The sequence below is a fragment of the Hyaloscypha bicolor genome (genome assembly GCF_002865645.1).
Source record: "Hyaloscypha bicolor E unplaced genomic scaffold K444scaffold_39, whole genome shotgun sequence".
NCBI lineage: Eukaryota > Fungi > Ascomycota > Leotiomycetes > Helotiales > Hyaloscyphaceae > Hyaloscypha > Hyaloscypha bicolor.
In genome coordinates, this window is record NW_020194541.1 from 782,715 (window position 1) to 851,954 (window position 69,240).

General features: G+C 33.9%; 10 protein-coding genes across 10 annotated transcripts; 7 read left to right on the forward strand and 3 right to left on the reverse strand.

Annotated features, from left to right (window-relative positions):
- Positions 1–7,046: 7,046 nt before the first annotated feature.
- Positions 7,047–8,571, forward strand: K444DRAFT_641036 (pyoverdine/dityrosine biosynthesis protein; the record flags this gene model as incomplete). The annotated part of the gene is made up of 4 exons (XM_024884557.1): positions 7,047–7,123; positions 7,205–7,578; positions 7,640–8,028; positions 8,101–8,571. The coding sequence occupies 4 exons, from the start codon at positions 7,047–7,049 to the stop codon at positions 8,569–8,571; spliced, it is 1,311 nt and encodes a 436-aa protein (XP_024741170.1).
- A 558-nt stretch (positions 8,572–9,129) lies between these two features.
- On the reverse strand, positions 9,130–10,974 carry K444DRAFT_660606 (pyoverdine/dityrosine biosynthesis protein). The gene is made up of 3 exons (XM_024886486.1): positions 10,203–10,974; positions 9,732–10,123; positions 9,130–9,646 (listed from the first exon to the last, which is right to left on the reverse strand). Exons 1-3 carry the CDS (start codon positions 10,519–10,521, stop codon positions 9,215–9,217), a joined length of 1,143 nt encoding a protein of 380 aa, XP_024741171.1. The 5' UTR covers positions 10,522–10,974; the 3' UTR covers positions 9,130–9,214.
- A 14,476-nt stretch (positions 10,975–25,450) lies between these two features.
- On the forward strand, positions 25,451–26,060 carry K444DRAFT_641038 (NAD(P)-binding protein; the record flags this gene model as incomplete). Its single annotated transcript, XM_024884558.1, has 2 exons — positions 25,451–25,544; positions 25,690–26,060. 2 exons carry the CDS (start codon positions 25,451–25,453, stop codon positions 26,058–26,060), a joined length of 465 nt encoding a protein of 154 aa, XP_024741172.1.
- Positions 26,061–28,447: 2,387 nt separating this feature from the next.
- Positions 28,448–29,803, forward strand: K444DRAFT_609222 (uncharacterized protein). Its single transcript, XM_024879535.1, has one exon. It carries the CDS (start codon positions 28,903–28,905, stop codon positions 29,560–29,562), a length of 660 nt encoding a protein of 219 aa, XP_024741173.1. The 5' UTR covers positions 28,448–28,902; the 3' UTR covers positions 29,563–29,803.
- A 1,999-nt stretch (positions 29,804–31,802) lies between these two features.
- Positions 31,803–32,776, reverse strand: K444DRAFT_626137 (uncharacterized protein; the record flags this gene model as incomplete). Its single annotated transcript, XM_024882606.1, has 2 exons — positions 31,803–32,598; positions 32,751–32,776. 2 exons carry the CDS (start codon positions 32,774–32,776, stop codon positions 31,803–31,805), a joined length of 822 nt encoding a protein of 273 aa, XP_024741174.1.
- A 1,935-nt stretch (positions 32,777–34,711) lies between these two features.
- K444DRAFT_308303 (uncharacterized protein) lies at positions 34,712–36,426 on the forward strand. The gene is made up of 3 exons (XM_024871785.1): positions 34,712–35,371; positions 35,423–35,512; positions 35,560–36,426. Exons 1-3 carry the CDS (start codon positions 35,103–35,105, stop codon positions 36,146–36,148), a joined length of 948 nt encoding a protein of 315 aa, XP_024741175.1. The 5' UTR covers positions 34,712–35,102; the 3' UTR covers positions 36,149–36,426.
- Positions 36,427–37,630: 1,204 nt separating this feature from the next.
- Positions 37,631–39,055, forward strand: K444DRAFT_609224 (glycosyltransferase family 8 protein). Its single transcript, XM_024879536.1, has one exon. It carries the CDS (start codon positions 37,802–37,804, stop codon positions 38,795–38,797), a length of 996 nt encoding a protein of 331 aa, XP_024741176.1. The 5' UTR covers positions 37,631–37,801; the 3' UTR covers positions 38,798–39,055.
- Positions 39,056–45,789: 6,734 nt separating this feature from the next.
- Positions 45,790–46,642, forward strand: K444DRAFT_609225 (uncharacterized protein). Its single transcript, XM_024879537.1, has 3 exons — positions 45,790–46,137; positions 46,207–46,276; positions 46,328–46,642. Exons 1-3 carry the CDS (start codon positions 45,835–45,837, stop codon positions 46,501–46,503), a joined length of 549 nt encoding a protein of 182 aa, XP_024741177.1. The 5' UTR covers positions 45,790–45,834; the 3' UTR covers positions 46,504–46,642.
- Positions 46,643–46,956: 314 nt separating this feature from the next.
- K444DRAFT_650892 (NAD(P)-binding protein) lies at positions 46,957–48,204 on the forward strand (the record flags this gene model as incomplete). Its single annotated transcript, XM_024885671.1, has 4 exons — positions 46,957–47,018; positions 47,076–47,380; positions 47,430–47,789; positions 47,837–48,204. 4 exons carry the CDS (start codon positions 46,957–46,959, stop codon positions 47,854–47,856), a joined length of 747 nt encoding a protein of 248 aa, XP_024741178.1. The 3' UTR covers positions 47,857–48,204.
- A 256-nt stretch (positions 48,205–48,460) lies between these two features.
- Positions 48,461–49,869, reverse strand: K444DRAFT_609227 (uncharacterized protein). The gene has a single exon (XM_024879538.1). The coding sequence runs from the start codon at positions 49,815–49,817 to the stop codon at positions 48,753–48,755; it is 1,065 nt and encodes a 354-aa protein (XP_024741179.1). The 5' UTR covers positions 49,818–49,869; the 3' UTR covers positions 48,461–48,752.
- Positions 49,870–69,240: the final 19,371 nt, after the last annotated feature.

A 69,240-nucleotide genomic window follows, 5' to 3' on the forward strand; every position in this document is an offset into this window, starting at 1 on the left:
AATATAGAATAATATAAAAGAGGATAGTTATAGAATACTATTTATATAAGTTAATAAAGTAGTTATTTTCTAAAAGTAAGAATTATAATATTATAATATTAATATATAATTCCTAAATTTATTAAGCCTAATAAAAACTAATTATTAGTCGAATTACTTATATAATTATTATTTATATTCTATTATTTCTAGTTATTTCTATATTATATAATTATATTATATAACTATTAATAATTATATTAAGATTTTATTATAAAAATAAAAGAATAAATTCTATTTAATTATAACTATTTATAAACTTATATTATTATTTCTAATTTAATTTATAAATATATAAATATTTTACTAATATATTTTTATTTTTATTATAATATAATTATTTTTTTTATATAATTTATTAAGTATTAAATTAAAAAAGCTAATATTTTATATTTACTATTTCAGGTTTATAAAATCTTTATTAGAATTATATTATATATTTCTATTTCTATTTCCGAAATATATATTATTATTATTATTATTCTATTTTATATTTAAGGCCTATATAATCTATATAATTAATTAGATAATATTTTCTTATATATTTAATATAAGACTATTATTATTATTTCTATTTCTAATATTTTCCAGATTATTAGAATTTGTATTTATATAATAATACATTTATTAAAACTAGAAGAAATGCCTTTTCTTATAATTTTCTTTATAATACTATTCTTAGAAATCTATTACTAGCTTTATAAATTACTTATATTAGACAGAGAAATAATAAATAGTTTTATTATAATAATAAATTATTATAAAGCTATATTAAAAATATATTTACTATTAAACTACTTTATTAAAAAGTATTCTAATTCGAGAGGTAATTAAAATTTATTAAAATAACTAAATTATAACTCGGGAATATATTTTCTTTTCGAATAATTATATAAAATTACTTTAATTACTATTCGAGTTTCTAAACTAATAAACTTTATGAATTTGAGGTTTTTATTAATAATATCTACTAGAAACCGGCTTAATATTAATATATATTCGAATAATATAATTATAGTATTAATAGATAAGAACTTAATCTAAACTATATTATAAGCTAATATAAAACTTATAATAAATAATTAATAAAGATTTATTATTATTATTATTATTATTATTATTAGATACTAATATATATAATAAAAGATAATTTATTAAATTCTATTTAAAACTAGCTAAATAGAATAAAGCCTCATATATATATATATATTATTTTATTATATAATATAAATTAAATAGTTTTCAAAAATATATTATTTATTATTTTATTATAATTTTAATAAAATTAAAAGTATAATAAAGAAGTAAGTTTTATTTAATTTAAATATAATTAGAAATAATATAAAAATAAATAAATATAAAATTTTAATTTTAAAAAAAATATAATTTATAAATTTATATAAAAAATAATAATTTAGTAATTAATATTTCTTATTATAAGTTTTAGTAAATTATAATAAATTAAACTATTAGATTTTAAGGATTTAATATAAATAATTTATATTACAAGATTTATTAATTATAATTTAAAGTTATATTTTTAGAAATAGCTTATTTATTATTAATATATTTATTAATTACTTTTAATTATTTAAAGTATTATTAAAATAAGAAAGGATTAATTTATAAATTCAAAGGAAATTAATATAAATACTAATAAAATAATATATTATATAAGTTTTAATTAGTTTATTAATAATATTATTTAATATAAAATATATATAAAATATATATAAGTAATTTACTTTTATATATTATTATTATTTTAAATAAATTCTTTATAATATAACTTATTATATGAATTTAAGAAATTAAATTAATAGTAATTAATATAATAAAATTAATACTTATATAAAGTTAATATATATTTAAAGTTCTTTTTAATTAAATATAAAAGAAATATTGAAATTGAAATTAGTAATTAATTAATATAATTAATTTAGCTCTTTTAATAGTTTTATATTTATTTAATTATTTAATTTTTAATATTATTTTTATATATAATATTTTCTTTATTTTTTATTTCTTATATAATAAAATATTTATAAACTTATAAATAACTTATATTTTTTAAAAAATAATAAAATTTAGATAAATTAAATTTCTTTTAATAAAAAAGTCTTATTTATAAAATTATAAAGTTCTTTTTTTAATATTAGTTTCTTATTTAAAAGTTTGATATTACTTTTACTTTTTTAAAGTTTTAAATATAACTTTTATAACTTTTAATTCTTTATATTTATATATATTATAAAAGTAATAATTATAAAAGTAACAAGAGCTTTAATAAGCTTAATATATAAGAAAAAGAGCTTTAAATATATTTTAAAGCTTATATATTTTTATTTTTATTTTTTATTTAATAGAATATTAGATTTAATTACTTATATAAAAATTTATAGAATTTATAAAGAATTTAATAAAGAATAAATAAATTAATAGAAATTTAAATAATTACTTATTTAAAATATCTTAAAAATTAAATATAATATATAAATTTATAAAATTATAAAAAATTAAAGTTTTAGTACTATAAGAATTATAAGTTTTAATTTGTTTTATTAGCTTTTTAAACTAATTGAATTAAATTATAATTAATTTCTTTTACTAAAATATTAAGGTTTTATTACTATTATTTTTATTTATATGTTTTCTAATAATAAAAATCTTTTTATTATTCTTTTTATAAAATCTTTTATTTTATATAACCTTTTTTTTAATAATTCGATTATTAATAGGCTTTAGAGTAATAAAAGAGGACAAAAACTAGATATTAGAAGAATAAAAATATATAAAATAATGCCCTTTTTTCTAAGATATTAATTAGAGATATAAATTAAAATAAAAATATTAATAACTTATAATTAATTATATAAGTTCTTTAAAAAATTTATATTAGATTCATTAATATATATATAAGCTATTATTTACTATATTATAACTCTTATATTATAATTATATACTTTTTAACTTATAATAAAAGAATTTTTTAAAATAGTATTTTAATTTAAAAGAATTTATATATTAATTAATTAAATTTTAGTTTTTAAGCCTTATAAGCCTCAAAAACTATAAGCTTATAAGGCTTTTATATTTGGTTTTAGGAACTTATTTGCCAAATTTCTAGGATTTTTTAAACTTAAATTTAAGTTATATAATATGAAATTTTTAATTTCTTTAATTTAAAGATTTATTACTAATTCAAATTTTAGAAAAAGTATATAATTAAATAGCCTTTAATTAGTATTACAAGGAAATATAATAAGTATTAAATTTTATTAATTCCTTATAAATTAAAATTAAATTAAAGAAAAAGCCAAAGTTTAATATTTCTGCCTTAGTACCTTTACTTTAAATTAGTAACTAGTTTAGCCTCTAATTAATACCACTAATTAATATCTCTAACCCTTGTAATTAATACCTTAATTAATACTCGGGGAATATTATTTTAAAGTAATAATATTAAAATTTTGCTTTACTTGCCTATAAATATACTAATAAAGTATATATGAGATTAGAAATAAGCGAATTAAAAGAGATATATTAAAAGTAAGCTAATTTAATAAGAGATATAAAAAATTAGTAATTGTACTTAATAAATTAGTATTAATATTATGAACTATATATAGGTAATAAGATAGCAAAGGCCCCGTATATATTTAGGAGCCCTGAAGAAGTGTTTTTACTTCTATTATTACCTCTTTTAGTACCTAGAATAAATTAAATATACTATATAAGGCTATAAAGTATAATACAAACAAGTGAGGTATAGCGAAGTAAGAAAATTAGGCTTGGGAATATACTTAGTATTAATTATAAGAAATCTATATTAGCATAAAGGGTAAGGCTTAAGCGAGGTTAAAAACTTAGAATTGAAGATATATTTAGTACGAACTAGTGGGTAAGAGGTTTCAGCTCGCTCAGCTCCCTCAGCCCCTTTAACCCCAAACCCCAATATTATGCGATTGATCAATCGGGCACTCAATTGACTAATCGGGTCCCACTGTGCAGCCCGAATCGGCATCCCCCCTTCCCTAATGATCAATCGGGCTCCCGATTAATCAATCGCTCGTATTGACGAACGGGGGGAACAGATCTCGTTGCAAGGGCTCGATGCCATGTGATTAGCTCTGCCGAGGAGGACATTGCTGAACCCCATACAAGTTGATAGAGTCATTAGTCGCTTTCCAAAAGATGTTTTTGTTTATGTAAAAGGCTCGGTCGTCTCTGCTTCTCAGCAGGCCCGTTCAGGTCCCAGTTATTAACATATAAAATCTCTAGGAGATGATTTAGAGCGTACGCGCATCTCGAATTCCTCGTAAGCTGATGATTAGTACAAGATTCTGGTTCGACTCTGCCTGCACCAAGTTACCTCTAGCCAAGGCAAAACTGTGGCAGGGGATCTACTAACTCAGCGGCACTTAGGTGGGAGAGGAGGGATGAGCTCAGTACCGTTATGGGCCCAGTTGAGACAGCAGGAGATCGGGGTGCGGAAGGGACTGCAAATGTCGCCAGCAGGGAGTCGGATGAGTTACGAATCATGACTTTAGGTTCCTTGATCGTAATAGCTGCCCTCCTCGATGGCGACCCTGTTCTATGATCAATGGCCACACACGGAGGGATTGGTGAGAAGGGGCGCCTGTGAAGCTGGAGTTCTCTGGTCCCCCTGTCGGCAACGACCATACCTGGAGCGGTCTGTACTTCTACAAAATTAAGATACTGATCTGTATAGATATTTAGAAGATATTGGGATAAAAGGAAAATGGAGGACTGACCTAACTGAGAAAACTTTATCCAGCAAAGCCTGCGCGGTTGAACCTTCGCAGAAAGCGTTTCTGTGCCTAGCTGATTAAGTCCAGCAATAGTATCAAGAACCATATGAACTAAAGCGATAGACTAGGGACTAGTTACATATGAGAAGGGCGCAAAGAAGTATACTCGCTAGCTTTGGTTCCTCAGCACAGATTCGAGCTTAGTTAGTCGATAATGCTATAGTGAGCTGTAGAGAAGATTGGGCGGTTGTGCTCTATTAAGAAACAAACGGATGAAGGATGATCTGAGGTTGAATGCTTTTAGTAGGGGAGATGAAGCAAGTTAATTAGTATTCTTCACGTGAAATTTTTTCGGAATTTCCCCGATCCCCAAAATTAATACTTCTCTAGTATAAGAAATAATCGCGTGCAACCTCCTTCCCTACTAATAGTCCGATATAAGGCTTTACTAAATAAGTTAAACTAATTTCTTATAAGGGCCTTATTTAATAAAAACCTTAGTATAATATATAATTATAATAATTTAAAAAATCTTTATATAAAATTAAAAATAAATCTTAGTATTAAAATAAATAAAGAAAATGAAAGTAATAATACTAGAAGAATTAGAGTTTATTACTTAAATAAGATATCTTTTAATATAAACTTATATTTCCTAAGTATTTTTAAGAAGTAATTAATTAGAAAAGGTTAATTAGAGAAGTATTTAAAACTTTAAAATATTATTAATTAGGCTTACTTTATATAATCTGTTTTCTTTATATTTTAATCTTAATAACTCTATTTATAATTACTAATAATATAATTAGAATTTTATTTTCTAGTTATATAACTTTTAAATATTTATAATTTGTAATTTGCTAATATATTACTCTTTTTTCTTCTCTATTTTAAAAATTAACTAATCTTAATTCTTTAATTTTACGTCTTATTTATATAGTATAATTTTATATTACTTTTTATTTAATATTTCTATTATATTAAAAAAGGAAATGAACTTAAAAGCAATTAATATATATAATATTTTATAATTCTTTAAATAAAATAATAAGTTTAATTACTATTATTATAAGAATTATATATTATAAATAAAATTTAATAAGTAATTAAACCTATATAAAATATAAAATAATACTATTTAAATTAATTAAATAAAAGTATAATAAAAATTAAAAGATTAATTATTTCTTGAATTTTATATTTTAATAATTATTTAGCTAAAATGGGTATTTCTTTTAAAAAAATTTTAAAATTCAAAATTAATATATATATTATTTATATTAAAATAAGTTCTGAAATATTTTATAATGAATTTAATAAATAATCGAAAATAGCTTATAATTTAATTTGAAATTAAAATTAAATTAAAATATTAAAAATGAAGTTTTATTATAGCTTTTAATTAATTGCTTATTATATGTATTAGTCTATAATAAAAGAGCTACTTAATTTTAAATAATAGTTATATAATAATTCAAAAAAATAAGTTACTTTATATATATTATTATATATTTAATATTAAGTCATTTCTTTCTTTCTGCTTTTATTACTAGTTATATACTTTAATTTGAAAAATAATTAATTAAATCTTTTTTATTTAACTTGATAATAAGCTTTAATATTAATAATTTCTATATTTTTATTTTTATTGCATTTATATTACGCTTTGTATTCCTTTCGGGCTTTGTAAGTAGGATAGAACGGAATCGAGCATTGGAGCACCTGAGGGGTGCAGAACGCAAAATCTCGCCTTCCAAAATGGCAATGCCACGGAGCTAAAGCCGAGAGACACTATGGAGGGGGAAGTATCAAAGATCCCTGTTAAGCCAATTTTCTTTTAAACCTTAATTATAGCTCACCTCCTTAGAGCCCGGAGCAGTTAAAGTATAATTGATTACTCTGTAGAATCCGTTGAAGGGGAAGCTCTCGTTATATATATGCTAGTACAGGCTGGTTAGCCTCCCACGTGATCAGACACATGACCTGTCACCTAAATACATCCGACATTAGTGCCCTTGGAAAGGATTAAATGCCCTTTACCTGCCCCGTAAACAAATGACAAGATAGGGCACGTAATATAATTATCGCCCCCGTACCGGAAAAGGGGCAAGTGTCTGGCCAAACGAACTCTTAACAATTATCTTGTCCTTCATTTGAAAAGCATTCCCCCCAGGCGGCCCCTTTCCCCCATTGCTTTGCCTTGACTAGGAGAGCCCACCTGCCGTCAATATCAAGATGCCTGTACTACAGGTTTCCCAAGTCCCAGCCGACAAGGCATCTCCGTTGAAGCATGGCTCCTGCACTCCAGATCAGTCCGCCTGGAAGTCTTCAAATAGTGACTACACAGATGGAGATCTTGTTTCGCTGCAGGATCTTGAAAGTGGCGAAAGCAGTGATTCTATTAATGCTGCCTCCCTCGACGAGAGTTTTGCCGCAGATAATCCAAAACTGGACCAAACTGTTGCACGTATCATGGATATCCTAGAAACGTTCAGCCTTCAACAACAAGGCAACGATGTGTTTCTAGAGAGAGATGTGTTCTCCCCTCGGGTTCGTCGCCATGTTACCGCAGGGCACACAGTACCCATGGTTCTCCCGGCTTTCCCAGCCAAGAGCATCAACCGCGTCGACAAGGTCTTGGGAACAATGCCCGACTTGGGCGAGGAGCTTGCTCTGGACCGTCTAAATGATCTCTGCTCCAGAATCAAGAAGATCTATCCACCTGGTGCAATGGTGCTCATCGCGACTGATGGTGCTTGCTATAACGGTAAGAATCCATACACGAATACGATATGTGCATGTGATGAATGCTTATGGCTTTCAACTAGATCTCACAGGAGTTACGGACAAGAACCTTTGGGAGTACGCCACAACGCTGCGTCAGATGGTCAACGAGAAAGGCTACGACAAATGCATCGATTTCATTCGCATCATGAATCTACTAGAGATTTACAACCATTCAACCATTACCCAGGAGAAGTTCATCAGTCTTATTGGCCCAAGCCGAAAAGAGCTGATGGAGCGCTATGGGGATCCTAATTTTGACCCCAACGCCTGCATTAAGAATAACCCTGACTACAAGATGACCTACGATGGATATGCAAAGTTCTTGAAGAAGGATCTTGCATACGGTGCTATTCGAGACCCCATGACCAGTGGCAAGAAATATAAGGCTATGGTACACGAGTCAGCTAAAGCCATGATTGCCCGCGGCGTGGTAAATTATATCGTCCTTCAAACCTTACTTTATACTAGACCGAGACCCCTTGCTAATACAAAATTATTCAAGGCGTTTGCGAATTTGATTATGGAAAAATGCCCTGAGCATGTACGACTTTCGATCCACCCATCGACCGGACAAACGAAGATATCCATGCCGCTAATTCCACAGACAGACTCCTTCTCAATGACCCCGTGGCACTGCGCAGTAGCCGTGGATACCCAAGGAAACTTCAAGACAGCACACGTGGGAGTACTGAATGCAACACACGACAAGGTCTTTAAGCACGGCCGCCCCTACCACTACCGAGAGCGTTCCGCCTTGTGGAATTGGGACGCCAAGGTAGAGTTTGAGCATCTATACGGGGGTGGATTAGTAATCCACAATATTAGGGGTGACGAACAATGTAAAGTCTTACTGTCTAAGTCTGACAAGCTGAAGCTGGCTTCGCTAGCCATAGCCCAGGGCAAGGTTGAGTTGCGAGGATTTATGCAAATATTTGGGAGTAGAAAACCACAGGGAAATAAAGGCTTAGAATAGGCAGTTGTTTCAAATTTCAATAGCACAACTTCAAATATTATCTAACCCTCTCCGACTGCTATAGTGTTCCATATGCTCAAACTCATCACCCCACAAAAATAAGAACTTGCCCAGATTCCCCTCGCGCATATGGTTGTATGTGATCAATTTGCCCTCTCTCGGCTATCGGCGGTTTATTCTTCTTTCTTGTGGATGATTCGTGAAACGGTCAAAAGGAGGGTGAACAGTTAAATGGAACTTCAAGGAGTACAGGAACTCCCCAGTCACGCCGAAGTACTTGCAGGCCACTGACGGTAGTATGATCACCGGGGCCATAGACCTCTTTGTCCACAGTGGATGATGGTATCTTATCCGCCTAGTCAGAAGACATGAGAGGACCGGGCTCTCTCGCCTTGTGATAATGACAAGGTGCACCATCACTATGCTTAACACGGTTGGTCATGAATAATATACCGCGCGCCCTCTTGCGATGGCAGGTCAACCCTTTCGCAAGATTCGGGGTCGGCTCGCCGCTCGCAGGGCGGGTACCATTACAGTTCGGTCGGCTCAGTAAAACATGTCGGTATGTCTGCTTTTGAATTTTGCTACATGCACGAAGAGGACGAGACATTTTCGCCGAAAAACTAGTAATGCGATGCAAATCTCAAGTAGCAAATCCACGGACCTCTACTCCTCCTAGACGAAGTGCTACATTGGCCAGTTTAAGTTTCAAATCTCCATCCAGCTGCTTCTTCTCCTTGTCATTTGATTCATTTACCAGCACAGCCTGACCCCCATACTTGTGGTAAAGCTTGACGTGGCTTGGCCAGTCAAAATCTGGGTGCCTCTCACGTAGGAAGTAGGGAACGCCATCTTTCTTAATGACCTCATACTTATCCAGGTTGCGAAAGTCTTTTGCGTTGCCGGTTCTGTACTCCCCTGAGGCTGCCACCACAACACAGGAGTGCCAAGGGGTGAGAGGGAACCCTTGTGGCTGAGGGATCAGCGGTACAGATATTTTCGGTTTACCAGTCGACCTATGTATAGAGAGCCGTATATAGTTAGGAAAGCGATATGCGAGCGCTCCTTCGTAAGCCTATTTTGGTGGTATCAGTAGTGGACCGCAGACATGCTTGTAGTGTTTTTTGTTTTTGTTTTTTGTGGATTGTGTGTGTCCTTACCAGGAGCCTCTTGGTCATACGCTCTGCGATCTTCTGAGCCTCGGCTTCGTAACGTTCAGGGTCAGCTTTTATGGCTGGGTCTATCGCCTGACCCCACTTGAGGTCTTCACGAGCCGACTTGACATACTTTTGGTATGTCAGAGTGGTATCCCTTTCAGCCGCAACTTGGCTATCGAGGTCGAAATTTGCGCCGAGAAACCTACCCTCCATCTCGCGCCGGCATAGTTCTGCCTTGGAAGTATATTCTGTCTTGGATAGGGCGTCGCCATTGCCTAGACGAAGCACATCAAGCAGGCGGGTAAACTTTACGTGCGTGAAGCCCTCGTTCGCTGCCATGCGACGGAGCTTGATTCCATAATCGTAGAAATCTGCATCTGGAATTGCCAGAAGATCTGGAATTGCCTCTTTGGGTCAGCTTAAAATTCATGGGTGACAGGGTAGGTAATAGTAGTCACGTTGGATATCACGTACCATTGTACACGGGGCCATCAGCCACAAGCGTAACCTCGGCACCAAAGGGATAAACTATAGACAGCTCTTCGCACATATGGTTCAGCCTGGCCATGGCCAGTTCCTCGCCAAAGTCAGGGTCTGAGCTCAGCGTCTTTTCCGTGTTTGGGTTCTTCCATGGAAATGCTGGCAAAAGCATCGACAATGGCTGCTTGGAGGCGTGAAACTCCCTAACCCTCGTAGCGGCGGTCGTTTCATATGCCGGTAGAGCGTCGGACGTTGCTTGACCCTCAAATTGGGAAAAGCGCCGGAAGATAGCGAGTATTCCGTTCATGTCCATAATCGTTGACAAGGGGTCGGGGCAGCCCAGACAAATATGCGTGACAGTACGAGGATAGACTTCTGGCGAGGCACGGGGCGCATTTTTATACCTCTCTCCTGGGATAAATAAATACACCTATTATAGCCTACCCCACGGTTGCCCCACTGGTGATGGGTGGTCATAACCCCAGGAGTAGGTTGTCTGGCTCGCCGGGATGCACATGCTGCCTGCTTGGTGGATCTTCGGAATCGGCCACGACCGGCCAATTATACCAACGTTCGGCCTTGAATGAGTTCGATGTTCGGCGTTACAAAGTCTTGGCATCATTTTCACTATCATTTTTTTGCAATGTTGAACAGTACGAGTATAGCGAAGCTTATCCAAGGGCGGTTTAACGAACCCATGTCGGAGATTTGAGGCATTTTGGACCACGGTCGCTTGGAGTCGATGAAGTGAGGTCCTTGACTTGAGGGGCATCCAAGCATGGAAGGTCGATAGTCGTCGAGATCGTCACTCAACTGAGACCGAACCCAATTTCTGGACTACGAAGGCCGACGGCATTAAAAATCGTCTAAATTGCTAAGCGAGAGCCTTGAAAATCATTCCCCCCATTCAAAAATTCACGAAAAACGTCCCTATAATTTTAAAGTCACCAAAATACAAATGAAGGACACTTGAGCCTCTTTTCTATCCTATCAAGCTTGAACTAAAGCATACGAATGTGGTGGCGTTGTAACGCACAATTTTCAAAACTAAGGTATTTTGGTGTTCCTTGCACTAGCGAATATGGTCGATTTTTAATGCCGTCGGCCTTCGTATATCTAGAGGGTGGAGGTCTGGAACCATGCGTAAGCGAGATCCAAGGTCAATGCACACCCGTGTCCCACTAAAATCCTCGAGTTTTAGACTTTAATTTTTATACAACTAATATTCCCATTAGCTTTCGTATTTCTATATTAATAGTTTCTAACCTTATTAATAAGATTATATTTTAGTAAATTATATATAAATAAAGATATTTGTTGGTACAGCTATTCCTCTGGGAGTCACGTGCGTAGTCACGGGACACGGGACATGGGACATGGGCAATAGGACATGGGCAATGGGACATGGGATACGGGACATGGTCATGTGACCTCGCGTCCCATTAGTGACTCGACCAGTAGACTAGACCCCTTTAGGCTTAGCAGATTTAGGGATTGCATATTAATACCACGATACTGCGATCCCTACTTCTGAATAATAACTTTACTAACCTTACGCAAATAGCACTTCCACGACTATGTAACGGTGCCATGCGTTACTAGTAAACCGATACTAATCAGTTAGTACTTACAGATTAGGAAGGATTAAGCTATACTTGCCTAAGATTCGGTTACTTAGGGGCAAAGCCATTATTCTAGTTAAAGAGGGGATAACTATTAATTCTATTACCTGTAATTCGGTTATATAGGCAGGAAAGATACTTGATCTTACTAAGGCCCGATTATACTATATTAAAGGGGGAAATATCTATTAGTCCTATTACCTGTAATTCGGTTATATAGGCAGAAAGGGCACTTAATCTTACCAAGTACTAAAACGGTTAGCTATTTAACTATCCCATTCCATTCCCATTTAATTCCTATAAAACCTTTTCAAAAACCACCTTCTTTTAAACCCCTGGGGCTCTTAAGCTTCAGAACCATCGAGTCCTTCCGAAATCTCGATATTTTACTTCTTAAATTTCACTTCCTAAATTTCTCATTATAGACAAAATTTTTACCTTGAATATAATACTTATTATAAACTATCTATCTTACGAATTACCCTCCTCCTTATAAACCTACCCTTCTTATAAACTACTATACCTCGAACTAGATATAAGCCTACGGAATATATAATAGCAGAATATACTATAGTAGATAATTCCTTTATTAGATCTATCTAATCTAATTACTCTATCCTCTTCTATATTGTCCTATATTCGGACTACCCTAAGCGGTTGGCTCCCAGTACTCCCTGGAAAAAGCGGGTCACGTGAGGAACACCAGAATCTCTCTCTTCTAGGGAATCGTATATCGGAACGTAATTACGTCCAAATCCTTAGGGCTTAGCTTAGGATAAGAGAGGAGAAGCTCAAGTACCTTTCTCTATATTTTAGTAGTTCTGGAATACAAGGGGCTTTTATTACGATTTTTTAAAGCTCGGGAGGGGGCGAGGGAAATTCTTAAGATACTGGCTAGCTCTCGGGGCTCCCTAAAAAATACAGGTTACGTAAGAAATACCAAAAAAAAAAAGCTAGCCTTATATTACTTTTTTCTTCTTCTTCTCTTTATTACTTTTACATTTACTACTTTCCCTTTTACTTATATTATAGACCCTTCTCGCTTTTATACTACCTATAAGCAAAACCGGCCTGCTTCTGACTTTATTATAGAGCGAGGCAAGTAATATAAGACCTGTAATTACTATCGAGTTTGTATTTTCCCCCTTTTCTAATTTAACTAACCTATTAATAGGCCCGGAATACTACTAATTATACCTAGTAATACCCTGCCTTATAAGAACTCGATCCGAATACCCTTCCTATCTCCCGGTAATAATAATAGTCTATTACGAATATCTCTGCAGACGAGCCAGCCCTATGGCGCCAGCGACGGATCCGTTAACCGTCCGTTGCGGCCCTAGTTAATATCTTGGAGGACCCTCCTATAGACTTACCTATTATACGGCCTCCTGGCTTCCTCTTATACTTCCGGCTAGCTCCCGTATATATAACTGGTCCGCTTACGGGTTATTATATAGCTTGCGGAGCTCTCTATTTTGGTTATACGGACGATTGCTTTGAGGCCTATTATAAGAAGGGCGATATAATACTTCCTTTAATCTATAAGCCTCCTCTATACCTCTCTTACCTCTTTACGGGCAATAATCCGCTTTACCGGACCTTCCGGGCAAATATCCGGGTATATAATTATACTTTTGCCTTTATATTAGTTAAATATAAGAAGGATATACGAATTGACTTCTCCCGTAGGATCTAGTACTTTCAGATCTATGGCGAGCTCTTCTATTTCCAAGGCCTACTATAGCCCGCTTTATATACCGAACCCTCCTTTATATAGCTTTTCTTTTATGATCCGTTCTTTATAACTAATATATAGGCTACTAACTTCCCTTACTTAGATCGTATAATTCTTTTATAGCTTACGGATATGCTTACGGATTATAATCCGTTTATTACGGTCTATAAGATAGCCCGCAAGCGTCTTATGAGCTAGTAAACCGATTTCCGGATCTTACTTAACCTGCAAATATGCTTAATTCTCGAGTCAGGTACTAATTATTATTATAAGAACCTCCCAATAAGTAATGAGGTTATAGCCCTTATTCCGGACGAGTATACGGATATAAGCCGCTATAATCTGGTACTTACGGTTTGTAAGGCAGGCCGCAAGCGTCTATAAATATATATGGTTAATGTTATATATATAGTATATATACCGCTCTACTATATCTTGCTCTTCCCGTATAGTAACCCGGGCTAGTACTACGGTTTATAGTTATAGGACCGTAATAGGACCCGTTAGCGGATATGGCTCGAGTAGCAGGTCTTTTACTAGTATTATCTCTATATCCGTCCAGCCTTTTCCCTACTCTTTTATACTGGCCGCCTCTTTTAGTAGTATATTATTAATGTATATATTACCTGCGAGACTACCTCGCTCGACTAGCTCCGCTTATACCAGTAGAATATTCGTATGAACATCTATACGGGACTTGCAGATGCTCTGATTTATAAGGACATTTATATAAGTAATATTAGCCGTTACTTTATCCTTTCATTAAGCTTTACGGGCAGTAATTGCTTTATATAGTAGCTCTTTTAAGACTCGATAGCTATTATATGGTACTTTGGTAAGCCAAGCTTCTTTATTACCTTTATAGCTAACCTATACTAGCCTGAGATTATAGATTATCTCTTAAACGGGTAGTAAGCGATTAACCGTCCGGATCTCCTCTGCCAGGTCTTTATCCTAAAGATAAGAGAGCTCTTTACGGACCTCAAGAACCACCTTTTCGGATAGTATACGGGCCATATCTATATAATCGAGTACTAGAAGTATAGCCTTCTATATATATACCTGCTCTTATTTCTTAAGAGAGATACCGTCTTCTTAATCCCTAATTTAGTTAATAAGGTTATTTGTACCGAGCTCCCAGACCTGTTATAGGATTCTACGGGCGAACTTATAGCCGTAGTTACTAGCCAGATATCTTACGGGCCATATAGCCTTAATAATAATCCGAAAGCCCCGTATATGGTCCGTAAGACGCCTATAGCCCTGCTTATATACCAGAAGAGATTTCCCAAAGCATTTGTGGCTATAATAATTATTCGTAAGGATAGATATCCCGAGTACTAGTACCGGGACGACGGCCATATATTTATGGTCTATAAACCAGGCTTTTTAGATCAGGAAGTCGTCCGTAATAACTACTAGGTTATTCCGTATAACCTGTATCTTTTTTAGAAGTTCCGCTTGTATATTAATATCGAGGTTTATATATCCGTATAAGTAATTAAGTATATTTATAAGTACATTTATAAGGGAACGGACTATATAACTATTACTATTTCGGGAACGGATAATAAGATTACCCAGTACCTCCAGGCTTGGTATATAGGCCCTATAGAGGCTTTCTAGCGCCTGTTTAAGTGTCCAATATACCAGGAGTTCCTTCCGGTTTAATATCTTGCAATCCACCTCTCTGGGTAGTATATGGTCTGCTTTATGGCCGATCTCTTACCCGAGCAGATTACGGACCGGGCCGCAAATACCCGCTTGACCTTAATAGCCTTCTTTAAGTATAATATAATATATAAGGACGGATGCTAGTACCTATATTACGAGTTCCTATAGTACTTTATATAGGTTACTAAGACCCGGATATAGAAGTACTACAAGCGAGGGTATAGTATTGGCCGTATTTATTACTATAGCCTAGTTTCGGGCGAGCAGTTCTACTTATGGCTCTTACTAACGGTTATATGCGGTCTGTAGTCCTTTAATAAGCTCTACTTGGTTAAGGGTATCCGTTATCCTATATACTATACTACCTGTATTGCCTACGGCTTAGTAGAGAATAATTAGGAGTGGTTCTAGTACTTTGATAAGGCTATTTTATTAATAACCGGCTATGGTTTACGGATACTCTTTCTTATAGGCATTTGCCAGTAGCTAATTACGGATATATGAGCGATCTGGAACCGGTATAAGAAGTATTTCTGTAATAACTTGGCCTGCAAGCTAGCCTATAACCTATTAATTGATTTCCCGCTGCCCTTAGTTAATCCTTACTATAATTATGGCCTCTTTTTACTCGGTCTCGGCCTTACGGATCTCTAGCGGATACTTGCGGATATTACCCTGCCTGAGAATACCTTTAACTAGACCGTAAGCTACCGTACGGCTAATCTACGGATCAATTATGCCCATAAGACGTTGCTAGCGACCGTAATGCAAGCCCAGCTAAATATAGACTAGTACTCTTGCTTTCAGATAATTATGGCAGTAATTACGGATGATTTGCAGACGGCCCACTTCTATTTATAAGGCCCGGGCGGGACTAGTAAGACGTTCCTTTATAAGACCCTCTACTACTATTACCGTAGCCAAGGTAAGGTAGTCCTGTATATGGCATTAACGGGTATTACGGCTCTCCTTCTCCCGGACGGATGTATGTCTTATTCCTAGTTCCGGATCCTGCTCGAGCTTGACGAGTTATCCGTTAGTATAATTACTAAGACGAGCCGGCTCGGGGCTCTCTTGTATTCTACGGACCTGATTATCTGGGACGAGGTGCCTATATAGTACAAGTACTACTTTGAGGTGGTATACCGGCTAATAGTCGATTTACGGTCGGTTACGGATAATATTCTCTTTAGAGGGGTACCCGTAATTCTCGGGAGGAACTTTGCCCAGATCTTACTAGTGGTCCTATACGGTTCGCGGGCTAATACGGTACGGGCCTGCCTATAGCGGACGTAGATCTGGCTACGGCTCCGTCGGTTATTATTACGGATTAATATACGGGTCCGTAATAACCCGTCCGAGCAGGATTTTGTGGACTGGATTAGTCGTCTACTATATGACCCGTCTTTAAATAGGCAGATTACGCTCCCGCCTTTTATTCTATATATCCAGTTAGTTACGGACCTAATTAATTATATCTACCCGCAAGAATGACTCTTGCAGGCCCCGTATGACTACTGGGCCTTTAGCGGACAGGTAATCCTATTAACCCTGAATAATACGGTCTGTGAACTTAACTAAATAATCCTGGATATGCTTCCTGGCCAGGAACGGATGTATTTTATAGTAGATTTGGCTAATATAAACGAGGCGGATCCTGAAATCGCAGAATTACCTCCAGAGGTCTTATAAAGTATCTATTTACCGGGTCTACCCCTTTTCAAGCTATGATTCAAGATCGGTATACCCGTAATACTCTTGCGGAATCTCTGTTTATAGGAAGAGCTTTATAATAGGTTACGGATATTGATTTATAGCTTTGGGAGGTTCTCGATTTGTATATAGCTACTAGGTAGCGACTTTGACGGCTAATTACGGACGATTCTACGGATTAAGCTCTAGTTAACGGATTAGTAACTATCTTTTATACTCTCCCGTAAGTAGTTTCCACTTGCTTTATCCTTTGTAATAACTATTAATAAGTTATAGGGCCAGTCGTTTGAGGCAGTAGGAGTGGATTTATAATCGCCGGTCTTTTCTTATGGCCAGTTCTATATAGCAGCCTTACGGGTAACCTTATAAGCAGGGCTTTGTATTCTTTTATCCCCTAATATAAACCGTATGAGTAATATAGTATATCCAGAAATATTACAGGGTCTTGCTTAGCTTTTGACTTACTTACGGGCTATTCTCCTTCTTATACTATCCGTAAAGGCCTTTACCAAATTATATACCCCCTTTAATTCCAACCCTATTCGGGACGAGTTTAGGGCAAAATTATTAATTGGCCCCGAAGCTTATATAGGGCCACTAATTAATAATTTTAGCAAAGCGGCCCTAAACTCGTAAATAATAATAATTTTAAGAAATTAGTAAGAAAGTAGAGATATAGAATTAACCTAAACTTTACTAAGGCAAATAAGATAACTAAATTTTTAGATACTAAGCTATTTTAATATATTCTTTATAAAATAGTTAATAATAACCTTTGAGAGCTATTTAGATATAATTTTAAGAACTTTATTTATTAAGGAAACTTTAATAAATTTGAACTCCCGGAAATACTATACCTATATAAGACTCTTTAGTATAATAATATATTTATATAATAGAATAGTAGTACTAATATTATTATAAATACTTTATATACTATTATAAAGGAGAATAAATAGTATATATAATTAAATAAGGATATATTAGTAGCTAGACTAGATTTTATTAAGGAACTAATCCTATTAGGCTTTATTACTCTAATTATATCCGAATAATCCCTAATTCCCTTTAATTATAAGACTTATTAGGGAAGTTATTAAGATCTATATTAAAAAGCAAAAGTATAATAAATCTAATAGTAATTTTAATTATAAATTTACTATTTCCTTAATATTTACTAATATATAGAGCTTCTATAAGAGGTACTAATACGAGCTTTTCCTATTATACTAAAGGAACTAGCTTAAGACTATTTCTATAGTAACTAGCTTTCTTAATATATATATAAAGAGGCTTATATTAATATCTATAGCTTCTTTAAAGGCCCTGGATTTAAATATCGAAATTTAGATAAGTGAAATACTATTATATTAGCTTTTATAATAGCTAAATTTCCGGAAAAAACGATATTTGAGACTATTTAATTACTAATTAACGAATTATATTAATTATAATACGGTCTTATACCTAACTTATAAAATACCGAATTTCTTTATAATAAGATTATTACTTCTTATTAAGGCTCCCGGATATATAAATATATAATCTCAGATCCTTTTATAAATCTCGGCTAGCTTATTAATAAGCTCTAGTTATTTATTATTATATATAAAAGCAAATAATAAGCTAATCCCGAAACCTTTTTTACTAATTAATAATATTACTCTTAGAACTCTCTAAGCTATTATTCCTCCGGAAATTATTAATATGAACCTAGCCATAACTTCGGAACCCGTAATAACTACTCTAAGTCCTGTAATTATAATAATTATATCCTGAAGTCGTGTTTTATATATAAGAAACCCGAATACTACTTATAGAAATATATATCAGAGAAATAAGAGGCTAAGAAGACTCGATTTAGGAATAGAAATATTTATTAGTTCAGATCCCGAAATACCTATAACTTTAATAAATGCTTTAGTAATATTTATATATAATATATTACTAAAGCTAAAGGTAAAGAGAGTAATAAGGGTAATAAGAATAAACTAGTAAATAATACTTTTAAGGCTTTATTAGCGGAAATAAATAAAGAAAAGAAATATTACCCAGATTCCTATTTTACTTTAGTTAAGAGCTTTTTAGCCGCTCCTATTATTTTTATTCTATTAATAATTATAGCTAATACCCTTATAGATAACCTTATTTCTCTTTCCCTTATATACTAGATAATAGGCAAAAACTATACCTTAGAGCCTATTAAACTCTTAATAGAAGATACCTAGACTTTTATAGTTAATAGTATATTAAGATATAATACTTATTACTTTTATAGAGTTATAATTAATACCGGAGCTTCTAGATACTCAATTACTAGTTCTAACTAATTCCAAGCTCTCTAGTAAACTAATAATAGTATTGAATTTAATAAAACTACTAAAGATTAAGTAAATATCTAGTTTAGTATTAGATTTATGTCTTTTATTAGATCTATAATAATAAGTATACTAATTAGGTAAGTATAATTCTATATTATATCTTTAAAGACTTTATTTTTGCTTAGCTTAGCTAATATAGATAAGCTAGGGGTCTACTTTAATAATTTTACTAATTATCTTATTATTTCTATTAGAAAATATATACCTATAATATAATATTTTAGATACTTTTTCCTGCTTTGAAATATTATACTATAAGGCTTTATTTCCGAATTCTTTATTTATAACTCTTGCTTTTTTATAGAAATCAAATTATAATATCTATATTATTATTTTAGTTATTTATCTATTAGTAAGCTCCGAAATATACTAGAATAAGTAGGCTATAATATTAATATAGAAGCCCTTAAGTATCTTATAAAGTATTATAAGTAATACTAGAAATATAGCTAATTATTCGAATAATTTAAGTTTAACCTAAGAAATAATATTAGCTTTAATTACTCTATTATTATTAATATTTTCTATATTTCTAGTAAGCCTATATTTTATATTATTAATAAAGGCACTCGATATTAAGCTAGCTAATAGCTCTAGAATATTAGTATAATATATATCTGGGATATATTTAAGTAATACTAGATTAATAACTATTTAGGCCCTCCTAATTAGATTATAGTAGATACCGGAAAGTAGTTTACTAGTAAGAAGTTTATTTAGCTTGCGAATATTATAGGAACTAAGGTTAAGATTATTTCTATAAAAGCTTATAACTTTATTAAAATTATAGAATACTACTATAGCCTGATCTAATATACCTATCTTATTATTACGGCTAAAGTTAACGGAATTAATAAGGATATTATATTCCAAATAGCTTTTAAGGCTATTAATAACTCTATGGGACCTAATAGTATTATCCTAATTCTTTTGGTTTATAGTACTTTACCTTAAATAACCGAATATAATACCTTATTATCTACTATATTATAGTAATTAGTAGTACTTAAGAAAGTAATAATAGAAATTTAGAAGCTTTAAACTAGATATTAAATTATAAATACTTTAAATACCCGAAATAGTTCTAGTATTACTAATATTTATAAACTATCCCTAAATTCGAATATTTTTATTTAGTATAAAGGAAATACCGGTTAACCTAGTAGTTAGGATAGACTATATAAGCTAGTAGCTATTAATGAGGAGAACTATATACTAGCTCTATTATATAGTAATACTACCTTTTATTTGACCTCTATAAAGCCCTTCTATATAGGGAATATTAAGGTTATTACTAATGGCCCCGAACCTGAACCTGTTCCTGAATCTAATAATAAGGCTAAAGGTAATACGGGTATAATTCCTCTTGCTATTTTACTAAAGTATAATAGAGGACGCCCTTATAAGATCCCGGATATTATGGTATTCCTATAGGATAATGAACTATATAAGGATTCCCGTTAAGTTAAAGTTACTAGCCTCCTGGAAAAGAGTATATTTAAGGTTACTTCTAGATCTCAGGTACTAAAAAAGATATATATCTTTAATTCCCGGTTTATTAATGAGATTAAGAATAAGGGTATAAAGAAAGAGCTTAAGAAGTCGAGACTAGTTATTTAAGCTTATAATAATAGTAAGAAATATATAATATTAATATAATTATCTATTATCTAATATATTAGTTAGAGAATTATTCTTAGTATTATTACTATAATAATAGATATTATAGAATTATATTTATATAATATCTCGCAAGCTTATATCTAATTAATAACCTTATTTAATTATAATTTCTATATTAATCTATTTTATAAGCTTACTAGAGAGCTAAATCTAAAGAACGATTTTGTTCTAAAGGTTATAAAACTACTATATAGTATACCGGAAGCTAGGAACTACTAGTTTAAGACTTATTATTCCTATTATATTAATGAGCTTTCTATAAAATAGTTAACTTATAATCCTTATCTATTTTATAGTAAGTAATTCTTCGGAATTATTAGCCTTTAAACTAATAATACCCTATTTATTAGAACTAATAATTTTATAAAGGTAAAGTAACTAAAGCTTTATAAGGCTAAGTTCTTGGCTAAGAAGCGTGAATTTCTTACTTTTAACTATAATCTCAAATTTAATAGAGGTATTATTTATATAGATATTACTAGAATTACCCTTATATAAGAATACTAGTATAAGAACCTCTAAACCGTTTCTATAAAAAATACTACTACTATAAGTAGTAGGAGTACTATTTATTAAAATCTCTTTATTAAGGACTAATATATTACCTAATATATGAGAGAAATATATATTATATTAGTCTATTAACTAGAAGCTTTATATAACTTATTAATTATCGCTCAAGCTATTAAATTCTCGGAAACTAATATAAAGGCATTTAATAAGTATATTTAATAGTAAATTGAAAATACTACTAGAGAACTAAGATTTATAAAGCTAGTAAAGGAGTTCTTATATTTAATTATTTTTATAAATGCTTTATTTATAAATAATAGAGATCTCTTTTCCCAAATCGGATATATTCTAGTTCTAGTAAATAGAACTAGATATACTAATATTATTTACTAGTTCTCTACTAAATATAAGAGAGTTACTAGAAGCGTTCTAGCTTTGGAACTCTATAGTATGGCTTATGGTTTTAATATAGGCGTTTTAGTCAAATCTATAATTAATAAAGTACTAGAAATAGAATTATTACTAGTTATCTATATGAATTCGAAGTCGTTATATAAATGCCTTATTAAATTAGGTACTACTCGAGAGAAATACTTAATAATTAATATAATATGCCTTTACTAGATATATAAATAATGAGAAATTACAGAAGTCAAGTAAATTAAGGGAGAATTAAATCCTGCTAATTCCATAACGAAATCGAAGCTAATAAATGTCTTTAAGTATCTAATTAATATAAATACTATATAATTAGATATAGAGAAATGGGTCGAGTATGAATAGGATAGAAAATAAATATATGAGATAAGAGAATATTATAAGAGGGGAAGTTATATATAAAAGGCTATAGCCTTTAGTATATAACCAAAACCCCAGAAGTAATATGGATATATAAAGCGTTTGGGAAATCTGGTACTAGGCCGGATTAGGGAATTTGTATGTAATTAGAGGAAGATATTATTTTTTGTATTTTTAGAAAGTTTCTAGTATTAGTATAATTATTCCTCTGGAAGTTATATATATAATTACGGGACACGGGATATGGGATATAAGTAATGGGATATAAGTAATAAGATATGGGATATGGGATATAATTATATAACCTTATATCCTATTAGTAACTCGACTAGTAGACTAGACCCCTTTAGGCTTAGCAGATTTAGGGATTACATATTAATACTATAATACTATAATTCCTATTTCTGAATAATAACTTTACTAACCTTAAATAAATAGTACTTCTATAATTATATAATAATACCATATATTACTAGTAAACTAATAATATTAAATATAATTAATTAAGTATATATATATTATAATATAAAATAAAAAGTTTTTTAATAAGAACTTTTATATATAATATATAAATAAATATAAAAGAAAACTTTAATTCTATAAGGGTTTTAATATATTTAAAATTTAGGAAATTACTTTATATATAAAATAATTATATAAGTATTTTATTTTATAGTCTTATAATAATATATAAATTATATATAGTAGAACCTTACTATAATAATCCCTTGATATAATAATTAGTTCGTATATCTCATATAAAAACCTTATAGTATTATTAGATATTTTCGGTCCCAAATCCCTATTACTATTAAAAGTTAATAATAATTTTATAATATTATTAAATATTCTCGGTCCCGAGGTAATTATTATAGCGAGGTTCTACTATAAAATAAATCAAGTATTTAATTTAAAATAAGCTTATATATATTTATATATTAATAATAATTTAATTTTCTTTAATTTTCTTTAATTATATTATATTTATTAAAAAGATTATATAAGTATTTATATAAATAATTTTTAAATAATAAATTAAGATCTTTAATATTTATAATAAAAATAGAATTTAATAAAAGTTAAATTTATTTAAACTTGAAAATTATATAAAATTATTAACTTCTTTTATTATAATATATAAAAGAATTATATTAATATCTTTAGTAATTATTTAGTAAATAATAATTTAATATTCTATATTTATTTCTAATATATTAGCCTTAAATTATAATTAAATATAATTTAAAAATTATATAAAAATATTTAAAGATATTATAATATAAAAAGTCCCGATTATTATTTAAGAATTAATATATAAAAATTAATATAATTAGACTATAATTAAATGTTTTAAATTATAAGTATAATTAGAGGCTAGCCTTACTTATAGGCAATTCCGTACCCAGTTCGGGCTAGCTTACTAAGCTTGCTAGTTGTACTATATCCGATATTTTAGTAATTCTAATATTAATTTTTAGTTATTTTTATTATATTAAAAAATAATTATATATCTAATTAAAATAATTTTTTTTATATAATTATAGCCCTTATTTAGGTTAGTTATTTCCTAATATAGTATTTTTAATTAAAGTATATCCGGTTATAGTAATAATTAATTAAGTAAATTATTAAAGCTTACTAAGTAGCCTTAATATAACCCAAAAATCGCGTTTAATTTACTTCTTAATAACTATTTTATACTTATCCAAAGTATTAAATATATATACAAGCAAGTATATAATATAAATGGAAGGCTAAAGAGACTAATATTATACTAAATAATAAGAGATTCCTGTACTTGCCTCTTAATATATAGTAAAAGTAAATATAATATAATAATTCCAGCCTAAAAACTAATATTTCTCTCTGTAGCGCAAAGGCCAAAACAGGCTGTATAAGGCCTATATTGTATTATTTTGACAGACTAATTGAACTCTATAGTAATATAATTTTTTTATTGCGATATCTTATGTAGTTACATTAATATTTAATTAATTATATAAAATGTCGGAGTTACTATAACTGATGAGTATAGTAAGGCGGCCCAAACTGGGTGAGGATTAGCCGACGAGTATATAAGCAAAGGTTAAGCATACCTTTATATGAGGTTATTAAATATAATTCTTTCACTAGTCGGACCGAATAACTCTAATAGGTAATGTTGCGGTGGTACCTCTTATTTAGGCATAGTGCGATCGCTCTGCTTAGTCAGGCTCTGTGCACCCATATTCTGGAGTTCTCACACTTCACTTGAGCTCTTTTCTAGCTAGCTTTTAATCAACTCTTTTACTAGAAATGCAGCTCTCTCCTCTGCTTATTTACGTGCATTAGGTAAGTTGTGCATTTCTTACTTAGACTAAACATTCTTACTATTTATTATATATATACGAGTGCGACAATAGATCATGACATTGTGGAGTCAGGGAGGGTTGCGCACGCAAATAGAGGTATTTTGGTTGCGGGCGATTTTTGGCAGGGTAAAGCAGGTAGGTCTTACGTTTTGCGTTTCACGTTTTTCCGTAGGCATCGGACAACAGCGGTCTCATAAAGTGGGTTGCATAAAACGGGCTGGGACTTGAGATCCTTGAATATCAACTGCAGCCGCTCTCCTGACTCGCCATTGGACATAGCAGGGGCATAACTCCCAAAAAGTAATCAACTAAACCTCCTAGCGATCATTAGATAAGAAATGTGGGGGGAAAGGCGTTCCATGCAAGCTGAATCGAATGAAAAGCGTGGAGAAGAAAGTGACAGGAAAGACAAAGATAAGTCCATTATTTCAGGGGGTGGTGCTGCACGCTGCGGGGCATCTAGCTACCCCGATTTACAGTGTCGCCTTTCAATTGGAATGTGATCTAGATATTCGGCGACATTGGAAAACCAGTCAATCTTTCTCTTAATCAACTACTTAATTAATCCATAAATAACACGTGCACCGTAGTTGCACCCAGATTCACAAAGTGGTAAGCTTACAAGCCAGCTTAAGGTTAACCTTACGGATCGCCTCGGCCAAGCACGCCAGCCATCTTTCCGCCTCGTCTCTTCACCTCCTTCAACCTCAACACCGAAACCTCATCTACTCAATTGAACTTCCCAACCTTGCCGAACAAAGCAGACACAATGGCAACCGAAGTAGCAGCCCGCGCCTTCTTCGCTGCGCCCTACTTCGCAGTCGTAGGCGCATCCTCCGACCCCACGAAATTCGGACACAAGAGTACCTCTCCATCCCTTTCCGTTTCCCTTTCCCTTTCCCTTTCCCTCCCCTTTGCCCTTCCCATCCCACTTTCCCCTCCCTCCCCTTCCCTTCACCCACCGCTCTGGCCCAGCCTCCCCCCTCTTAACCAAACTGACAACCCCAGTATTCGCCTGGTATACTCACCACGCTCTCCCGGCAACGCCAATTAACCCCTCATCCACCAGCATCTCCATCGCCTCACAATCCTACCCCACACTCGCCTCCCTCTCTCTCCTGCCCCACCCAACCGAAACATCTGTCTCCATTATCACACCCCCGAAAGTCACGAAGAAGGTACTAGAGGAAGCGAAGAAACTGGGGATTAAAGGCGTTTGGTTGCAGCCGGGCAGTTTCGATGATGAGATTCTGAAGGATATGCTGGACGGGTGGAAGGAGACGGGCGTTGGGGGCGATGGGGGGAGGGGTGGAGAGGGCTGGTGTGTGCTTGTTGATGGGGAGAGGGTGGCAAAGGCTGCGGGGGTGCATAAGTTGTGAAGGGAGAGAGAGATGGGATGGCGTTCTGGGTTGGGGATTGAACTGGAGTACCGCATACCCGCGTAATGATTGATGAAGACGAACTGCAAAGATCTAAAGATGGATCGAGATCATGACTGGATCGCTTGGGGTGGATTTGAGCGGAATACTGGCATGATCACCACGGAAATAGGATTTTCCAGCTGGATGTATGGGATGAACATCGCGGCCCCATGGCCTTGCATAACATTGGGAACAAGATGTGTGCTTCAGGGGTTCTGCCATTTCGCAGCGTATGGTCAGCACATTTGCATGGCACGATTTCCACCAGCTTCGTAAGTGTGGAATATGAGCAGGTCACCCTTTGTGACCTTTAAGGAATGGTGGTTAGGGACTTTCAAACCAGATGCCTTCACTCCTCTTTGTCCTCGATCACAGCATCTTAGTCAATTCCTAACAAAACGTTCCCGTTTCACTAACATGGATCTTTGAATGACACATCCGTCATGCTCGAGCCTGGCACTGGAAGGGAGATGAGCAGAGAGGAGGGCAACTTGCATTAATTCGCGGGTTGTTGAGACAGCCTTTCAATCACAACCTTTATTTAGTCTTCTTGCACTATTGCCAAGTTCTTTCCTCCGGCTGATTTTTGTTGTCACTCATGAATTTGTTGTCAACCTCCTTGAAAATAATTCGACATCCGCGAATAGTAAAGGATTATTCGTCCCATACTTTGCTCATTACGTTGCGTACATATTGTTTTCGTTGTCATGCCATTTAGGAGGAGCCTTGGCTCGTGGTATTCTCAGACATTGAAGTTGCCTTGCTGGACATGTTCGAGTTGGTGTTGCTTGCTGTTAAGGTTTAAATACCCCTTCCTTTCCCCACAATGGAAGAGTGTGAATGTGGATGGATTGTGGCGAGGCCAATTCGCCGAGGCTCGAGGCTCGAGGCACTTAAAAAACTCGCAAAGTGCGGGTTCTTGCCGAGTGAATATCAAAAATAACCCCCAAAAGCGAGCCGACACTAAGTGAAGAAGTTGTGAAAGCGATGCAGTTTGGATTCGTGCGTTGTGCAACGAAACATCAATGTTCTAGGAACAGTAATTCACTTGAATGTGAACGTGAGGCTGAGTTGATACAGATACTCACATTCTCTGCATTTCAAAGTCCTGAAAGGGCTGGAACATTTAGAATCTCCTCCTCGATTCCTAACCTGGACTGGAAGTCTCGAAGCCCTCACCGACTACAATCAATGATGAGAAGTCACAGCAAGCAACCCAACTCGTTCCATTACGCCATTTCTCCTTCAGGTTTTGGTTGCCTAAAGGCTTCGTGCTTCTCCGGTTTCCAAGGCCGAGGTACGAGTTCGGTGATCACGAGAAGAGAGTTACGCGAGTAGAGTTCACCATTCGGAAAGGAGAATTGGAAGACCCCTAAATACGAGCTTCACATCACGAGGAGATGCTTTGACCACAGAAGTTCCGAGATGCGAGGTAATTTGTACCAGCTCACGGTTACGAGCATTACTCTAAGTAATCACTAAACAGCAAGATACGAGCAGCGTTTGCTCGTCAACCCATTCCAGGAAATCGATGTTCACCGTCAGTTCGGATCTCAGCTTCTTGGCAGCTGAGTTCACGCCTCGGCTGACGCACAGTTTACGATGTGCTGGTCTAGCTCTTGCGCCCAGGCGATGTTGCCTCCTCAGGTTGAGATGGTGGCTACCTGGAGCAGCGGGGTGAGATCTGACAACCAGCGGGTCACGTGCTATCACACTTTGAGGAGAGGAAAGAATTCGCGACTCCTCTTTGGCATTCTCTGACTTTCGTCCAACTCTAAAATAAGACTGGCGTTCAATACCTTCCATGATTTGTCAGGCCACAGTCTTCCGTTCGCTGCGGCCTGCCTCCATTTGTTGCATATCTGCATATCGCGTGCAATGACCATCAGGCAATCCTTGCAGCATCCTTCTCATGCTCCTCACAAGGCTGACTGCGCCATCCGTGCTCCTTCGCACACCCTCGCACACCCTCGTTCTCAAGGCTGCAGTTTCTCGTATCATGATTTGTCGAGCTGCACGAGGCATCTGATTTTACGATGTCAGCCTGTCAGGCGTCACCGCCTCATGGACGCCAGCTCCACTGCCACGCTGGAAATAGCATGATCACCCAACCCCGCAGACGCCACCAGAACCCCAGGCCCCGCTGTCAGCGTAACCTTATTCCAAAGTTACACAACCTCGAAAAGTCTGACATTCTGCAGGCATCCTACGGTTGTTTGCCAGAATCACCAGACCATCAGGGCAAGTAATCTGCTGCAAGCGCAGTTTCATACACTGGTGCTTTGCGTTATCTTTGATTGCTTTCAAGTTGCGTTCCGAGAGACAAACTCCATTGTTCATCGTCCTCGGTTTCTTGCTCTGGAGGCTCTTACTGTGTTTATCATGCACGTCAGACTTCGCCTCGGAGCCGGGAAATGGGATGCGGCGGAGGACGCCATCTCAAGAAATCGTGAGCACACTCAACTCAGCCCCCAAGCCCAAGTCTTCCGGCTCTTCGTGTCAGATGATAACTTGGCTTCACTATGCTCGATCATTGGAAGTTTCGTTGTGCAGCGCTACGTGAGTGAGCACGCAAACACGATGCTCAGCTCTTGCCATGGCTTGGCCCTTCCTGTGAGCATAAGCCTGATGATCAGTAAGACTTCTCCAACGTTCACGTATATAACACTCAAGATGTTCCTGCTGGATGATATTCTTTTCATCCTCATCACACTCTCAAACCCTCAAACACTCTAACAATCACCTGATCTTTCTTTATACACTTCACATCCAGCTCATCTTCACCTCCACCTCAGACAAGATGTACTTCTCAACCCTCTGCGGAGTCGCTGCTGCCTCCTTGGCATTGGTCAGTGCCACTCCCATCCAAAAGCGCTACAACACCTACACCATCACTTTCATTGGCGCCGCCGGTGCACAATACACGGTCCCCGTCCCCTTCGACGGCCAATCCCACGACACCGGCAACGCGCTCTCCATCTCCAGCGTCTCGGCCCCATCCCCGGTTAACATTGCCGCCCAATGCATCCTCGAGACCGTCGACTTCCCCCCCGCGCTCGTCAGCCAAGGCCACGGCGTCTGGACTGTCGGTCCCCCACAGACCGTCCTATCAATCTCCTGCACTGAATCATCCTCGCCTCCTCCTCCACCACCATCAACAGACTACGTAACCATCGAGTTCGACGGCGCGGACCCATCGCTCGGCGCCAAGTTCAGCCTGCAAATCCCGCTTGATGGCGCTGCTCACAATGTCAACAATGCGCTCTCTATCTCGGCTGTTGTCGAGACCTATGGAAGCATCGATCTGAGCACCAACTGCAAGTTCGTCGGTGTCGATTCGAACAAAGGCCCTGCGGCCGCACCAGTCCTGGCTCCTGCTGGCAGCAACAGATGGCAGGTTGGCCCGCCTCAGACGATTCTGAGTGTGGCCTGCTTCTTGCATGCCAACCCCGGCCACTAGATCCGCACTTTTGTGAGAGGAATGGCTTACGAATGGATGAATTGGGATAGATGGCGCAGATTAGGGTTTTAATCAGTCTGAAAAACGGATATTGCATCAATTGGGCATTTGGGTTTGGATTTGGATTGCATTTAGCACTAATCGGGCATTGGGCGGTGCATTAAACAGTCCTTGCATTTGCTTTGCAGCGCCTCCTTCAGCTGAGTGGTTAGAAATAAAATACCACACCTTTCAAGATCCACTCCTCTCTTGGCTTCAAACTCGCGGCATTTTCTAGAATTGACTTGAGCTCCGAGTCTCTAAAACAACTCCGGTTCAAGTTTTGGAATTCTGCATAGCCATATTTAAATCTCTCTCCCAGTGCGTCTGGTAGCTACCACGTTCCGGCATCCGATAATCGCCATCCCGCCCCATGGGTCTCCAAAGATGCGATGATGATCACGATTAACAAAAACCTTGTGTAATGCGACGTTCCAAGCCCCATCGGTTGTTTCCCCATCTAGTGGAAGTCGTCAGACAGAATGACAACAGCTAGAGAGTTGACAGCAAAAGGCTCTGGACATTGGATGAACCTAATGTTTTTTCCAAGTTCCACATTTTGAGAAAGTTTTGCTGTTCAGGTTCAAATATGTTTTCCAACCCTACACTCAACCGTTGACTTAATAAGATATCCTCAGTATAAAAGTGGTGTCGTGAGCTAGAAATCGATATAACGACCACTATCCTGCAACAAAGTGTGAGGCGTAGCAATTAGGCGATTCCACTTCCACCGATCTACAGTGGACTTGTGTTTAGACATCTGGGGAATTGCTATCTTGTTAAGTTGTGGAATGTGGGTTTGTGTTGCTAGGGAGTAGAGAGACAGGGAATGCAAGGGAAATGATAAGGGTTCTAATGTCAGATGTTTTCTTTTGTTAAGGAAGTTTTACTGTCAACTTTTGACAAAAGAAAACTCGCTCCTAGCATTTATTCAAGGAGGTGAGGAGCAATAACAACAATAGTTCTTACATTGCCCCGTATCGCACTCGAATGCTCCTCATCCCCCACTACCAACACAGCGAAGTTTAAGTCTCGAGAGGGGGAACCAAGTCCAACTTACGCAGCAACAAGTCGATGTCAGCAACGGGAAACTTATTATCTTCCTTCTGCCATCCCTCGACATTGACAACGAAGTTCAGAAGGCTACAAGGCGGTAATAAATAACGACCCGACAACACCGGTACATGATCGTCTGAGACTTGTTACGTTTCGGCTGGTGTATGGAACGGTGAGTCATATTGTTGTCTACCTGCTGGTTCGTTCTGCTTTTGCCATTGACATCCTAGGTTTGAAGTCAGGTGGTACGCTGTTCTCGAGCTTGTGATTTTCAATAAAGCAGGCAAAAGTTGAGCTCGGATTTACCGATCTCGGCACGACAGCACTAGTGTGTCCTATGGCTTGCTCTGAAAAGAGAATATATGGGCGTCTTCTCAGCAGCGTTGATTCGAGTAAAAGTAGAGCTGGACTGCCTAAGCGAGTCCTGGAGCTTTATCCTGACGAAGTTGGAAGGAAAGCATCGAGGTTCGGGGAAGCCGTTGTGTTGAGCCTGGAATCGAAGCGGATTTCTCTTTAAAATTCGATGAACGCTTTAATAACAGAGCTTTGTTGTCACAAAAGAGTTTGCTGTCCAGGGATGGGTTGGTGTAAACTTTAATTATAGTATATCCTTGGTGTTTACAAGCTCATCTCAACCGAAATATTCAGGCCGTTCACCATAGTTTGCTACTTGCACAACACGTTTCGTCGATTATACAGGACAGATTAGAGACATGTAACAGAATCGAAAAGAGAATATCCTCATTCCGTGTTTTAATTGGAACTACAGGTAGACATTTGTTCTAAAGAACTTTGCATTAACTAGTATTGTGCAAAAGAAAGAGCTAAGTGTTTTCCAAATCAAGGAGAGAGTGTGATTCAGAACGTCCTGCAGGACATTGCCTCGTTGAAAGTTCAGAAGAACCTAATACTAGTGCAAGCGAAGATCGACAACTTGCCAATATAAAAGCTTGAAAGCCTTTCCCTTCATCAAACCGTGTGTATAACATCCCTCGATCAATCTAAACATGCCCTCCCGCCGACTACTGGGACGAAGAACAGATGGAACTCTACCCTCTTTGAAGATACTAATTAGATCCCCATTCTCAGTATATAGTGGTACAAGCCCAACATATCCACTCCTCGTCCCACACATCTTTTAATAATCAAGAACGCCTAAAGCCATAATATAGTGCTCTGGCATAGAGTCCAGCATGTCCTCTTGGGTAAGAATAATAAATATGCTGTTCATATCTTCCCGCATGGCCTTGTATTGCTCGCCATATTCTGCTAGAGCCTCTCTGACTATTTCCCACTTTTTTGGCAACAAGCGTTCTCCATTTGACTCCGAACGGAGATTCGCCAGTCGGATGTAATGCAAGATCCTCAGAGATGAGATCTATTTCATCGAAGACCTTGCTAGCTTCTGATATCTGGAAATAACCCCTTGGTTTATTAAATGGGGGGGACGTAGCGACGCGTTCAATGGTGTCCACAACACCTCCGGAAATAAGTAGTTCATCCAAATACCCGAAGCGAAGGTTTACTCGTGAACTGCCTCCCGCATTATAGAAACCACTGTCTACAATGCCCAAGGGAAGCACCAATATTGTAAGAGTAGGGACAGGTGTGAACAAGCTACAAATCCAGGAGGGAACCTTTGGGTCCGCCGGTTTAGTTGCTGATCTGAGTAGAACCACCATGTATTGGTCTTTCTCTACCAGAATTGAGACATGCCGGCGGAAGATTTTCCAATCCAAAATCTCGTAGTAATCCGGCTGGAGTTGCTGACGTTCTTCGGAAACCAAATCATTGGCAAAGCTAAGTAATGCGAAAAGGCGGTCTCTTGGAATTGTAGCCTCGGCTGCTTGGGTACAGTCAATTAGACTTAAAAGTGAGTAACCCGGAGATTCTGTACTGTGCACCGATTCTGCGGATTTGCCAGACACGCCGAAATATGCGCTAAAAATCGGTATTGGTAGAAGACGTTGTTCTCACGTCCGCCAGCTTGTATCTTTTGTTATTCCGGAATGGGAAGAAGAAATAGCTTCTTCCAGCAAAATGTCACTTGTAACAGGAGAATTGGGGGTGAGTATAGTGCTTACTGCACTTACTTGACATGTTCAAAGTAAGAACTCATAAATTCAGTGAATAATGGGCAATGTGATTAAAGCAGATGAAGTATAAAAAAGTTCGCATTTCGTTCAGCATTGCGAGATTGGCAATTGCTTGGCAAATGATAACAATGTTTGTTTTGACAGCCGAAGCTCAACACAGGGCTGGAGAGTTTAAATGTCCTCAGAGTGCCAATAAGCTTTGAATTTTCCGAATTCAGGGAGCCTCGGAAATAGGGTCCAGCGTTAAGCTATTTGAGATGCCTTCTCTTCCTCGGACCATGAGATTCCGCACTGCCTCGCAGATTGCTGTGCTGTGTCCCTCTTGGCGAAGAGAGGATTTTTGTAGCTCGGAGCTGTGAATTACTAGCAGGCGGAAATTGCCTTCTTCTCACCGCAACACTATTCACTGACGGCAGATGACCATGCTGCGCCGCTACTCCACAATTTCTGTGGAAATGCTCCACTGGCTGGAGAACTTCTCCTGTCACGGGATGCGGGGTTCGGAGCTGGCTTTTCAGCGGGTGGTCTTGCTCAAGGCCGGCCTGGAACACCGGAAATAACGGGAATAACGGAAAGGACGAGCCACGCCAAAGACCTTCACACTGGCAAGTCTTTTACTGTAGGATCTATTATTACCTGAGACATTGAACATCGGACTTTGCGGAACAGACCTCCACGTGGATCACGTGCAGTCCCCCGTACCCTCGAAAGGAGACGTCTGAATAAGGTTGAAATGATTACTCTTCACTTGACGAATGCGGTCTAAATAAAGTTGAGTTTGTGATTACTCTTCCCCTAAAAGGACCACTCAGTTATATGCCCCTTAAGCCTCTCAAATTCCTGTACCCCTAATCACCCAATTCTCTTTCTCAACTCTTCGTCTCCGTCTTTTACATCCAAAATTTCATCCAAATTCTTGCCTCTACTCGATTGGCCCAATTGGCCTCTAGCCTCGGCATGGTGCGGTATCCGACGAGCTTCGGCGCTCCGCGAAGTCCGGCTTGCAACCGCTTTCTCTAGTCTGGAGTGCGTGCAGATTTTAACTCATGATGGCGTGGCTTCACGGCCCACACATTTCGGCTGTCATGGCTGAGTTTCTTTCCAAGCTCTGTTCCCGGAAGATATTTATCTAACGGGATGTCGAAAATTTGCCCAGTCTTCTTGCTCCCAAGTATTAATAGTCACGTGCAGCTCTCGCTTCGGCCGAGCAAGTTTCCCGCCAAGGTTTCCCAACCTCACGCCATCATCCTTTACCTCCAGCTGCCGATACAGAATTCACACACGCACCTCAGATCTCCAGCTCCCCTTCCCGCCCCTCCTCTGCATCGGCAAGGACTTGGTCCGTCTTCCAATTGCCCAATCCGCATTGCTGTCGTGCGCAACAAGGACTCCACGTCCCCAGAGCTCACATTCCCCGCATTCTCGGCTCGAAGATGTGTTATTCCCACCAAGCCCAACGCCGCATGGCCCACAAAGTTCACAACCCTTCCACTGGACCGGCAATGGCGCTCGGGTCGTCATCCAGTAGCCCGTCGTGGCGTTCGTTGTCCAGGACACGAGTCGTGACACGGGAAGCATATTCGAAATTGTCTGTGGTACGCAGCTGCTTCGCTCGCCCCCCTATTGGCCAAGCAAGAAAGCGCCATGATTCCGTTCCGTTACTCCATGACGTGACATGACTACCCTTGCGACGTCTCATGTTCGAGACGTCGAGATATTGAGCCCACAACGTATGCAGTTCGTGTCAACACAAACCATCCCCTGAGCCTGCCTCTCAACGTTCCTCAAAGGGACACCAACGGCCTGAATGGCCATTGACTCCTCGGCCTCAGCACAACCAACCTATGGAAGTCGCCCCTGGACGACCTAATATCCGGCCAGTTTGGTCCTTTCGACCTGGCCTGAAGCTATGGGCTTATGGGCGTTAGAGTTGGATCCACTCTCAATTGACTCCCAATTGAAACCAGCTGCATCCGGATAGTTCACAGATCTACAAAAGACCCAACGCCAGTGCACCACGCTTGCACTATTTTGGACAGCTTCCCCTCAAGGATTTGACCTCTCAAGTTGGCCAGCGTCACCTAAGATCGCCTGATCCGCTGGTAGCAGTTAGCATCGTGAGTACTGCGACTTCTTAGCTGGGTCCCAGGGGGTCCGCAAGTGCGGAGATGTGGAGGTGAACCCAAGCTACATAACTATTTGAAGCCCCCTTCCCCAGATCCAGGCCTTCTGTGTATCTCACTGTTTGTGTCTCCCGTCTTCCCATTATTGCAAGCTAGCTCGCTTGTCTCTTCCTTCCGTCTCCTTCCAAGAAACAATCCCTTCCAGCAACACTCCGACGTCTCCGAGATGGCTACAGAACAAAACGCTCAGGCTCGTGCAAACGGGAATGGCGACCCTTTGGAAAAGGATTTCTCTAACCAAAACAATGGATACACAAACGGTGCGAACACATATCACATGAACGACACCAACATGGATCACGACACCGCGTTGGGGAGGATCCGTACCGCTGGCAGCATTTCCATCTCCCCCGAACTGTTCGAGAAGATCTATCTCTCTCCTCAAAATTCTGTTAAAGGTGATCTCCGAAAGACCTTCGGTAACCCTACGCCTGTGTGAGTTTCCATCGTAAGCAATGAAATTTCTGTTCGCTAACATATTGCCAGCGCTCTTCTCGGATTCTTGCTCTCCCTTTCTCCTCTTTCTTGCGACTTGATGGGCTGGCGAGGCGCTGGAGGCAACGGCGCAGCTGGAATGTAAGAGCTCTCCCTCCCACCCTAATATCCTCGCTAACCCCTCCCAGCGGTTCCTACTACTTCTTCGGCGGCCTCCTCATGATCGTTGGCGGCTTCCTCGAGTTCATCCTCGGCAACACCTTCCCCTTCGTGGTCTTCATCTCCTTCGGGGCCTTCTGGCTCACCTTCGCGGCAACCTTACAGCCCTTCTACTACGCCTATGGCCTCTACGCACCCGCTGGGGAACCTGAAGCCGCGGGTCTCGGAACAGTAGGCTTCACCGCATCGTTCGGCTTCTTCCTTGTCTTCATGGGCGTGCTCTGCTTCATCTACCTCATCTGCTCGCTGCGCACAAACGTCGTCTTCGTCGTCATCTTCTTCACTCTCGTCATTGCGTTCGGCCTCCTGTCTGGCGCGTACTGGCAACTCGCTAATGCTTATGGAAACGGCAACGATCCAGCGACTATTGCGCTTGCGGGCAGGCTCCAGAAGGCAGCGGGGGCGTTCACGTTCGTTACGGCCTTGGCGGGCTGGTGGATCTTCTTTGCTATCATGCTGGCGGCGCTAGATTTCCCGTTCCAAATCCCGGTGGGTGATTTGAGCACAATGATTAAGGGGTACAGCGAGAAGCAGAAGGCCAAGGAGAACATGGTTTAGTACCCAAGATGTCTTTCTTTGACTGGGGAGCGGGGATTCGGATCCATCTATCGTGGATGGAAATAACTAGACTGTGGAAATGGGTCGGCTGTCTTGATTCTCGAAGAGAGACACGTATTGTACATAGTGTTGTGGCTTCGCTGCCATTTTGGTTGGTTGATTACTGCTTCTTGGAACGTCACAGTTCGGATAGCCGGGGTGCATTGGGAGGCCTTGCTGCGGAAAACTTCATCACAGTATCCTATCTAATACGCAGCACAATCTCAATTACCAAAACTCCATCATCTTGCTTCTTTCCTCGCCAAAGTTGTCACGGCAGTCGTGGAAAGCGTGGGGAACTCCATTTCTGGGAGAGCGTGGTGTCCATGCGTAAGTGGCGTGATCGAGCACCCGTCGAGCCGCACGGCGAATTTCCTTTCATCCGCGCGCTAATTTCCCCTTTCTTCTGTGGTGAGTTGATCTTCGAAGCTTGTTAGCCACCTCTAAACCTTCTTTGCGATTGGCGTTTGGGCCGTGCCCCTTTTACCATTCTGCAGGCGCCCCCTCGCCCCTTTTATGCAACGTATACTAAAGTAAGAAAATCCTCCTGCCCTATGCGTCTTTCCTAGAGAGAAGGACGGATAGCAGTCACTAACTGTCTGTTGTCAGCCTTCGGCCCTCTGTCAATTCTGCAATCGTCCTCTCGCAGAGGCAGTGCTTTGACTCTCAGCAAGTTGAGACTGTTGTGTTGAGATCTGCCTTTGAAATAGAGAATCAGTTTGAGGTCCCAGCACCCTCCTTGGAAATCGGATTGTCTTGTGGGAAGCTGCTTAATTCGCTCTATTCAGTAACAGCAGGAATTGAAAGATCTACAAAGGGCTCTCATATTTGTGATCACGTGTGGTGTATTCTTGACAATTGAACTGCATTGTAAACGGGTGATCAGGAAATCGATATTCAGTCTAAAGATATAAGTCTAATAGTAGTGATAGAGGATATATCGGCTGCGGAAACGAACGGGAAAAGGTCACGTGACACTCAAATTGACAATTCTCAACCTGGAAATCCGATGATGTTGCACTGCGAGATCTTATCGATTTGGCGCTACATCTCAGTACTTCGGCTTTCCCCTGAGGGGACCGTATATGGACGCCACGCGCCTCCGCTTAGTCGTGATAACACCCGCCAAAGTTGTCAGCGAATCCAGCCTGGAAATCAAACCCCGATTAATTTCTTTAATAGCCAGCACACTTAGGTTCCCTTAAAAACAACATTAATTAATGCGCAGTCTATAGGAGTGCCCTCTATAAGACTCTAAAAATTTAATTGGCATTATTATGGAAATGAATATAGAACACGTTGATTTTCGGCCCTCATTTCCGTGTATCACGACTAACCGGAGGCGCGGTGGACGCCTATTTATGCTCGCTTAGTTTCAAATAGATAAGAAAGCGGCGAAGCGTATGTTCCCCTCCTGGTTGGACTTGACACGGCCCCGTGCTTGCCGCCTAATGCACACGCGGGAAGATCGTCACAAATTCACTTATAAAGCCTCACGAGTCACGATCCATTTTTTCTTTTCTAAATCTCAACGTTGCTGTACGAAGAGAATGGCAGCTCGATGTTTGCGACCTCGCATCGCGTCCCGCCTTCGTTCCACCTTGGCATGAGCCGATGGCGCCAACCAACTCCCGCCTGCGGCGCCGCATCTACATTCCCGTCTTATGCTCAATGACGGCGCTCCTCTGGCTCTTCTTCAAGCGACCACCTCCAGCAGGGGATCTTGTCCCCGATTATGGGACTCTGCATCCGCTTCGCCCCAAACCTTCCCTAGCAATCGCGACGCTCTTTTGTGGTGAATCATATGACGACGATTCCTACTTCGACTTCACCCGCGTCCTCACCTACCAACTCCTGCATGACCCAGCAACCAGCCTCAACGCCTCCATCCCCTTCCTCATCCTGGTCTGTCCCGCGGCACCAACATGGCAAAGGGAGCGTCTCCGTGCCGACGGCGCAACCATCATCGAAACCGCCGACCTGAACCTCCCAGGCTGGATCCACACCGGCGTGACGCGCTGGAAAGACCAGTTCCTGAAGCTCCGCCTCTGGGAAATGGTGCAGTACGATAGAATCCTGTACATGGACGCCGACACCACGCTGGCGGGCCCCATCGACAGCATCTTCGACGAGGAAATCGTCAAGCTCCCAGCCACCACCCTTCCCTCGAGAAAAGCCGAGATAAAGGGCGATGAGGCACCCCTTCCGGCGAATTATGTCTTCGCAGCGAGATCGAACAATGAATTTACAGGCCAGAGAGATCATCCCTTCCCTCCACCACCAACCACGCTCTTCAGCGCGGGCTTCTGGATCATTGCACCGAGCAAAGAGATGTTTGATTATCTGATGAGTGTTACGGGTCATAGGAGGAGGTTCAACCCGACGACGATGGAGCAGAGTTTACTGAATTATGCGTTCCGGAGGGAGGGCGCGATGCCTTGGATGGAGGTAAATTATAGGTGGAGTGCGACGTGGCCGAATTTGAAGGATTTGGAGGGAGGCGTGGTGACGTTGCATGAGAAGTTGCAGTGGGAGGGGCCGGTGGAATTGCAGGATTTGTGGAAGGAGAAGAAGAGAAAGATGGATGCTTTTTTTGCCGAGAAGAGTTGAGTTGTATTGAGAGAAACCGGAAACATAGAATTCACTGTGCAGGTCTTCTCTTCTTTGGTCTTTTATGTTTCCCAAATCTCTATATAAGGTGCAGGGAAGACAGTTCTGGCTCGCCAACCTTGTTCCAACCCATTTCAAGAGAGAGATTATTAGCAGCGAAAAAAGTTCAACAATGTACGAAGACTCTCGGAAATAGCTGTGTCTATTTGCCGGCAAAAAAGACGTTTCAGCCCAGGCTTGGCGATATTCCACCCTGGAACGTTCCGTAGAACGTTCCGGCCGGTATCGACTGGTATTAGTGTTGCATGGCAACCGCATGCTAGTGGTCACGTGCAGGCCCACGTGACTACACTCCTGTATTTAAGCTTTGGCCACTCGTGCCACACCTCTCTTTCCTCTTATCAATCAATATATTATTATTACAATATAACAACAATGTTTTATTGTAACAATTAGGTAATATCGGTAATAGAACATTCTAATCGTTCCAAAATGGTAGGGGTAGGGCAATAATAACAGGGGTAGGCAAATCCACTACTAGTTCTCCTACTATACTCCCTTTCTTATTTTTTATTTATTTATATAATTAATTTATCTTGAGTATATCCTTAAAATATCTTCTTTAATTAAACTAGACTATTCTCTTATATTATCCGAGATAGTAATATCTTTTATAAACTATTTAAAGAGGACTTCCCCGATTTAGAAGCATTTTTATTATATATTACTAAAGTAATTTTTCTTTTTTTAGACTAATTAGAGAAAATTATATAAAACTATAAAAAAGAAGCTTCTATAGCCTAATTAAGATATAATACCTAAGTAAAAGCTAAAGAAGTAAAAAGAGATTCTTAATAAAAAGTAAATATTAGACCTAGCTATTCTTATTTCTATAGTATTTAATTATATAGCTAAAAGAAAAAATAATATTATTAGTTAAATCTCTATTTATAAGATTAATAAGAAGCTTAAAGCTCGGAAAAAAGAAGCTATTTCTGGCCCAGAGAATTAATAACTGAGAAAAATAAAGCTTTAATAACTATAGAAAATATTACTTCCGGAATTTAAGAAATATATCTCTATTTTCTCTAAAAAGAAATCTAATATTCTTTCTCTTTATAAATTATATTATTATAAGATTTAAATTAAAGGCCTAAAAGAAACCGAGAATATTAGATATTAATTCCTTTAGTAATAATTTATTTAAAAGCTTCTAGAAATTAAGTATTTCTTAAAAGATAATTTAGCTAAGGGCTTTATTAGAACTAGTTAGATTCTTTTTACTTTACTAGTTCTTTTTATAAAGAAAATAAATAAAGATTTATATTTCTATATTAATTTCTGCTATCTAAATAATATTATTCGAAAGAATTAATATTTCTTTTTATTTATTAATAAAACTTTAAATTAATTATTTGAGACTAAGATTTATACTAAATTAGATATTTACTAAGCTTTCTATTATATAGCTATAAACCCGGACTTTTAGAAACTAATAATATTTCATATTTACTATAAAGTATATAAATATAATATTTTCTAGGAAGGCCTTATAAATAGTCCGGTTATATATTAATATTATATAAATAATATATTTTTTTAAATATCTAAATAACTTTTATATAATATATCTTAATAATATTCTTATTTATTTAGAGAACCTAATAGAATATAAATAGTATATATAAAAGATACTAGATTATTTATATCTTACTAATCTCTAAGTAAATATTAAGAAATCGGAATTTAAAATTATATATATAAAATACTTGAGCTTTATTATTTCTATATCTAATATTAAAGTAAATTCTAATAAAGTTAAAGTAATATATAACTAGTAATTCCTAAAAATAATTAAAAAATATATAGTTTTTTCTTAGCTTCTATAACTTTTATAAATATTTTATTAAAAAGTATAAATGAATTACTAGATTTCTTACCTTATTTATAAAAAAGGAAATTTCCTTTAAATAATTCGAATAATATTAAAAGGCTTTTATCTATCTAAAAGAAGCTATAATTTCTATTCTAGTTTTATAATACTATAATTTAGATCTGCTTATAATAATAGAAATAAATATATCTAAAAAAGTAACTACTAGCTTATTTTCTTAATAAAACCCAGAAATAGGCCTTTAATATTTTATAGCTTATTTTTCCAAAACTATATTTCTAGTAAAGCTTAATTATAATATATATAATAAGGAAATACTTATTATAATATAAGTACTAGAGAAATAGAAAGCTAAGCTAAAGGGCTTTTAGAATACTTTCTTTAAAGTTTATTCTAATTACTATATCTTAGAATACTTTATAACTATTAAGAAACTCTTTTCTTAATAAGCTAAATGGGCTAAGCTCTTATTTTATTATTATTTTAAGCTTATATATTATTCTAGAAAATTAAATAAGTAAGTAAATGCTTTATTATAAAAATAAAATAAAGTAAATACTTAAAGCCAGATTAAGAAAAAGCTATAAACCCAAGTATTTCTCTCTAAAAATAAGATTAATCCGGAGATTATTTATAACTTATAGCTTATAGTAATATTTTATAAAATTAGTTTACTTAATTCGGAATTTGGCCCTAAAAACCAAATATATACTAAAGACTTTCCGGAAGAAAATATTCTTATTAAAGATATAATTCCCCTAAAAAAAGGTATTTTCTTAGAAGCTTTACTAGTAAACTTTATTATAATAGCTCCTATAGAAATACTATTAGAAGCTCTTACTAAATATAGTAGTTTATAACTTATAAATAAGATCCTATAAAATAATTATATATTACCGGATCTAGAAAAGCTATATATAATAGCCTAAGCCAAAAATAATATCTGGAAATTATAAAATAGCCTTCTTTTATATTATAGAAAACTTTATATTATAGAGAACGAAATAATTCCTAAATTACTTTTATAAACTATTCTAATTTATAAAGTATATAATAAATTCCTTTCTAAATATCCTAGATATATAAAGCTCTATTAATTATTAAAGAAGTAATATTATTAGTTATTATAAATAAGAATATTAATTAATACTATAGTAATTATTATACTTATAAGAGATTATATATATCTAGAAATAAGAAGCCTAATTTACTTTATTTCCTTCTAGTTCCTAATTATCTCTAGTAATATATTATTATAGATTTTAAAAGCTATTTAGAAAGCAAATTAGGCTATAATATAATTATTATATTTATAGATTACTTATCTAAATACCTAATTATAATTCTAATATAAAATATAATTATAGCCAAATAGCTAGTACTTCTATTTTTACTTTATATAATATACTAAATAAGTATTTCAGAAATAATTATATTAGATTAGGAACCCTAATTTATATCTAATTTTTAAAGCGAATTCTATATGAGAATTAGTATAAAGCTCAAGCTCTTTATAGCTAATTATCTCTAAATAAATAAATAAATAGAGATTATATTTATATATTAACTATTATTAGAATAACTAGAATAAATAGATTACTATAATTAATTATTTATAAGCCTTTCTTTAGTATAAAACTATTAGCTAGTTCCTATTTATAACTAAAAAGAGCTATAAGCTTTATATTTCTCTAAACTAGAACTTCTTTATTAAAGCTAATTTACTTAAGAAGAAGCTAAATAGAAATAAAGCTAAAGTATTAGTAAATTAATTATATGAATTATAATAACTTATTTAAGGCTATATAAAATAAATATAGGAATAATATATAATATAAGCTAATAAGTATTACTATCTAATTAATTTCAAAGTCGGAAATAAAGTATAAGTTACTATAAAGTACTAGAAATCCAATTATTTAAGCTAGAAGCTAAGGAACTAAATAAAGGGCCTATTTGAGATTCTAGAATAATATAGCTACTTATTTCTTCTAAAACTACCAGAAATTATAAAGATATATCTAGTTTTCTATATAAAGAAGCTATAAAAAGACTCCTAGAATTCTTTACTAGATTAAGTAAATCCGGAATTACTCTTATTAATACTAGAAAAGAGTAAATAAAAGTATAATATTAAACAAGTTATTATAATTAAGCTAGTAAGAAATAAGCTAAAATATAGAATTTAGTAAGTTAGTTAGAATAAAGATCTAGTATAATATCTAGCTTTAGTACTAAGTAATAGCCTTCTGGTTTTATAAAGTTTCTATAATAATAATATTAATATACCAGAACTTTTATAAAACTTATAATACTAGCTAGATTATATAAAAAATAATAATTATCTAGAATTATACGAAAATAATAATAAATTCTTCTAAGTTATATAATAAAGGCACTGGCCTTTTATATATAACTTCTATATTCGAGATATTAGTTTTATTTTAGGAAAGAATATAATATAAAATTAGATAGATTAATAGCTTTTATAAAGCTCGGAAATAAGCTTATTATAAAAAGAAAAGTAATATTATAATTCCTAGATATCCGGTATCTGAGATATCTTACTAAATATTAGATATCTTCTAGATATATATAATATGGCCGCCTTACTAGAAAAGTATATTTGGAATATACTAGAAATATTTAGAAAACTAAGCCCCTTCGGGACTAGTATATTATAAGATATATATACTTTCTTATAGCCTCCTATATTCTAGTTTTCTCTTTTTTAGCTTTAAATTATCTTTATAAAAGACCTTTTACCTTGCTTTCTAAGCCCTAAATACTATACTTATAATAGAGAGTATATAGTAATATAAAGAGGTTCTTTTATAGAAATAAAGAACTACTTGAATTAATTACTAGTTTTTATACTAGTTCTAATCGAAAATTAGTATAACTAATTAATATATATTTCCAGAAGCTTATAAATAATCTTTAGGACCTTAGAAATATTTATATAGGTTTCTTATATAAATATTTATTAAATTCTTTTTATATAGCTATTTAGATTATTTTAATACAAGATCTAATAGGTAGTATTAATTTTATAGAATAGTACCTTAGTACTTTAGATTAAGCTAATTAAAATATTCAGATTCTAAACGAAATCATAATTACTAGCTAGCTCTTATACCTGAAATATAATTACTTTTCCTTCTTACTTATTTAGCCCTAATCTAATTAGATAATTTTTATATTTATTATCTAGATTATATTAGTAAAATTACTTTCTAAAATACTAAAAATTTACCTTAATTAAATAATTAATTAATTAAATATTTATTAGAATAAATTAATGGATCTTAGAAATAAGATTTTAGAAAAGAAATATAATTATAATATATATAGGATTATATATAACTTAAGGGCATATAATAAATCTCGGATATTATAGATATTAATTAGGGAAATTAGTAGCCTTTTAATTTTATAACTAACTATTATTTATATTATAAGTATTAGGCTTATAAATTACTAATTATATATATATTATCGGGGCCTCTTATTTAAAGAAGGCTTTCCTGGACTTTATAAAAGAGATAGAAATTAGTTCTATACTAAATTTAATACTATAGTTTTATAACTTACTAATTTATTCTATTATCTTATTACCTACTAATAAATACCTTATATATATAATATAGTTAAAGCTATAGTAATTAAAGTATTAGTAGATTTGGGCCTTTTTATTATATTATTAATTTAATTTAAAAGCACTTTCCTAAATAATTTTTTAGGCTCTAATAATATTATTAATAGTTTCTTTATTATAGAAATTAATTATAATAATATTTATATACTTACCGGACTTATATTTTAAGAGCTAGATAACTCTTTTAACCTTATTAGGGCTTTTAATAAGTACTAGATTTCCGGTAAATAGTTTTCTAATAACTTTCTTTTATTTATTTATATTAATACTATTAATTGAAATTAAAGAGATTATTACTTTATAGAATAATACTAGAACTTTTATTTTCTTTCCTATAAAGCTTTCCTATTTCTTGCTATTATAAATAATAGTATTAATTATATTTATATTATATATATAGAAAAATATATTTCTATTATTTATAAATTAGACTAAATTAATCTAGTTTACTATTATAGCTAGTAGGCCTATAGCTAGCAGGCTAGTAGCTAAGAGAATTATAATAGACTATATACTATTATTATAATTATAGCTAGTATAATAGTAAGCCCTAAGGGCTCTAGTAATAGTATTATTAGCCCTGAGAAAAATGTATTTATTAGGCTTTTCGAGGGCTTGGAGCTTCTTCTTAAAGGCCTTGCTATAGATCGTAAGGCGGATCTCCCGGGCTATTATACTATTAAATTATAAGGCTCGGGTAGTAAACAGGAATATAGTAATATATATTAGTAATATAAAATATATATAAATACTATTAGCCGAAGCTAATACTACTTACTACCTTTGCCTATAAGAATAGTACTATTAAGGAAAGTTATTCCTATTATTAATTCTATACTTCCTTACTAAGGAGCTTCTAGATAGATATACTCTACTATATATATTAGGCCTTAATATTAGCCTGTATTTACTAGATAACCTACTATAGCTGGTCCTGGTTATTCTTTGCCTCCGGCGCTTCGAGGTATGAGATAACTAATTTAATAAAGGAGACTATAGTAAGGTTCGGGATCTGTCTTTTCTTTCTATTACTATATGCCCCGTTGGAGTGGGCTTTGAGAAGTCGTACTTCTCGCAGGAGGATACGTACGTAAATCTGACAATTCATATCGCAGACTCCCACAATGGGCCACGACGTCGCCGGAATCGGTGCCATTGGGGGAACAGACCCCAAGGAATCGATTGCAGGTGTCGGGAATGCTGTGCAGGGCGTGGTTGTTGAGTTATTTCCAAAAATTCGATTTGGGCACGCGGAGATGTTTTCGGTTTGGGGAAGCTATGTGAGCTGAATAGGGATTTGGCAGGGGCACACCCCTTTTGGGTCCATTAAAGACGGCTGAAAGCGAGCCTCGGAAATTGAAGTGGATGTCATCGCATTTTCACGTGATTAACCTAAAGTCTCGCGTTCCAACGCGTCTCGTCTTCCACTCTCCTCACCAAATTTCATCCACTGAAGTCAAAGTCTCAGAGCGGCACGATAAAAGTATGGAAGGCTTTATAACAAGAAAGCGGTCACTTGCAGAGCTGGATACGAACGCAGGCCGCCTTCCATCCCCAGCTCCATCGTCCTCTCTCGTCCAACCATCCTCTCGTCCCGCGAAGAAGACCAAGACGGTTTCACGTGTGGCAGATTCAACCAGCAGAACGAAACGCACGAATAAAGCTTCTGCGAAGTCTAAGGTTGCGCAGACACCAGGACATTGCTCGTTGAACAAGAAGGAGTTTGGCGATAGGATCAAGAATTGCTTGGCCTTGGAAAAATATGCGGTGCAGAGAATGAGCTTCCAGGTCAATACATGTTCCTACATTGCACCTGTAAACGCCGAGGGGATTTGCTGATGGCAAAGCGCTTTGCAGGTAGAGATGGACGTCTCATTCTTCAGAAGCTTTTTTGGAGGTGATCATGGAGTTCAAATCACACCTGAAGGCAAGCATTCCCGATATCTGTCCCTCGATCGCCGAATCTGACATTAGGTAGTATACGACGAGAAGACGCCAGTCGTGGTTGCCGAGCTTAGGAACAAGGAAGCGGGAGAGGTGTTCGGCGTGTCGAAGATAAAGAATGGGAATCGATACGAAACTGTTCATCTTTTCAGGATGAGCGTAATTCTATATCCGCTGAAGCAGACTGCTTCAGTTTGGATATCTGCTTGAATGGCTGTTCCGCTCTCTAGGTGCCTTTGGATCCCCGACACCCGGGCGCTCAAACAGCCATAACAATCTACACAGCGTCCTGTCGAGGAAACCTCTTTCCGATTTGAAAATTACGGAGTAATGCAAATGTGAGATGGGGTCGATCACTAAATCGTGGGGCTTGCTGGCGTGCTAGTGCAATTTGTCATCCGGGCTAGTGCCCACTGGTCTTCCCCAAGTACTTATGTCTTCCAGCCCCGAAATTAATCATGCCTCGCTTCTCTTCCATTGTTTCCACTTCAAGGACGGCACTCCTCTACTGTATAGTCGACCCTCCTTTTCAAGCATCCTTTGCAGTTCATCGCCTCTCTACCGAGGGCTAGCTTTCAGTAACCCCCACTCTGTGCCTCCTGGCAGCGTCTTCCTTCCTCGAAAAGTCCCATATCCTGCAAACTGCACGCCAAAACCCTCAAGATGGTTAAGTCAGCAGACAAGCTCATTGGCAAGAAGATCATCGTCGTTGGCGGGACCTCAGGGTTAGTCCCATCGTCCCATCGTTTTCAGCGGCTTTCATAGTACCGACCCTCTTGCAGAATTGGATTCGGAGCAGCACAGGCATTCATCGATGCCGGCGCTCTGGTGACTGTGATCTCATCCAACCAAGACAACGTCAATGATGCAGTGAAACGCCTGAGCTCTCTTCACGCCTCTGGTAAAGTGGGCAATGTTCGCGATGAGGAGTCCTTTGTTGAAGTGCTGAAAAGCATTGCACCTGTTGATCACATCGTGTTCTCCGGTGTAGATCAAATCATCCGAGGCAAGCTCGAGGAGCTGGATTTGGACAGTGCAAAGCACTTGTTTGGCGTCAAATTCTGGGGCGCTCTTCTCATCGGGAAAGGTTGGCTCAGAATATCTAGACCACGTATTCAGAAGACTAATGGAAACAGCTGTCGCGAAGTACGACTTGATCAATTCGGGAGGATCACTCACACTCACCTCCGGTGGGGCAGCTTACAGACCCGGCAAAGGCGCCTCAGCAGGGGGGGCACTTAATGGGGGTGTGATATCCCTTACCAAAGGTCTCGCTGGCGACCTCGCGGAGAGGAAAATCAGAGTCAATGTTGTGGTACCGGGACTCGTGAAGAGTGAGCTTTGGGCCAAGATGGGCAAGACGGAAGAGCAGCAGAAGGAGCAGTTTGAAAATGCAAAGTTGCCGGTGGGGTTTGTGGCCACGCCGGATGATATTGCGGAGGCGTATCTATATCTTGTGAAGGCGGATTATGCTACAGGGACTGCTGTGGAGATTGGTGGGTTTTGAAGATTGAATGCGGATGATTAAGCTGACTCTTTTTAGATGGCGGATCCCGACTTTGAATCTCCGCTAAAGATGAACGGGTCATGAAGAGCAACGGTAAAGATGACTCTGTGCGGTCATTCGGCGGCTGTTGCCGTGCTCGATCTGAGGGATTGGCCGAAATAAAGCCCAAAAAGGCTCTTTTTTGCAACGGAATACTTGAAAACCTTTCATTTCCTCGAAAGTTCCCAGCTTCTTTGTTCCGATGTTAACGACAAAATTGGCCAATTTCTAGCGATTCAAAGATCAGGTAGGTATTACACACCCTGCTTCTGCCGCTCTACGAGCGAGAATAAAAAAGGTACTGCGCAGAGACGTTCTATGTTGGATAACGGGACAAATCAATAATACTATGAACTCTTTCTCCGGCTATAGCCATGGCCCGTCGCATAGACGAGCTGCTCCTCCCACACAGCTGCATGGCGAATCGATATCCTGCTAGCATTTCATCATGTCTATTTACTTTGGCATCAATGGCCACATTACGAGGCCGCATATGTCTTTCCTGCAACATAGTGCACATTGGCTGCTCGTTCAACCGTATCTTATTCAATTGACAATATTCTGCATACAAGCCACAATGTCCTGGCAGCATTCAATCAACTCAATTAGGAGTTCTCAAGGTTCGGAGTACCACACGGAGAGGTTCTATTTTTTTAATTTTTTTTGGAGAATTGCACAATCGATACGCCATAAACTCTTCCTTCAATAATAGCCACGTTCCAAACGCTACTAATGATCCACATCAACGTATTTCTTCCTCCAAACTGACTTTATAATGAATTAAGGAAGGCACCTTGATTATTTAAGGCGCTACACATCATGCTGCAACCACAGGGAGGATTAGACATCTACGAGATGAAGGGCAGGAGAATTGATGCCTATATAAGGCCATCGCATCGAACAAACATCCCATCTACGACAACCAAGGAGATGTCATACCCGGACCGCTCAAGTAGACATTAATCTGCATAGCCTGGAGCTCATCGTTGTAGAACTGGAGCAATTCGAGGGTATCACCAGTAGCACCAGTAGGCTCCAGCATGGGAACCGTACCCAGTTCGACCATTTGATCGATCCAAGCCTGCTGAGCTTCCTGGGCCGTAGTCATGGCGTCTGGGATGAAGGCGGACTCGGTGATATTTGCGTAGGGGAAGACCTTACCGGGAACAATGCCGCTGGTGATAACGAAGCCCATCTCCTCGTCGATCACCAGGTTGATTCGTGCGTTGGGGTCGGTAGGGTGATCGGAGGGCCAGTTGCAACCGAGAGGGGTAGAGGAAGCGTTTCCGTAGTTTCCGGTATCGATGACTCTCCAGCCTAATTCGGTGAACTGGCAGTTGTCGGCAACAGTGACTGAAGTGTTGCTGGCCGGGTTACTGGAGTTGGCGAAGAGGGCCACGCTGATGGCCTCTAAATCTGCTCGGCTGGGCTTGGTTCGATTAGCCGGGGGATTCATCAGGTCCTTGTAGTTGGTTGGAAGTTCCTGGGACGAGAAGGAGAAGCCGTGGTCGCCGCGGAAGCGGTTAATGAAGAGTTCCAGCTCGGTGATATTCTGGCCAATCACTTTGACTCGGCCCCGAAGAACGTTTTGGATATCGTTGTTGCCTTCGTTGATATCTAGGGCGAAGTACGCCGTGCCGTTGGTAGTGTCGATTGCAAGTAGGCTCGGTGGGCCTGCCTTGGTGATGGTACGCCACGAGGTCATCATGCCCAGGGCTGCCGGGTGGGAGTTTTCGGTGGCCCTATAGATCGTTGCTAACGGCAGGATGTCTGGATTGTGTGCCACCATGGAATCCAGGATTTTGGTGACCATGTTTGTCATGCACTGTCGGGAGCTGGAGCAGTTGATGTTGGACGCGTCGCTGCTCGACCTGCCGTTGTTCAACGTGTGTGGGTTCGACTGGTGGTTGTTCGACAGGGCAGGCATTGCGGACGCTTCCACCGCGAGGACCAGGGCTGCTGCTGCGATTACATGCATTTTGGCTCTGAAAATATGAAATGCAGCTAAAGCTCAAGCAAGTTTTTCGCGCATAAGGTGACTTCTAGGTCGAGCTGGGAACTCGACTGAAGGAACTGAGGTGAAGTACCAAGTAGAAAATTGAAAAGGAAAAAATCTCGATATATATATAACACAGATAATATCTTTCACCACAGTACAAACCTCAGAAGACCACAGGCTCCTGTCAACCAAAAAGCTGCGAGGATCCCCATGTTGTTCCTCAGCTTCCCCGCATTCCGATTTCCACCCCACCTCCGCATGCGCACAGCTCACGGCACTCCTCCACTATCCGACAGCGTAGAATCACCAATCCCTCATCTACCCATGTCCACTAAGACAGGGTTCTATAGATTTGGAGTGCCGAGGAGGAAACCAGACGCGTAATAGAAGCAACCGAGATCACAGGTGTTTTCTATAAACAACCTAAAGCAATTTGTAAAAACCGGAGATTTGACGCTAATACAACCTTCCGCACTATTTTATAGCGCGCACTACCGTTAATATCGAATACTACCCGCAACTTTACTAATATACCTTTAATTATAATAATAGATAGCTCAAATTAAAGCTATATACTAGATTCAGCTAATTATAAAAGAAATTATACTTCTGAAGCTTTTTAAATATAATAGTAATATAATTAATTAATGCCTTTATAATAACTTATAAATTAATATAAATAAAATTATTATATTATATAATATAATATAAAAGAACTACTTTATATTAAATAATACTTATAAATTAATAATTAAAGTTATTATAACTCGCTTAAAATTAGAGAAATATATATAAGGAAATATTTTTATTATATTAGTAAATAAACTAAAAATATAATTCTATTAATTATTTTATTATACAAAAAAATTAAATATATTTATAATAAAAGTAAAAAAGCGATTTTAAGCTAATAATAAAAGAAATACTCTAATATATTATTATATTTATAAAATATAATCTTATTTATTTTATTTTAATAAAGTAATAAACTTTATATATATATAATTAAATATATAATTAAATATTTAAAAAGAAATTTTAAGGCATTATAAAATATAAGCTTTATATATATAAAGCTTTTTATAAAGATTTATTAAAAAAAAATCAATATTAATATAAATTATTAAAAGAATTTAATTATTATAATTCCCAGATATCCGATATCTGAAATACCTGGCCAGATATTAGATATCTCCTAGATATATATAATATAACTACTTTACTAGAGAAATATACTTGAAATATACTAGAGATATTTAGAAGGCTAAGCCCTTTCGGGACTAGTATATTATAGGATATATATATTTCCTTATAGCCTCTTATATTCTAGTTTTCTTTTTTTTTGGCTTTGAATTATCTTTATAAAAGACCTTTTACTTTGCTTTTTAAGCCCTAAATACTATACCTATAATATTAATAAAGAAATATATAATAAGAGAATTAAAATTAAAAAAGTTAATTAAATAATTTCTTTTATTAATATATATTTTTAGTAAATATATTACTTTTAAAGAATTATTATTTAAAAGATTTAGAAAATATAATATATAAGAATTAGACTTATATTACATTTCTCTAAACTAAAAAACTATAATATTTATTATATAATAAATATATCTAATTATAATTAAATAATTAGATATTATAGTTACGTAATCTTATATATATAATAGAAAGTAAATAAGAAAACTAAAGGAAATATAAGAAGAAATAATAAATATTTAATTTGTATAATAATAATTATTAAATTATAAAATAACTTCTTTTAATTCTTAATTCTTACTACTTTTAATACTTATAAGATTTATTAATTATTTATATATTTATTTAAATCTTAATAATTCTTTTATTAAAGAATTTAAAATATATATTATTAATAAATTAATTAAAGAAAGTATTCTTATTATATATTTTATATTAATAATTAAAGAAGTTCTTAGTTTAAAAATATATAAGAAAAATAAAATAATTAAGAAATTAAATAAATAATATTAAATAAAACTTTCCAGTATTTATAAAAGTAATTAATATATTAATTTAATTTATCTAATTTTTTTTAGTTATATATTAATTTTTTAAATTTTTTTTAATAAAGCTTTTTATAATATTTAAGCTTCTTTAAATATTAGATTTAATAAGAATATAATTACTTTAAATCTTAGTATATATATTAATATTATATATGATTTTTAAAAAGTAAACTTTATAAGTAATAACTTTAATTAAATAATAAATAGTAAATAATTTAAAGATAATAATAAATATAAGACTAGGTTTTATAATAAGACCTGATTTAATATATATAATATTAAAAGTAGTTTTTAATTAATTCAAGTACTTTTATAAGTTTTTTTTTTTTTGAAAAAAAAAATCTTTAAATTAAGTCAAAAGAGTTTTTAATATTAAGAAGTATTTTATTAAATAAAAAGGCTTAGTTTTAGTATTTCTGGTTTTACGAGTTATAATATAATAAAGTATATTCTAATTAATCTCGATCTAATTAATCAGGAAGTACACCTATTAGTAGTAGTATTAAAGAATTAATATTTCTCACATTATTTAATAAGATGCGCAGCCAAAAAGTGTGCGTTCAGTAAAAGTAGAGGTAAAATCTCTGATTTTGCAAGATGTTTTATTGACTAGACACCCGGAGCATTAGTCCCCACATTCCGTAATAGCTCCCCAACGTTTCCCGAAGATCATCTAATCTCTCTCAAGTCCAAGTTCCAATAAAAGATGTTATATGAAAGGAATTACGTGGATTCTGCGTGCAGTACACTGATTAGATGACCCGCCGCGACCGTTCCGGGATCTTGCACTTCCCTAATTCGAATCCTACCCAGGTAGCTTCTCCACGTTTCCCGAAGGTTAGCCTCTCCTACGATTCATCCCTGTTTCTCTTCCCCACACGCCGAAATCCGGGAATTAATACTCGTGCTGCCCAGAATTCTGTCCTAGGCCTAGTGTTATGAGGGGAAGGGTACTTTCTAAGTGGTACAAGGGGGTTTGACGAGCTCATTTAATTCCTAATTTCGCTGACATTAGTGCTTTTGATTCGACAGAGCCCCTCAACTTTTATTTCCCGCCCCTAATACCCCAGATATAGGGCTAACAGGGAGTTCAATAGGCTACTTAAGTGGTTAGATACCTCCAAGAACCCTTTTTAAAATATCTTGTTCCCCCCAGACGCTGGAAGGCCACTCAGGCTGGGTCAACTCAGTCGCTCCTTCGCCCGACGGCAAACAGGTCGTGTCTAGCAATACTGCACGTACTGTATTTACATCAAACAACTGGGTAGCCGAAAAGCGGTCGAATCTGCTCTGGCTTCCTCTTACTCATCGAGCGACTGTGAGGCAAACTGGGAGCAAGTTATAGTCTTAGTATTAAATTACTGATACACTGGCCTGGCCAACCTACCATTCCTTCCGGCGCCAGGTTCAACTACTGATTTACTCGCTTCCACTCTCATTTGTCATGCGTCACTTATAGAGCTTATTAAAGCTCACTAATATTATTACTTAATTCGTTAGCTAATTCGTAATACACGCGTTACTTGATTTATAATATACGAGAAATATATACTTTAGAGTATATATATTAATAAATTTAATAGTTATAAGAATAATATATTATATTTTTTGCTTTTATAATTTGTTTTACTTATAAATTAATTATATAAATCTTATAAAATTAATAATAATAATACTTTTATACTTTTATACTACTTTTAATATAATAATTCAAATATTAATTAAAGATAATTTCTATTCTCGGATTTTAAAAAGAAATAAAACTTTTATAAAAGTAATATAATTTATAATTATAAAACATATAATTATAATTTACTTTACTAAAAATTATTTATATTTATATAATGCCTTTCTTTTTTCTAAGCCTTTATTATTACTTAGAATATTTACTTTTTTAATTCTTTTCTTATTATATATATATAAGTATAAAAATAAAAGAAGAAATATATAAATAAAAAGACATATAAATATATTATTAAGACTAGAAAAATTATAAGAGAATATTTAGAGAAGTTAGAAAAATATAAATATTACCGGAATTATAAAATAATAATAAATTTCTCTTATTAAATTTTGAAACTACTTTAAAAAAAAGATTTAAAATTTTAATTAAAGATTAATATAAATATGTATTAAATGCAAATATATAAAATAAATTATTTACTTTAAAGTAAAAAAGACTTCTTTATTTAATATTTCGATTTTATTAATTTATTAATAGTTTTAATTTTTATTATTACTCTTAATAATAAAAAGTATAAAGTTTATAAATATATTTTTAGCTAATTAATTATCTAGTAATATTTAATATAAATTATATTTCTTTTTTATAACTACTTTTAATAAAGATATTAGCTCTTAAATATTTAAAGTTTTACTAGAACTCCCAAAATAACTTTTTATAGCTTATATAATAAATATCTTATCTTATAATTAAGATAAATAATAATTTAATTAAACTAGTATAATTTTAAAGAAATATAGTCTAGTTTAGTTTACTTAATTCGAATTAAGGTTTAAAGCCCTAGATTACGGTCCGGATTTTAGTTTAATTATAGTTTTAAGAAAATTACTTTTAATATTATATTTATTAAATTATTATAAGGTATTTATTAGTAAATAATAAGATAATAAAATAAATTAGTAAGTTATAAAACTATAGTATTAAATTTAGTATAAAACAAATCTCTATTTCTCTTATAAGATTTACGGAATCCTCTTCTAAATAAGAGGCCCTAATAATATATATATAATTAGTAATTTATAAGCTTAATACTTATAATATAAATAGTAATTAATTATAATAATAAAGGGCTATTAATCTTTCTAATTAATATCTATAATATCCGAGGTTTATTATATATTCTTTAGTTATATATAACCCTATATATATTATAAATACTTAATTATTACTTAAATAAAATAGTTTTTAATTCAGGAAATAGCTTAAATCTAGGGCTTTAAAATAAATAAATATATTTATTTAAATTTATATTAAATAATAAAGTTCTAATAATAATTTACTAATATATTATATAAAAATATAAGCGAAATTAGTATATCTATTATAGGAAGGAAACTATAATAAAATAAAAACTTATATAAAGTATACTAGAATATAAAACATAACTTAATAATAAAATAATAAATTAAAAATATAAATAGTAAAGTATAAATAGTATATAATATATAAAAGCTTAATTAATTAAATACTTATAAAGAATTATTTTCTAAATCTATAAAAAAAACTAGCTTTTTTATATAATTTCTATAAGTTATATATAAAAGGCTATAGCCTTTATTATATAATCTAAATCTTAAAACTACTAAAATAATATAATTTTTAAAAAGTATAGCCTGCTATATTATATCCGATTTCTTATTTATTTATACTTGTTTCCTAAATACCAAAAATACTAGAAAAATCCTATTTAGAATTTAAAATAATAAAATATTTAGGATCCTTTTCTATTAGCTAATTTAATTTCTTCTCTATATATCTAAAATAAAACTTATTACCCTTAAATAGTTTTATTTTATATTCCCGAACTTGCTTAAAAATAATTCGAACTTGCTTAACTATATTCTTATATTAGATTTAATATAGTTTTCTATATTAATTAGTATCTATATAATAGATATATATAATAGTATATAAATAGATATTAGATATTATAGATCTAGTTTCTTATTTTAGGTAAAGCTTATAATTAGAATTATATAAATTATATAGAATTATATTTCCTAGTTAAGTAAAGTGCTTTGCAGGCTTGGCTAAGTACTAGGGAATATATAGGGAAATGCTTCTAGCTTTAGAAAAGGATATTAATTAGTCTTTTATTAGAATTAATTCTTGGAATTAGTTATACTTATAAGTATTACCCTATAATATACTTATCTTAACTACTTATATATTATCCTGCTATTATATATCTTATATTCTAATTAATTTAACCTTTGGGAAGCAGTTTATTATAAGGTAGTTAAGCTATTAATAGACAAAATATTAATAGCTAGAGTATTAACCAGAAAAAGCATCTTTACTACTACTAGGATAACCTAACCGGGTATCCAGGAGAGCGCCCAGTCAAGTACTCTTTATACTGCCTAATTAGAAGAAGAAAGTAAAACTCAGATATTTCCAGAACTAGTAAATAGGATAATAATAATAGAGAAATTAGCGGCGGCTTACTATTATACTACTAAGTTAGAAATAGAAATATAATAGAGAGAAGATCTAGAGAAGCTAGAAGCTCAGATTTATTATTTTAAAGATATTTAGATATCCGGTATAGAATCCATTATATCCCCGGTAATATCCTTAGTTTAAAGGGCTCTAAAAACCCGAGAACTACCCACTTACTAGGGAAAGAGTATTAAAGAAGCCCAGGACTTCTTTTATTAGGTAAAGTTAAAGTAATATAAAGACGGCAGGATTACCTGGGCTACTAATATAGTAAAGATTATATATTATATTTCCTGTTTTAAGAATATAGCCAGGGATATCTGGAAGTATAGGGAGTAATTAGTAAGTATTAATATTATAGATTAGAAAACCTTTATTAAATTTATAAAGAATTCTATTTTAAATCGGGAAAACTATAGTAATAATATCCTTATTAAGTTTAAGAATATTAAATAATAGCTAGTCCAGAATATCTAAAGCTTTATATCTTACTTAAATAGCTTATTAGATAACTTAGGATATATAGGTTTACTATAAGAATAAAATAACTTATTTAATAGCTTAAGGCAGGAGATCTGAGACGAGATTAATTATTAAGGAAATATTTTATAAAAGAAAAAAAAGCTTATTTCTATTATTATAAAAGTTAAGAATAATTTAAACCTATTTACTTAATAGAAATATAATAATAAGCTAATAAAATAATAAAAGAAAAAAAATAGAAAAAAAGAGAAAAGAGATAATAAAGAGAAACAGAAAAGAAGTATATTTCTATTATAAGATTTATAAAACCGGAGTAATAAAGGCATAGTAATAGAATCTAATATAGTACCTATATTAGGATCTATAAAACCGGATATAATTTGCTTTACTTACTAAAAAAAGGGTTACTATATTACTACTTGCCCTAATTAAAGGAAACCGACTTGTTATAACTATAATAAGTCTAGCTATAAATTATATAAATATCCAGAATTAAAAAAGCCGAGAAATAAATATATTTTATAATAGTTATACTTATTTATATTATAGAAAGTAAGGCTCCTAAAACAAGAATAGTAATTGAGATTACTATTAAAATAAGAAAAGATAAATAAAGAGTTAGAGTATTAGTAAACTCGGGTATAAAGGCTAATTATATAAAAAGAAGATTAGCTTTAGATATAGGTATTCCGTTAATATTAAAAGTAATTCCCTTATTCTTATTAGAGAAAAGAAGAATTCATTTATATAAAGATTATATTCTTGAATTTATTACTAAGAATATACTAGGAAACTAAAGAGAGGCTAATATATACTTTATATTATATAATTTTAATCTAAACTATATTAATATAATACTTGAATTCCTATAGCTCTATTAGATTAATTCCCTAATTTTCTTTAGAAAGATAATATAAAGATACTAGATTTAATTATAAAAGATTAAAGTTTTAAATATTAGGAAGTTTACTAAAGTAATAAAATATAAGATATATATTTTTCTATTAATTACCTATTCTATAATAGATAGCTAAAAGATTATTACTATTACTACTAATAAGATAGTTATATTTCCCAAGAAATATTAGGGCCTTTTCTAAATATTCTCTATAAAGGCTATAAGTATATTACCCGACTATTATATAATAGAATATTATATAGATCTGGAACTAGAGTTCTAATTATTATATAGTCCTATATATACTTTATTAGAAAGAGAGCTTAAAGTCTTTTGGAAATATCTTAATACTAGCCTAAAAAAGAAATAGATTCGTTATTTTACTAGCCTAGCTAGTACCCTAATTATATTTGTTCTAAAAAAAGAAAGCGGCCTATATCTATATATTAATTACTAGGATCTAAATAGAATTACTATTAAGAACTAAATACTATTATTACTTATTAATAAGACTATAAATAGGCTTTATAGAACAAAAGTATATATAAAGCTAGACTTAAAAGATATTTACTATTAGTTATAAATATAGGAAAGTAATAAATAAAAGACAGTATTCCGAATATACTATAGATATTTTAAATACTATATTATATTCTTTAGATTATCTAATACTTTAGTAATATTTCAGGTATATATTAATTATATACTAGTAGGCCTTATAAATATTATTTATATAATTTATCTAGATAATATTCTAATTTATTTAAAGAACCCAGAATAATATATAGTAATAGTCTAATATATACTCGAGTAGCTATAATAATACTAGCTTTTTATAAACTTAGTAAAATACAAGTTTAATATAGAAAGAATAAAGTTCCTAGAGTTTATAATTAGCCTAGATAATATAGAAATAAAAGCTAGTAGAATTATAGCTATTAGAAAATAGCCGGCCCTAAAGAATAATATTTGAGAAATTCAAATATTTCTGGGTTTTACTAACTTTTACTAAAAATTTATTTATAAATACTTTAAAATAATAAAAAAGTTAACTAATTTATTAAAAACTAATAGAAACCTATAGTATTATTTTAGCTAAATAGATAAGGTAAGTAAGGCTTTTAAGGAGCTATAAATTACATTTATAATAGTACTAATTCTTTATTATTTTAATCTAATCTTAAAGATTTATATAAAAACGAATACTTTAGGATTTATAATTATAGATATAATTTCCTAGCTCTTTAATAAGGAAATAGAAGCCAGGTAGTATCCTATTATTTTTTATTTAAAGAAGATAATTATAATTAAAAATAGATATAAGATATATAATTCTGAGCTTTTAGTTATTATTCTAATATTCTATATCTAGTAATATTATTTAATATATATCCGGTATACTATTATTATTAAAACAGATTATAATAACTTGAAATATTTTATAACTAAGAGAAAACTAAATAGTTAATAAATAAGATAAGTAAAGAAGCTAGCTATCTTTAATTTTATCTTAAAATACTAGCCGGGATATAGTAATTCTACTAATAGGCTATTAAAAAGGCCAGACTTTATAGTAAATATAAATAAAAATACTTTATTATTTATATTTTATAATAAGCTATAAAATATAAAACAGAAAGCCCTATAGATAATAGTAATAAAATACTATACTATTCTTATAATACTATAATTCAAGGCCTAGAAAAAAGGAAATAAATACTTTTTAATTAGTAAAATACTAAGGAATTCCGAAAAAGAAATTTATTTTAGTAATAGAATAATATTAGAGATATTACTATTTGAGCCTATTACTAGTATAGCTAGTTATAAATAATATATATTACAGATTCTAGCTATATAGTATAAAAGGGAAACTATAATAAGACAAAAACCCATATAAAGTATACTAGAATACAAAACGTGATTTAATAATAAAATAATAAATTAAAAGTATAAATAGTAAAGTATAAATAATATATAGTATATAAAAGCTTAATTAATTAAATACTTATAAAGAATTATTTTCTAAGTCTATAGAAAAACTAGCTTTTTTATATGATTTCTACAAGTTATATATAAAAGGCTATAGCCTTTACTATATAACCTAAACCTTAAAACCACTAAAATAATATAATTTTTAATAAGTATAGCCTATTATACTATATCCGACTTCCTATTTATTTGTACTTATTTCCTAAATACTAAAAATAATAGAAAAATCCTATTTAGAATCCGAAATAATGAAATATTTAGGATTCTCCTCTATTAGTTAATTTAATTTCTTTTTTATATATCTAAAATAAGACTTATTACCCTTAAATAATCTTATTTTATATTCCCGAACTTGCTTAAAGGTAATCCGAACTTACTTAGTTATATTCTTATTATTACAGTTATTATAATATATAGTACTAGTAGGAGTTAGACTAGAGCTAGAGAGGTATCTGGTATCTAAGCAAGGTATCTGTAGTTACCTAATTATTGCACGTGACCCCGAGCTTAAGCTAGTATATAGGCCCGTATATAGCTTGCGATTATTTAGATCCGAGGCTTCTTTGGGATCCTCTTCTTTCTTTAGCTTTAAATCATTAAAATAGAGACAGTCTAACTATACCTTCTAGGCCCTAGATCTTATACTCGTAATATAATTCAAAGCTTACCTATTTCTTAATCCTGCAGAGAATTTAAATAATATTTACCCGATCGGTTTTCGATAAGTATAGATATAATATACTATAGCTATTCCCGAACCGGTTAACTAATATTAGAATAAAAGAAAGCCCTAGAATAACTAGGCAAGAAAGCCCTAGACTAGCCAGGCAAGCGGATAGGCCAGTAATCTTACTACTAAATAAAGATCTATAAGAAAGCAAGTCCCGGAATAACTAGGCAAGTTAGAAGGAGCTATAGTACGAGATACTACTAGTATATTACTAGAAGGTAAACCAGAGCCTCTTATTAAGTCTCCTGAGGAATCCGAGTATCCCGTTAATATTTATAGTAGAAGAGATACTTTCTTCCAGAGAGCAGAAGAAGAAGAAGGACCTGCCTTATTAAAGGCGGAGTTCTAAGAGTTACTTCGGAACCCAGAGGCTTTATATAAAGAGATTATCGAGCTAATTCTAAAGACGTATAATATCCTTACCTATAGCGAGAATTATCGGGATTAGCTAAGAGAAACCAAGTAAGCCCTATAAAAAAACAAAGCCATTATTGAGAAGCTTATTATATAGCCTACCGGAATAACCGGTTCCCCTATTCTAGAAGATAGATATTTAGTTAAACTCCCTAACCCTCCCATTTTCGAAGGCATAACTAAGAATAGTATTACCTTTAATAATTAGTTAGTTTAGATCAAGAATAAGCTCCGTAATAACTTTAATACCTATTAGATAGAGAACCTCAAGATTATTTACGTATCCGGCTATATAAGTAGCCATGCCCTTATACTAATCTCTCCCCACCTAAACCAGGATAGTTAATATATATACGAGACTATTAGGGAACTATATACCTATCTGGAGGAGCTATATAGTAACCCGAATAAGGAGTATAATATTCGGTAAGCATTTAAGGAGCTATCTATAAAAAAGGGCTAGACCTTTCAGGAGTTCTATACCCTATTCCTAAGGTATATAGCAGACAGAAATATTAACCCGTAGGACCTTAAGAATAACCTAAATAATAAGCTTACCTGAAAGCTCTAAAAGGCCATAGCTATATACTATAATAACCCGGCTATTCGTACTACAAAGTTTGTATAATACTATACTACGAATAACTAGCAGATCCGAGCTTGCTACGAAAAGAAAGAATAGGTATTCAAGAAAGCTAATAAAGATATAGACAAGCCAAGCCCAGGAGGCGCCCCTTATACGAAGCCCGCTCCCAAGACCCTAGTAACGGACAAGCCTACTATTTCGAAGCCCGGATCCTTAGATCTCAAGTACTATAACTATAATAGATTTGGTTATATATCTAGGAACTATCCAGAGCCCAAGACAGAGTATATAAAGCAAGTTTTAGCGGCCAAGCTAGTGGTACTTACTATAAGTAAGCTATCCAAGGGTATAGAACAGGGAAACGAGGACCCCTAAAGGAAGTCTCCTCTTTAGGGCCATATTATATAAATATAGTAGAAGTTAATTTGAGCTAGTTACTAGGAGGTAAAGCATTTATACTCCCTTATATAGTTAGTAATAATGGATTAGGTATTAAGACTTCTTCTCTTATTAATACCGGAGCAAATAGATATATTTTTATTAATTCCAAGTTTATAAGAATAATCAAATAATTTCTAGATATTAAGTCTATTTAATTAGTATTACCCTATAATATAAGGGGGTTTAATAGTAAGCAGGCCGCACCTATTACTTACTATATTAAGCTTATGCTCTTAATTAATAGACGGAAGGTCCTAGTACCTATACTAGTTATAGGGCTAGGCAAGTATAATATAATTTTGGGATAATAGTGGTTTATAAGTACTAGTATCCTAATTAATTACAAGAATAAAAGATTAATCTGGCCAGATAATTAGCCTAGAAAGAAGAATTAAGATAAGGTCCTAACTACTATATATAAGAACTTGGAACCTGGGAAAAGTAACTAATATTAAGAAGATATAAATAGAAGGAATAAAGCTATAGCTATAGATAAGTCCTAGAGACCTTAGCTTATAAAGAGGAAACCCCCTTATTCTCTTCCTAACCCGGGCTCAGAAAGCCGTATATAGTAAAAGGATTAAGCTCGATACTATAGAGAAATATAAGTGGCCTTGGGAAATATAGAAGTTTCTCCTAAGCTAGAGACAGGAATATTAAAACCATACCGTCCAAAGAAAAGCCATAAGATCTAGTTAAGGCCCTTAGTTAATATTATAGGTATCTTACCGGCCGCTTTTTAGATAAACTTATAGAAGAAGGAGAACCTTTTCTTTATAATATCGTTTTTCGAGATTAATAAAGAGCTAGAATTATAGTAAGAGAATAAGTTCGTCCCGGGCGAGTAATAGCTAGGAGAGACGGAGCTATAGTAGCTAGTAAGAGTCTTACTAGAGAAGTTCGAGGATTTCGCAGACGTCTTCTTAAAGGAAGTATTAAATATCTTACCCCTATATTAACTATATAACTACAAGATTTAGATTAATAATCCCGAAGGCCCAGAGAGCCTAGGGTATTCCCTACTCTATTAATAGTCGACCTACGAGCTATAGGAGATCAAGCGCTTCCTTGAAAAGAACCTCTAATAGGGCTTTATTAAGCCAAGCTAGTCCCCTTTTATATCTCCGATCCTCTTTATAAAGAAGGCTAATAAAGCTCTCTAATTCTATATTAACTATTATAAGCTAAATAACTTAATACGGAAGAACTATTATTTTTTTCCCCTTATTTATAAGACCCTTATATGGCTAGCTCAAGCTAAGGTCTATATAAAGCTCGATATTCGGTAAGCGTTCTATTAGATCCGAATAGACCCAGAATTAGAAGAACTCATAATGTTCTATATGAGATATAGGGCCTATAAGTATAAGGTTTTTTGGGAAGGCCTAACTAATAGCCCTATTATATATTAGAGATATATAAATAATATCCTCTTTAATTATCTTAATATCTTTTATATAGCTTACTTGGATAATATCCTAATTTACTCGGATAATTCCCTAGAGTATAAAGACTATATATAAAAGGTCCTTTAGTAATTACGGGATACTGGCCTCTAAGCAAATATTAAGAAATTAGAGTTTAAGGTTACTTATATAAAGTACCTAGGCTTTATTATCTTTACTAGAGGTATTAAAATAGATCCAAATAAGATAGCGGTTATTAAGAACTAGTAATTACTAAAGATAATTAAAGGAATATAAGGCTTTCTAGGTTTTTATAACTTTTATTAGTACTTTATTACGGAATATAGCTATATAGAAAAGCCCCTAATAGCTCTAATATATAAGAGAGTTCCGTTTAAGTAGACAGATTAGTATTAAGAAGGTTTTACTAAGCTAAAGTAAGCTATATTCTCGATACTAATTCTATATTACTATAACCCGAACCTTCCTATTATAGTTAAGACAAATATATTAAATAGAGTTATAGCCAGTATTCTCTTATAATAAGACCCCTAGATAGGACTTTAGTACCCGGTAGTATTCTTTTCCAAGACTATATAGTTAGTAGAGCTAAACTATAATATCTATAATAAAGAGATACTTGCTATTATTCTCTTTTTAACCGAATAGCAAGCGGAGCTAGAAGGCCTATAGGAGGTATTCTTTATAATTTACTTAGACTACCGAGCCCTTAAGTACTTTATAACTATAAAGAAGCTCTTAGTAAGATAAGCTCGCTAGGCAGAGTACTTTTCCTACTACTATTTCAAGCTTATATATTAGGCAGGCAAGTCAAATAAACGAGCAGATACCCTAAGTAGGAAATACGAGGATATAACTGCCTAGGATAAGGTAATAGTAGCTTACTAAACCTAAATTCTCCTCCTATAATAAAAGATTAATAATAATATTATACGGGATCTCTAGTTAGCCCTAATTAAGGCCTTTATAAGCCCGGCTCAGGAAGAAACCCAGTATAATAGTATCTAGCTAGTAAATAAGCTATTAAGCAAGAACCGAGAGTTACCGGAGCTAGAAGAGCTATGGGATAAGGCAAGAAATAAGAAGGAAGGTACTTGGATATTATAAGACGGCCTCTTCTTATAATATAGTAAACTATTTATACCTAATAGTATAATAATGCCCGAGATGCCCTTATATACTACCTTTATTTAGGAGGCATATATATAGTTCCTAATAGGATACCCAGGATAAGCCAAGCTTTAATAGCTTTTTTAGGCCCGCTATTACTAGCCAGGCCAAGGTATAGATATTAATTAGTATAGGGATAACTATTATATCTACTAATAATCCCATATCCCTAGAGATAAGAAGCCAGGGCTCTTATATCCGTTACTAGTCCCTGACCGCCCCTGGTAGTATATATTAGTGGATTTCAAGAAGTGCCTAGAGAATAGGAATAAGTATAATATAGTAATAATCTTTATTAACTACCTAGGCAAGCGCCCTATTATAATTCCTGTCCGAGATATAATAATGGCTAAAGAATTAGCGCCCCTGTTTCTTATCTATATAGTTTGCCAAGTTAGTATTCCGGAGACTATAGTATCTAATCGAGGCCCCTAGTTTATATCGGATTTCTGGAGCAAGTTCTATAAGCATATTAGTATAAAGCTCAAGTTATTAACTACTAACTATCCCTAAACTAATAGCTAGATAGAGATTATTAACTAGTATTTTAACTAATAGCTATATCCCTATATAAATTATTACTAGGATAATTGGGACGAATAGATAGTAATAATTAACTACTAGTAGATAGCTCTAGTCTATAAGACTATAGGCTAATTCCTGTTTCTTATAGAGAAGGGCTATAAACTGCGGATATTATTTAACTAGGAAACCCAAGTATAATCGGGTACCCCGAAGGAAGAGCTAAATAGACAGGAGATAAAGGCCCTAGTAATATAGCTCTACGAATTATAGTAAAAGATATAGGAGAATATAATATAAGTACAAGAATACTATATTACTCAAGCTAATAAGTACTACTAACTAGTAGACTTCGGAGTAGGAGATAAGATATGAATTACTACCAAGTACTAGAAGAATAATTATCCGAGCCGCAAGCTGGCTTACTAAATAGAAGAACCATACGAAATCCTGGAATAAGTGGGATATTTCTTTAGGCTCAAGCTTCCGGAATTAATAAAAATATATCCGGTATTTTATATAGAGAAGCTATATAAAGACCCAGGCAATCCCCTTTCCGGACAAGCAAATCCGGAGCCTCCGCTATTAGAACTATAAGATAGGGAAACAGAGTATGAAGTTTAAGAGATATAAGTAGTAAAACTGCTTTATAGGAAGCTAAAGTACCGAGTCTAGTAGAAAGGATAGGACCCAGATCCGGAGTAGTATCCTGCTTCCTTATTAAGTAATAGTACCCTAGCTCTTTAGAGCTTCCATAATAAGAACCCCGAATAGCCAAGACCGCCCTAGAATCTCCCCTATTAGTTAGACTATACCAAGAATAATATATTACTAGAACCATATAATACGGACGGAAATCCTTTAAAGTTACATATAAAAGGCCCTGGCCTTTAATATGTGACCTGTAACTTGGAAATTCAATAGGGACTTTCAAAGCTCGGGGACGAGCTTACTTCGAGGGAGGGAGTAATATTATGGTTATTATAATATATAGTACTAGTAAGAGTTAGACTAGAGCTAGAGAGGCATCTGGTATCTGAGCGAGGTATCTGTAGTCACCTGATTATTATACGTAACCCCGAGCTTAAGCTAGTACATAGGCCCGTATATAGCTCGCGATTATTTAGATCCGAGGCTCCTTCGGGATCCTCTTTTCTCTTTAGCTTTGAATTATTGAAATAGAGATAGTCTAACTACACCTTCCAGGCCCTAGATCTTATACTCGTAATACTTATACTAAATCCGATATAGTTCTCTATATTAATTAGTATTCGCCTTTAACTATTACTTAATTTCTGTCTTTATTATAGGGTATTAAGGAGGCTTATTATAGTAAATTATATTATAAATTATATTAATATATTTTAAATAGATAGCTTTTTCAAATTTCGTATTATCTATAGTATTCTTGAATTAATCTTTAATAGGAGGGAAAAGCTCTAGATAAGAGGCTTTAATAATCTTATAAAAGACTTTATTTTCGTATATTTTATCCTTAATAATAACTAGACTTATAGGAACTATAGTAAAAGGCCTATTAAATAGCAAATTATTATTAAGCTATTCTTTAACTTATATATTATTCGAGAATTAATACTTTCTTATAATTTCAGATTTATAGATTACCTAGCTAAAGGTATTTATTTATCTAGTTAAATAGACTATACTCGAAGTCTTTTCTTCTATTATTTTTAGTAAATACTTGCTTATTTTCTTAGCTACTTCTGGCTCAAATTTATTAGAAATAGAAGAGTAATTAATATCTTTAAAGAACTTCTTACTAAAAATAGCGGCCTTCTTATAATTTATAAGAAAAATATAGCTAATATTCTAATACTCTTTACTAAGATAGAATTCGCTATTTAAAGCTTTAGTAATAGCTAGATCTTTAGTATTACCTTTATACTAATTATAATTAATATTTCCAGAAATAAAGTATTAGGCTAGCTAAAAGTAAGTAACTAGATAAATAGAATACTTACTTAATATCTTATAAAATCCGAGCCATATTAATAGATCTACTATTAAAAGTTAAGAGGCTAAGGTAAAGTAGCTATTACTAAGATCTCTATATATTAATATATTATTTTTTTAAAAATAGAACTATAGTATCTCTATCTTTTCTATTAAGAGCTCTTAAATACCAAGCTTCTTAATCTACTTTAGGTAATTCTTCTTATAAATATAGCTATTTATACCCAAATTAGTAGTATTAGACTCAGGAATAGGGACTATAGTATTAAATTAGAGCTATAGATTAGGGCGGAATTAATTAGAAATATAGTACTTATATTTATATTTCTTAATTTCCTAGTTCTCAAAAAAGAAATCTTATATTTTCTTATTTACTCAAATAATAGAAATATACTTCTTGCCTTTAGTAATTTTATAGATCTTAATAATTATTTTTAGAGCATTTTTAATCTCTCGTATATTAATAAAGAAAGTATTAGTAAATTACTAAGTATATACTATATAGGGAGCTTTAAGGAATCTATTATTAATCCTATAATATTCTTGTTTAAAGATAGGTCCCATAATACTACTATATACCTTTTTAAAAGTATACTTATTCTACTAAGCAAGTATTAATTTCTATTTAGCTAATATCTTATAGGTATACTAAATGCCTTTATTAAGTTCTCTAGACTTAATATTTCTAGTTTTCTGCTTCTTAATTCTGGATATAGTTAAGGAAGTCTTTTTAGATAATATCTTTTCTTTTAGTATAAAAGGCTTCTCCTTACTTTCTGCTATTTTACTAACTTTATACTTAGTCTAGTACTCAGATTTCTGCTATTTATTAGGAGTCTTAGGCTTAGCTTATTCTTTATTCTTACTAGGTTCTTCTTATTTAGTTATACTAGTTTTACTAGCTTTACTAGTAGTTTTCTTACTAGGCTTTACCGAATTAGCTCTATTTTTCTTAGCTAGATCTAGTTAAGTTAAAGCTAAAATTATAATAGGGGCCTATTTTTTAGGCTTATCTCGGAAAATAGGAAAAGGCTTATTACTATAAACTTCCTTAATTAGGATTCCGGAAGTATTAAAGATATACTATCTAGCTTTAAGATTATTAGCTAATAGTAGCTTAAACTCTAATTCTTTATATTCCGAAATAGTTTTAGTATACTTAAGTACCTTAGTAATATCTGATTTAGTAAATATACTAGTATTCTAATATTTCTTATTCTTAATATACTCTAAAGTTGCTTTATTAATTAACTAAATAGCTTTATATACTAAAGCTTTTATCTTAAAAAGAAAATATAACTTCTTATAAATATTCTTACTAAGATTATTATAGATATTATTAATATATTAGCTAAAAGCTTTACTATATAATATAATTCTATTCTGACTCTTAGTATTAAGACTATTTACTATAGTCTTAATCTTATTAAGCTTCTCTTATCTGCCTTTGGAAATGCCTTTAATAATATTCTCGAATTTTCTATTATTAGCTTAGTAGTTCTTTAGCTTTTCTTTAGTTAATCCTAGTTTAGTTCTGTCTCTAATAAAGGTTTTCTATTTCAAGAGCTTATTATATATACCGCTTAGCTTATCTAGAATATTTATATTAAATTCAGTAATTATAGCTATCTTTTCTAGTATTAGCAGGCCTTCTATAACTACCCAAGCTCTTTTAATATTCTAAACTTTAATACTATTAATCTATAGGCTTTTAATAATATTACGGCTTATAAGAACTAGCTATTACGCTTTACTAACTTGAGGAATCTATTCTTTGGCCATTTTATTATTCTTAATAGATTATAAAGGTATTATTAATATAATAGTTATAGGTTATAGAATTAAAGGTTCTCGAGGTTATAAGGATTTCTTTTTTAAGTATATTCCAAAATAAAAAGTAAATTAAAATAGTTTTGGATTACGTAAATATATTATATATATTCGAGTTTTTCTTTCTTTCTAGTAAGAAAATAAAGCTGAAATAGTAGTATATATAATAGGGAAAGTAGATATAATAATTAGGTATATTTAAGGTAATATAGTTACGGATTAGAAATAATTATAGAAGGTAAAATATAAAGTTAGGCTTTTATTATAGAAAAAAATACAAATATATATACCTAAGAAAATATAATTAAGGAAATAATTAAGGCAGGTTAAACTAAATAGTAATAATAGAGAAATAAGAAGGTAATATAATAGAAATATAAATATAATAATAATATCTAAAGTATTAGAATATAGAAAGAAATAACGAAAATTTCACGATATAGATATATCCCGACTTTCTATTTATTTAGAAACGTTCTTATTAACTCAAAAAATAGTATAAAAAAAGGGAAATAATATAAGAAATATATAAAAGATAAGATATATAAGTATACTAAAAATATTAGGGAAAATATAAAGTAAGTATTAATAAAAAAGGAATTAGAATAATAGGATTAAAGAATAACTTAGAATAAGATATTACTTCTTCTAAAACTAATCCGTATCTTTTCTAAAAGCTAATTATATTTATTTAGTATTTATTAAAGTTAATTTTAAAT

Bases quoted from the DNA above. Each gene is read 5' to 3' on its own strand.
- K444DRAFT_609227 (XM_024879538.1), bottom strand. From the start codon at position 49,817: ATGCATGTAATCGCAGCAGCAGCCCTGGTCCTCGCGGTGGAAGCGTCC.
- K444DRAFT_308303 (XM_024871785.1), top strand. From the start codon at position 35,103: ATGGCTACAGAACAAAACGCTCAGGCTCGTGCAAACGGGAATGGCGAC. The intron at 35,372-35,422 runs GTGAGTTTCCAT...ACATATTGCCAG, and splicing joins TTCGGTAACCCTACGCCTGT to CGCTCTTCTCGGATTCTTGC. The intron at 35,513-35,559 runs GTAAGAGCTCTC...AACCCCTCCCAG, and splicing joins GGCAACGGCGCAGCTGGAAT to CGGTTCCTACTACTTCTTCG.
- K444DRAFT_609222 (XM_024879535.1), top strand. From the start codon at position 28,903: ATGTACTTCTCAACCCTCTGCGGAGTCGCTGCTGCCTCCTTGGCATTG.
- K444DRAFT_660606 (XM_024886486.1), bottom strand. From the start codon at position 10,521: ATGGACATGAACGGAATACTCGCTATCTTCCGGCGCTTTTCCCAATTT. The intron at 10,124-10,202 runs GTACGTGATATC...AGGCAATTCCAG, and splicing joins TGATGGCCCCGTGTACAATG to ATCTTCTGGCAATTCCAGAT. The intron at 9,647-9,731 runs GTAAGGACACAC...CCACCAAAATAG, and splicing joins GTATGACCAAGAGGCTCCTG to GCTTACGAAGGAGCGCTCGC.
- K444DRAFT_609225 (XM_024879537.1), top strand. From the start codon at position 45,835: ATGGAAGGCTTTATAACAAGAAAGCGGTCACTTGCAGAGCTGGATACG. The intron at 46,138-46,206 runs GTCAATACATGT...AGCGCTTTGCAG, and splicing joins TGCAGAGAATGAGCTTCCAG to GTAGAGATGGACGTCTCATT. The intron at 46,277-46,327 runs GCAAGCATTCCC...GACATTAGGTAG, and splicing joins AGTTCAAATCACACCTGAAG to TATACGACGAGAAGACGCCA.
- K444DRAFT_609224 (XM_024879536.1), top strand. From the start codon at position 37,802: ATGGCGCCAACCAACTCCCGCCTGCGGCGCCGCATCTACATTCCCGTC.